We start from the raw sequence: 72089 nt of genomic DNA on the forward strand, positions 1-72089 counted from the left end.
TAATGGCCACCTGCCGCAAAATGTGCAACCATTTCAGCCATTCTTTTAAGGCCCGGAAGCATCTGAGGAGGCTGCTACTTCAACGTCGAATGCCAGTGAAAGCACTCATCCAGGAGGTGGCAACACGTTGGAACTCAACCTTCTACATGCTTGAGCGTCTGTATGAGCAGTATACGGTACTCGATCACTATTTCTTAACAGAGGGTACAACTCAGAAGGAGGACCTGCGGATGGGTGCAGCGCAATGGGACATAGTTAAAAGCCTGACAGACATGCTTCGTCCTTTTGAGTTCTTCACGCGTGCAGTCAGCCAGGAGGACTGTAATTTGGGAAAAGCTATCCCATTGTTGTGCATGCTGGCGCACCAACTGATGGCGGTGTCTTCTGAGTTTGAAAAAGATGTAAAAAAAAAAGACCCTTTTATTTTGTCTGAGAAATTATTAGAGCGCCTACGTGGTGATGAACGTCTTCAAAAGATCAAGTCAGAACAGCATTACATTTGTGCTACTATTCTGGATCCACGCTACAAAAAGGCGCTGGCAGGCCAAGCATTCTTTCCTTTTGCTGATGAAGATGTTCAAAAGTACAAACATTGGCTAGCCTGGTCAGCCAAGAGGTTTGAAAAAGAACGGCAGGTTATTGAAGGAGAAGGCAGTACATCAGCATCAGCATCAGCAGGCCATCCCCAGTCACAAGAATCCACTTCTGCACCTGTGGCTGTGGCACAAGTGACCTCTCAGCCGTTAAAGACACCGGCAACTGGATCATCTGCACCACACACAACAGTAACAGTGGCTGCTGTAGAGGATTGGCTAACTTTGCTTGGGTATGGTTCTCGAAAAAATGTCACAGGCACAGCAAAAAGTAAGCAAAGTGGAGGAACCGTTGATGACCTTGAGTCGATGGTGCAGGACTATCTGAATGACTCAACAGAGGTCTTTCTTAATGATGAGCCATTGCAGTATTGGCATGGCAAAAAACAATTGTGGCCACAGCTCTCCAACCTGGCTATAAACTATTTGTCTTGCCCACTCGCAAGTGTGTCTTCTGAACGTGTTTTCAGTGCTGCTGGTGGCATTGTAACTCCCAAACGGAGCCGCCTCTCGCCCAAAAATGTGGAGCGGCTGACAATGATCAAGATGAAGCAGCACCTCATACCACCAGATTACAAAGTATGAGAAAGCACGCCACATGAAGACGAGGAGGACGGCAACGTAGATGAGGGGATTTGTTCTCTGTTCGGTGGCACTGACCTCATCCTGCCTGAATTCGCAGAGTATGATGACGAAATCTTCTTCTTATTCCCTGACACCGAGCCCTGAAAATGAGACAATGAATCAATAACTTTCTTTTTCGTCCTTATTCACTTTTATTCCTGTGTGTCTGTCTTTCTTTGTTTTGCACAGTTAATTTAATTCAAACTTTATTCACCTAATCCCAAAAACAAGACCATCAGCAGAACTGTCTTCACTTGTTTGCTTATTGATTTGAAGGTGCCGCAGTCTACATTCCTCAGGTTCACAAGTTCTGAAGAACATGCTCCTCTATCCTCCTCCTCCAGACTCCGATTTCCCTCAAAGCAGAGTGCTGGATTACGCCCAATGAAGAAAGACTCAGCACTTGTGGGGGTGTTCTACTTCTTTGCGGGTGAGTTGACGGCTCTGGGCCCATTGCTGTGAAGCTCTAATAATGGATAAAAGTGTTTTGGACCAAATATGAGGTGGAAATTTCTTGCCATTTTTGCTGACTTGCTTGCCTTTGAGGTGCTCTTTGGCGGGGTTCCGGGTGTTTATGGGTGAGTTTTGGGGTCTGGGAGCAGTGCTGCGACAGTCTAATCTTGATTGCATTTGCTTTTCAGGAAATCCGTGATGGAAAACAGGAGTTATGATGATGACCTAGCTGCACAGCGCGTTTGGACCGAAGGCCGAGAGATATTGTAAGTATGAGATTTAGCTTTTTTGCTGTTTGGGGGTGTTGTCGTGTGCTTTTTTGCGGGTGGGTTGGCGGGTCTTGGGGCATTCCTGGGAAGGTTTAATACCGGATAGAAGTGCTTTGGACAAAATCCATAAGGAAAAACCTTTTGGCACTTTTTGTAACTTAGGGTTCGTTAGGGTTAGCCCTAGCAGCAGGATTGCATGTGTTTCGGGGTGTTCTATTGCAACGCAGTTCTGGGGTTTTAGAGCACTCTTGGAGCGATGCTGGCTATGGATACTTTTGCTTGCTTGCAAGTGGTTTGAATACAATCCACGGTCGGTAAGGGTGTATTTGGGCCTACTGTTACTTTCAAAGTACGTTTTGTCACCATTTTTCTGCTAGGCATCGTTTTTGGAGATCTGATTGGGGGTCTTCTACATTTTTGCGACTGGCTTTAGTAAGGGTCTTGGTGGGAGCATTGCTGGGAAGGTCAAATTTTGTTCTAAAACACAGTTTACAGTACACCTACCTTGAGGGGAAAGACCTGCTATAATATTTTGGCCATACTTATTTATCCTTAAAAAGGTGACTCAGACAGAGTACGCAATTTCAAAAATAATTTACTGTCTATTAGGGAAATCAAAGTGTGACTTTTTGCACCACACAGCGTACATACCTTATATTTATTTATCAGTGGTATTGTAATAGCACTTCCTGTTTTCCGTTCAATAATTACAGGCCGGGTTTCAGTCAACATCCGCCAGGCAGGCAGTGGACAGGGTGTCTTCTGTCAGTGGTCACCAACATTGATGGACGAAGCGTCAGCTGGAATGGAGGAGTGCCGCTAATAAGAGGAATTGTTTGCTGCATGCAACTTACTTACCAAATTCAACAGGACAACTCCAACAACATACAGAATACAGATACAGTATCCATTGTTTTCTTCTATGAGTGTGACTGCATGTGGTTAGCTTTAGTTTGTACCCAAAGATTTCTTTATCTTCAATTATTGTTTGTCCAGGCTGTGCTTTTTTTTTCCTTCTCTCAACAAAACCTACCCAAAAAGAAACCCCCATTCCCATCCATTTTCCAAACCCTAACCCTCTTCCCCCGGGCTGTGTTGTTTTGCTTGATGTCTGACTAAAATGACATCAATAATTCCACACACTTGCTGGGGAGGATAAGGTCATAGCAACAGGCTGGTGAAGGAATACGAGGATAGCTTCTAGACTTACTCAGCTTCAGTACTATTTCTTCTAGTAGTAGGAGCCAATGTCAAATAAATTCAACGCAAGTACTAGTTACACTTGCAAGCAAATACTTTACCATTTGTTAGGCTACATTGTGGCACTGTTCTAGTGTACTTCTGTCACCTGCTATATTCTCGATCGTACCGTAACCGTTGTAATGCTACAGTAAGGACAAACCAGGTTTCGTTTTCTTTTTTTCCATAGGCATCCAACTGCCACTGTGTCACACCACTAGTACCACCGCAATGAGGAAATTTCACCCGCCCCGGATTGCCAACGTTAATCCCCATTTCACGTGGAGCCAGCCCTGGGCCTAGCCCTAATTTCATTTCTAACACAAATTACAGGTAAGATAAGCGTTTGGTGGGAGGTAGTATAATGGAGTATTAGGACTAGACGAGAGATTGACGGTAGTACTACTAAAGTCCTACGACTCTTCAGGAAAACAAACTTACTGTTACACCCCGTCCCCCACCCACCAGACTGAAAAGCAGTAAAAAACAGGTATGGTCAGATAAAGTTTAAAAAAGTATATTTATGTAGCCCTAACAAAATAATCTCCCTCAAGACCCTCCCTAACCCCAACGATTGTCTTTGGAAAGTCCCAAAAAGAACCCAACTCCCAAATCCCACCCCCCAAAAGTCTCTAAAAAAAGGGCAAGGGACACTCCACTACTGGAGGGTGCTGGTGCATTTTGCGGCATGGGCATCATACTCCTTGCGGAGGGTGGCAAGCTCGAAGCGGAGGCCCTCCACCAAGTTCTTATAGTTATGGACCTCCTGCTCCAGGTAGGACATTCGGACTCCTAGGCGGCGTTGGCATGCCTTGCAGCTCCTGTGGGGGGCAGCTGGTCTTTTTGCTGCTTGGCGGTGGCGGTTGGCTTTGTTAGCCCGGCTCTGTACCGCTGGAGCACTGCGCATGCTGGCGGCCCGTGGGGTCACGGAGGAGGATGCAGCTGTCCCAGTCGAGGATGTTGTGGTTGCACCGGTCGACTCTGTGTCCTCCTCCTCCTCCAGGGCCACCAGCCGCCGATATTCGGCGACAGTGGCATCCAGCCTCCGTTGCCGGGCCATTCGAGCCTGCTCCCTCCGTGATGTCGATTTTGAAGGAGCAACTATATGAAGAAAGAAAGACATAGTCTGTAACCAATGCTCCTTAGCATTAATAACACAGAGTGATTGAGCCGAAAGCTGGGTCACAGTACAAGTAGCAAATTGAAAGCACAGTACATAACTATTGAGGACAGTATCTATCTAACCTCCCACTTCTGCATCCTTGCTCTAACATTAGTGGTAGTTTAATGAACAAATTCTACGACCACTATGGACTTCCATTACAGTCGACTATGACAGTACACCAGTCTTATTCTTCTTCTTCTCTCTTGTTTAGGAAAATTGGTACGTTATCTTATGCAAGCCGGCAGAATGGCAGCACAGTGAACTTACACCCGAGAAAAACAGTTGCACACCATGATGAGTGAGACAGACTTGCGTTACTGCACCGGTCCAGTACATGCAGGTGGTGAAGCTATTACTTTTCTATTACGGGTGGCACTGAGAATACTCTGTTACAAGGGCTACTGCTTAATTAATTTACCTTTCACCCTACAGTGCAAATGAGTACTAGAAAAGGAAAATGAAGCAGCTAAATAATTTGATTATCTATCACTTCACATGGGACGTATTTGATGACATATGGGATGACTTTAGGTGCTTTGCTTAATATTGAGTGAACAGTGATACACCCACACATGAATGACGTACTACAACTAAACTAAAGTTATTAAGAGAGGTACGGAGTGTCCACCGTAATAACCGGATATATGCTGTGCTTGCAGTTGCAATACAAAGTACTGCTACTATTCATGGTAGTATTGGACAAATTTACAATTTCTTTTCCTTGCCTTCCCTACACTGGAACGGACGTGCGGGTGCGGTGTTACATGCTCTTCAAGGTAACACTTAGTTCATCCAGCGACCATCTACTCTCTCTAGATACACATGTGCTATCTAAGAGTCAGATAATACCATGCTCCAGGCATCCATTCATTCAAAGTATACGCACACATACAGTTTCTGTTTCACCCACCCAGGCTGCTGTCCTTCCACCCATCCTTGCTTCATCATTGACCCAGCCATGCACCATACCATATTCTTTCCTTCCCAGCCACCTCGGGGGCCAAGCAAACACATATCATTCTTCTTTGCCAGCCATCATAAAATTTCGCGTCCCACTTACTTACACCCTTCTTTCGCTTTTCGTTCATCCCATCCATCACGTTCATCTAAGATCTTATTGGGATTCTTCTCACCAAAAACTTCACAGCTAAGTCGAAGTACATTTCGAGGAGGCTACTACCTGGTTGATTTGTAATACACCCGTGCAGAAAGCACACTATGCAGTCTTCAATCTCAATAAGTAAGGAATATATAGCTTACCTGTTCCCGCCACCACCGTGCGAACCCTCACAGGACCGTCCGCCGGCACTTGCACCACATCCTCCCCAGAGTCCTCCTCGCCCAACACCACCACCTCCGCGCTGGCCCCGCCACCAGATGTTCCACCTACAAAGTACATTTAAGAATGTTAGAAATACACCACTCACTACTATATAATATTTGGTCTAGGAGGAATAAAGAAATTTAAAAAAAAAGAAATACAATGTAATAATTTGTAACTGTATACTCTACAGTAAAAATGTCCCTTTTTCCAGGGAAGGCTGTTGTCTTGCTGCACTTTTTGGCACAACTGTTGAATGCTTGCTTTTTATTATTAACACACAACACTTTTTCTCCTAACAGAAGCTTGACTTCTAAGAACACGATCAGGGTCAAGCTCAAGTTCAAACCAGGTGAGAGCTCAGCTCGACCACAAGAAATGTGTCCAATTAATCGTTAGCACTAAACACTTTTCCATTTTCAGTTAAACGTTTACTTTTATGACAAAGTTGATTTTAATAAATGTGTTTAGTTGTAATAAAGCTTTTAAACTTAAATAGACTCTGTGGTTTTTGGTCCTCCAGACTAGAGTGGATGAGCTAAAGGTTTTGGAATTTTTGCAAGCATGAGTGCCTCTGACACTTCTTGACTGTGACTCCGTACTCTTGTCCTGCGTAGGATAATCTAATGATCATTGGGGATCAATCATCGGTGACTTCGGGAGCTAAATGACTCTGCCACACTATCTAGTCAGTAAGGAGATTGGGGGTTCTTCAAAGTCTGATATCACTGAGGTATGTGGAAACAAAGTCTACCTGCGCCTATTATAATTGATAAACAATGCACTATTTAGTGTTCATAGTTCGGTTTGTGCAGATTTGTCCCTGCAACAGTAGTAGAATGGATTGTCCTCCTATCCAAACCAAAAGTAAAGTAGTATCTTATTCTTTCTTGGTGGTCATTCACCTTTTTATTGTTGGCAATTGTCAAAGCATAAACATTTAGAAGACTTGAAAAGACATTATGGACAATCCCAGAGGACTGCACTCAGTGCATAGAGCTATTGCTGACTAGAATGGGAGTCCAATGGAATTGCCAAATGTCCAATCTTAGTTAGCTACACAGACAGACTAATAAGAATAATCTAGTAATACCACAGGGAGTCATATTCGAGGCAGGATAAGAATTTAGATCCAGTCTACAAGAAGATCAAAGACGATTTAGAAAAAATCGAATGAGGAACGCTAGGAAAAAATAGGTACTCTTTATTAAAATTAAAACTTACTGGGGCCAGCAAAGGAGCCCTCGCCTGCCCGATCCTGGCCTGCATCCTCCTGAACAGCACCCTCCTCCTCCTCCTCCTGTGTCCTCTTGCCCTTGGGGGGAGCTGATGTACAACATGAAAGAAAGAAAGACCAGAAAACATGGATGAGATTTGTCAACCAAATCAAACATTTCAAAAGAACAATAACAAAATATTTTGGAGAAATAGCAAATAGATAGACAACTATTCCACGGGATCTATCTCATGTGGTATACTACGTTATTCGTATTGCCTGATTTGCGGACCGTTGACTTAGAAAGTTCCTATGTAACTCAATAAACAGACTACCAAAAAGGTTTGCCTAGGCCTGGCAGGCAGCAGTCCGCAGCACGCGAAGTGACAGACAAAGTCCATCCTGCTTGCAGATCAGTGAATACTCAAACTATCAATCCACCCACCACCACCACTATTTCTTCCTATAGCCATGTGTCTAAAGGAAGGACTGGACTTCAGTCTGTTGGGGCTGATTTAGAAGTCCCTTGCGGCTCATTTTCCTCCATTGTTGCGTGACTTTTGTGACGCAGCGGCAGAACAAAAGACTCGCCATGGTGTTGGTGCGGCGTATATATTAAAAAAAACACATATGGGAGATGCATCACGTTGTAAAGCCCTGCGCCATCAGGGGGCGTTCCGGCGCAAGGGAGGGCGTTCCTGCGCAGGAACGAATCCTAAAAGTGGCTGAGGGAAATCTACAAGATGTCAATCAGTCACTTTTAGGACAATGATGCATGACTCAAACACTGCGCCTGCTTGAAGCCGACGTACGGCTTGATGCAGCATTGGGGAGATAGGGTACCCCAGAGCATTGCTGGAGCTGCGCCATCGTTGGCACGCAACTCCAGCAATGCGCCGCCTTTACGGCACAGATGCGTAAGGCTTCTGTGACGTTTTGGGCCAATGGGTGGTGGTGGCATGGCACACAATTACTGCCGCATCCCTGCTACTTTGCAGGGATGCGCCGGTAATTGAAAATATGACCCTTAGTGTCTAGCATTACGCAGTTCTTATCTTTACACTACACTCATACATAATTTCTCAGGCCAATGAAATGAACAGAAAATACAAAACAAATAAGCATAGTAGCAAGCAAGGCTACTGAGAAGGAGAGCAGTGCACCTGAAATGCATAGAAGATTTTGAAATATAATTTACCTACAATGTAATCGGCAGCATTATTGCTCTTGGTAAAGAACAAAGATTTGCAAATAACAGAGCCGGATAAAACAGAGTAGTGATGAATGGCTACTACTACTCACCAAGCCCGGGGACCTCTACGCCGAGCGCGTCCAGCAAGTCCCGTTCCCGGTCCATGACATCCGTCCAGCGGTGGGTGGCCTGGTTATAGGTGCGCCGGACCCCAGAGAGCTTAAACATGGCCCGGCACACCTTCTCCCACCACTTCCGGCTCTCCCGGATGCCATAGCCGGTTGCGATCTTGCCGCCTCCCAGGATGGTCTTGGGGAGGCAGCGCTGGACGTAGAAGATTAGTGCGCCCACCTCCTCCGCGCTAAAGATCTCCCGTGTCACCACTTGCTCCCCCCTCAAACGCCCGCACGGGAGCCGGGCACGGGGTGCGGGACCCTTCCCCTTCTCAGGGTGCTTCCCGGCTCCCTTTACCATGGTCTGGGCAGAAATAAAGTTAAATGATAAAGAAGAAATAGAATAGTGAAGAAGAAAAGAAAAGAGTTTAAAAAAGTAGTTTAAAAGTAACTAAAAGTAGCAGAAAACACAAAAATATAGAGCTAGAAAAATAGAGGGATAGATAATAAGTAAAATAGATCAAATAAACTTCAAACAAGCAAAGGATGGCAGAGATTCAGAGAGGATACAGAAAGCATGCCCAGAACCATAGCAATGAATGAGAAACAAGATGGCCGCGCCCGATCACGACCGCGTGGGTAAGTTCGCGCGAGATTTTCCTCGCGAGCACGCGCGAAATTGTACTAGCGAGCAGCACACTTTGCGAGATTACACATAGCGGCCGGAAACGGAATTACGTCACGCAAACAAGATGGCCGCGCCCGTGTACGACCGCTAGGGTAACTTGGCAAACGTATAGCTACAAGCGCCTTGCGAACACGCACAAAATCACGCGAACATACACGCCGCAAAAAAAAATTAGTGTATTCGCACGCATTTTCGGCTTCCGAAATCGATCTCGCACGGATTCGCGCCCCAAAAAACGCGCAAAATTGCAGAAAAACGATTTTTGCTCAACTGAAAGCAATGAGCAGGTGCAAAAGTTCAAACTTAACATTAGTAACATTCACTCTAGTGCTTCCTGAGGGGCCCCTCCAGAGTTCAGTTGCCTATTTGCAACTATTCTATGACCCTGCTATGACCCAAACAGCAGGCTCATAGAATAGCTACAAGTAGACCATAAAGGTCCTGTGAAAAAAAATTGCACTGCAACAGAAAGCAAATTACAGATAAGGAAGGAAGCAGGTGCCAGCCAGACTGTAAGTTTCAAAATTACTGACACATTAATGACCCACAAATTAATTGATGGCAGTTGAAGAAGGGCAGGTGTGCTTGCTTTTTTCAACCCCCATAATCTACAGTGATAAACAAACCTAATGGGTGGCAGCGAGGATGTACCAGAGGGTGGCATGGGTGTCCCAGAGGGTGGCAGTGGTGAAACAGAGGGTGCTGTGAACCTGTGATGATAAACCAGACGTAGAAACAACATAGTCGCGGCCGTTGCGAGCCGAAAAGTAAGTTCGCAATTGCGAAATTGTCCACAAATCCTCGCGAACGCTCGCCAACACAAAAAACGGGAAAATCCGCAAATCCGCGAGAGTTCGCGTATTTTTGCGGATTGCGAATCCGTAAATCCGCAAATTCGCGTACGCGAGATCCGCTAGATCCGCCCATGCTTATTCACGTCCCCCTCAGCAGAAAAGACCCCAAAAGAGTTTGGAGGGAAATGCAATAGGGAAGGTTCTGATGGGCAATCTCGGTTGCATGTGGTCCAGCTGCAATGAGTGTCACCAGTGAGGGCACTCTAGGTGTCCCAGGAAACTACCCAACGCTGAGCAGCCCATAGAGTGGGACATGTAGCCTTGCAGGGAGATTGTCTCGAGGAGGAGAGGGTAAAGCATGCCCTGGTGTCCCTTTGTTGGGAAGAAGACCAAGAATGTAAGCAAGTTGTCCCTGAGTGTGGGAGTCGTCACTCTCACCAGATCACAGTGAATTGGGTCCCCTGCTCTGCCATATACCTGTGCCAGCTAGACCGTGGTGGTGGAAAAGCTATTTTTCCAGGAGCAGTATCTGTCATATATTTAAGGTAACCAGGGTCCATGTGCAGGACATCCTCTAGCAAACTGACCCTGGCATATCTGAAATGGGGGGTTGTGACCTGGAGGACAGTCATTAAGGCTCCCCAGATGCCCAATTATTGCATCATTGGCAATGAACTTCCCCTGATGAGAAACAAACTGGGTGGAGCAGTTACCCAGAGTGCCCCAAAAACAGAGGTTTGGTAGGGTTCACCCCTATCCGTGCTGAACGTAGATGTAAAACGGTTCACAAAGGTACTGGTGTTTTGGCTGGGGAGAGTTATTACGCATTCGGTGGGAAAAGACCAGTGTGGTTTTGCCCCTGGGAGAGGTTCGTACATGAACCTTAGGTGGATGGCTCATGTGATGCATGAAATTCGGGTGTCTGCTCTTGAGACCGTCTTGGTCTCATTGGACAAAGAAAATACATGCAATACCTTAGTGGCCCGTATCTATGGGACGTCCTGACACATTTGAGCTTGGCGACTGAGTATGTGTCATGGGTCCGGCTCCTTTATACCTTGCCTAGGGCGAGCGTGTGACTGAGGTTTGAGGTGTCTTAGACCTTTAGAATAGCTAGGGGCTTTGGCAGGGCTGCCCCTGTCCCCGCTGTTGTTTGTACTTGCAATGGAGCCCCTGGTAATCTTTCTTAGGGATCATCTGTCATTCTGGAATATTTTAGTTGGTGACACTTGTCATGTTGTCTCGATGTATGCAGACGACATGCTGGTATATGTGAAGGACTGGCAGAGACTATTCCATTGCTAATGTAATTACCGGAGCATTTTGGCGGGGTGTCTGGGTTGCGAGTGAACCGTCACAAGATGGTGCTTTATCTACTGGGCAGGCTGGTGAGTGATGAAGAAGTGCAACTTCCAGATGTGGTTATGGCTTAAACACACAGTTTCAGGTATCTTGAATTTCAGATTGCCATTGACAGCAGTCTCCAATATGCCCTGAACATGGAGAAGATACTGGAGGGTCTAAAGCATTTCTTCCAGTTCTGGGCCATACCACTAATGTTGATCATGGGTAGGGTGGCCTTATGCAAAGTGGTCTTCCTCCCACATCCAGCTACCACTGGACAATGTTGTGATGTTAATGTGTACTAATGCTCCTATGTTATCCTTTGTATTGTTCGTAGAAATAACTGAATAAACAAATGTATTAAAAATATATATATCTGCATTTCTCCATGGAATGGGCTCCCTTTATCATAACAATAATAGTTTTGATACACCAGGTCTCTACAGGCCAGTCTTCACTGCAGAAGGCAATTGGTTCTTCCTTAATATGATCAATGAATGCATAGTAGGGTGTCACAAGGAGTGGCCTCTCTGCTCACACCTATGCCCAGGGTAAAGGGCTTGCATAGTCAGGTTTAGAGAGTGACTGACCACACCGCTGAGCCTTCTGCCCAGGCTGACTACTATGCATAGGAGGGTGTAGGGAAGGACAGGCCTCTCCATTAGGATGTCTCCACACGGTAACAGGCATACATAATAGGGTGTGGGGAGAGAAAAACCTCTTTACTCAGACCTCCCCCAGTGTGACAGGCATGCATTGTTGGGTCTGGAGAGGGGGGGCGACCTCACTACTGGGACACCTCCCCAGAGTAAAAGCCATACATATTAGAGTGAATAGCGAAACTGCCCTCTCTTCGGAAACCTTACCCCAGCCATGCATAGTACAGTATAGGGTGGGATACTGTGGACATTCTACAAATTTTTGAAGATGTAGTATGGGATCAAGAACGCATGATGTTCATAACACTAGATGTGGAAATGCTTTTTACTTGTATATGGAAAGACTCGAGTCTTATGGCTTTAGACTTCTTTCTATTGACTAGAAGTGCTAACTTTTTTGAACACTCAGAAATACTTAAAGAACTGTCAGACATTATTCTTTCAAATAACTACTTTTTATATGAAGGAGAATGGTATCAACAGTTGCAGGGAACTGCTATGGGGTCCGGTTTGCCCCTTTCTAATGCCAACCTTTTTATGAGTTGGTTCGAGAGGAGGCATGCCTGGGACCAGTAGGCGTCAGAGTGGACAGAATGTGTCCATTTCTCGGGATGCTTTATTGATGACATCATACTAATATGGCCAGGGTCCTAAGCACAAATGGAGGAATACTTTATATTTGAACAACAATGACTTTAATGTGAGATTCACTATGAACGGTAAGTAGACAAATAATCGAGTTTTAAAAATCGTTGTGCAATAATATTGAGTTTTAAATGTTGAAAGTCAAAGATATCATTGTTTATAATATCAATGTCGATTTGTTGTGTTGTATAAAATATTGTTGTCAAAAATATTGATTTTTAAAATATTGGTATAAAAAATATCGATTTTGTAAATGTTCATTTTTTAATATAGTATATAATTTTAACTGTATTAATAACTTTTAATAAATTGAATATGTTTTGTAATATAAAATGTTTTAGGAGCTGGATGTTAGGTTTATAGGGGATAAGGGTGGGGAGTGTTTTAAAAAATCTTTTTTTTAAATATTAAAGAAAGATAATACAATTTTTAATTATGTTTTTGGAGCAGGATGTTAGATTTATAGGTGATGAGTGTAGGAAGGGTTTTTGATTTTTTTCAAAATTAAAAACATTTCTAAAATATTAATTACATTTAAAATTGTGTTTTAGTAGCTGGATGTGGGGTTTGAGGGGATAATGGTTGGAGTGTTAAACTTTTTTTAAAATATTACAAACATTTTTAAAATATTTCTGAACTTAAAAAAAAAAAATAGGAGCAGGATGTTGGGTTTATAGGCGATAAGGGTGGGGAGTTTAAAAAAAAAAAAAAAATATATATATATATATATATATATATATATATATATTACCTACTGGCGGTCGCCAGTAGGTATATATAGTTAGGATTTTTTCTCTATGGGTTTTTTGAAAATTCTATGTCTAATAACTTTGGCGTTTGTGGACGGAATTGGCTGAAATTTTCAGGAAAATGGCACATTTTGTTTCTGAGCAGCCCTTGAAAATTTGGGGGGGTTCGTCCAGTGGGGGCCGAGAAAAAAGGGGGGTCCCAAAACGTGTTTTTAACATTGAGTTTTCCATAGGGCGGTTGGCCTCACTTTTAGCCCGAACGGCTGAATGGATTTGCACGAAACTTGGCAAAATTGTAGGGACTGGTAGCCCGATGTGCCTTTTGTAGGTCTCAATATATGTGCTCCAGTGGAATTTGAGAAATTAACGTTTAAAAAAAGATATATATCTGTAACAGCGGACCGGGCAGCGCTCTGGTTCGCGGACTTTTCGCGCAACGGAGCTTTGTGAAGCGAAGCTGATTGGTTCTCCGGCGTCTGTCAACATTCCAAACAGTCCGTAGCGGCCGCCATCTTGTCTCTCGGTAGGATCGAGAGACAAGAGGAGGCCGAAGCGAAGGGGCAAATGACCATAAGGGGGCATAGTACATTGTCGCTCACCCCCTAGGTTTGATGTGGAGGTTTTAAAAGGGCCCCGCGGGGCAAAAAAAAAAAAAAATAATAATAATCGAACAGCTGAATGGATTTGCACGAAACTTGGCAAAATTGTAGGGACTGGTAGCCCGATGTGCCTTTGCTAGATCTCAATATATGTGCTCCAGTGGATTTTGAGAAATTAACGTTCAAAAAAAGGTATATATCTGTAACAGCGCACCGCTTCGCGTACTTTTCGCGTTACGGAGCTTTGCGAAGCGAAGCTGATTGGCTCTCCGGTGTCTGTAAACATTCCAAACAGTCCGTAGCGGCCGCCATCTTGTCTCTCGGTAGGATCGAACAGCTGAATGGATTTGCACGAAACTTGGCAAAATTGTAGGGACTGGTAGCCCGATGTGCCTTTGCTAGGTCTCAATATATGTGCTTCAGTGCATTTTGAGAAATTAACGTTCAGAAACAAGATATATATCTGTAACAGCGCTCTGCTTCGCGGAGATAAAATTATATGTGTATTACCTAGCTGTTGCTAACACCAGTTAGCGACGGCTAGTAGAAGATAGCGACCATCTTGGGCCCCACTTTGCATGTGAGTGATATTTATCACTAATGACATGCAAAGTGGGCATGCCAAGATGTTAGCGACTGGAAACAGTCGCTAACATCGCTATCTCCTATTATCAACTTTTGGAAATATTCGAGATAAGGGCGAATATCTCTAAAAGCTACCACCTGCCCTGAGCAGTTCTTAGCCATGTTATCCAATGGGAGGTGGATAACATGGCTAAGAGCATTAGCTCGGTAATGCATGAATATCGCTGAGTTTTCAGCGATATTAATGCATTGCGGTCGTTTTTTATCGTATTTCCGATAAACCTTGATAATAGCAAGGTTTATCTGCGATAATTTCTGACGGTAAAAAAATCGTTGCTAAGCATCGTTAGGGATAAATATCGCTTAACTTTGGTAATATGCCCCAACGTCTGTTAACGTTCGATTCGAAGGAAATCAGGAAGTGTTGAAAAACATTGTCTGCGCCATCTTGTCTTTTTTCAAATGCCACACCTCCCTTTCGCCCTATTCACTACCGCACCCTCTGACACTCCTTTTCCTCTGTGTCCGATTGTCCAGGCTGGTCCTAGGGTATCAGCTAGCCCTGCAGATGTAGTTTATGGCCACAGCTGTAAAGAATCACCCCTCTTCAAAGGAGTTATAGTAGATCAAGGCCCACACTCGATGAGATTCGTCACAGCAGAAGCGTTGCTATTATCTGAAAACCATCCTGTATTGTGATTGGGGAGGGGACCGAGCCTGAAGCGGAAGATTCCAGGGATGACTGTTTGTACATCAAAGTTTTTACAATTATGTGTCACATTAAAAATATATAGCACTCCGACAAAGTAGTAAGATTATAAAACTTTAATAATTTATAAATATATACAAGAAAACAAAAATAGTAATAACATATAAACATTTTTAGGGAAAAACAACGAAGTAGCGGTCGGCTGTGCGAATAGTCCCAACGCAGCACAACGTCCAGATTTCCGGCGTGGGGCGTCGCGGGGGGTGGGTCATCAGTAGCAAACTGTTGTGCGAATAGTTCCAAGGCAGCAGAACGCGTTGAAACCTAGATGACACGAAAGTGATGTCTAGTAAGTTGCCACCCAGCAAATAACGGCATGGGGCGTCGCGGGGGGTGGGTCATCAGTAGCAAACTGTTGCGCGAATAGTTCCAAGGCAGCAGAACGATGGCACCAAGGTGATGTCCAGTAAGTTGCCGCACTGGTTTTGGTATCCTACAATGCTGCTCCGAATAACGGCGTGGAGCGCCCCGGGGGAGGCGGCGTGAACGGGCCTCTCCAGGTGGAGTGTCATCTGTTGTAGTGGGGCGCCCCTTTACCGTTTCAGTTGCCATTCCGTCCGTTTTTGGTCCACTGTGTCAAAAGCCGCAATTCAGCTGAGTTGCGCCCACTCTTGCGGTGCAGCGATAGGCGGCTGTCACAGGACTCTCAAAATGGCGGCAGGCTGTTTCCTTTTTGGGCCTGGTCCACTGAAATGGCCCTGGGACACCTTGGAAATCAGACGCTTGTCTGCTAGGTCTTGGACCTCATTCTCGAAAGCGTCCCCTCCGCCTTGAGAATTCATCAAAAGTTTTGGGGGCTCCGACTCCTGCAGGCTTCTGGTGGGGAGCGGCTGCCATGATTGCTCGCGGAATGACCACGACTGAGCTACGAGATGGTGGTGCTTTCATGCTGACGCCAGCTTCAGTTTGAAACATCCAGAAACAAGGTGGGGCTTTCATCGTTTGGGGAAAAAAAAAAGTTTTCATCCTATGAAAAGTGTTGTTTTTAGGTCACATGATCAAGCCTTCCATCTTTAGGAAACCAAAAGTAAAATGAACCAATGAAAAGTTTTATAAACAAGTCACATGACCTGTTATGCGGCATAGGGTGTAAAATTAGGAGAAAATACGTTGGCACGTGAGGCGGCGTCAGTAGCGGACCGATGTGCGAATAGGCCGAAGGCAACACAACGCGCCAAGATCTGGATGGCACCGAGGTGGTGTCCAGCAAGTTGCAGCACTGGTGTGGCCATCCTACAATGCTGAAAGTCGGCGTGGGGCGCCCCGTTGGCCTGTGAGTTTGCGTCAGTAGCGGACCGATGTGCGAATAGGCCGAAGGCAGCACAACGCGCCAAGATCCGGATGGCACCGAGGTGGTGTCTAGTAAGTTGTCGCACTGGTGTGGCCATCCAACAATGCTGAAAGTCGGCGTGGGGCGCCCCGTTGGCCTGTGAGTTTGCGTCAGTAGCGGACCGATGTGCGAATAGGCCGAAGGCAGCACAACGCGCCAAGATCCGGATGGCACCGAGGTGGTGTCTAGTAAGTTGCCGCACTGGTGTGGCCATCCTACAATGCTGAAAGTCGGCGTGGGGCGCCCCGTTGGCCTGTGAGTTTGCGTCAGTAGCGGACCGATGTGCGAATAGGTCGAAGGCAGCACAACGCGCCAAGATCCGGATGGCACCGAGGTGGTGTCTAGTAAGTTGTCGCACTTCTGTGGCCATCCTACAATGTTGAAAGTCGGCGTGGGGCGCCCCGTTGGCCTGTGAGATGGCGTCAGTAGCGGACCGATGTGCGAATGGGGCCAAAGGCAGCGCAACAATATTTTCTGATTTGAAGACACCACAAGGCGCTGAGATGCCAAGATCCGGATGGCACCGAGGTGGTGTCTAGCAAGTTGTGGCACTGGTGTGGCCATCGTACAATGGTAAAAGTCGGCGTGGGGCGCCCTGTTGGCCTGTGAGATGGTGTCAGTAGCGGACTGATGTGTGAATGGGGCCAAAGGCAGCGCAACAATATTTTCTACTATATTTTCGGAGTAGAAGACACCACAAGGCGCTGAGATGCCAAGATCCGGATGGCACCGAGGTGATGTGTAAGTTGCGGACGGATGTGCGAATGGGGCCAAAGGCAGCTCAACAATATTTTCTGAAGAGAATACACCACAAGGCGCTGAGATGCCAAGATCCGGATGGCACCGAGGTGATGTCTAAGTTGCGGACCGATGTGTGAATGGGGCCAAAGGTAGCGTAACAAGATTTTCTGTATGGAAGATACCACTAGGCGTTGAGATGCCAAGATTCGGATGGCACCGAGGTGATGTCTAGGAAGTTGTGCCACTGGTGTGGCCATCGTACAATGGTAAAAGTCGGCGTGGGGCGCCCTATTGGCCTGTGAGATGGTGTCAGTAGCGGACTGATGTGCGAATGGGGCCAAAGGCAGCGCAACAATATTTTCTGACTGACACCACAAGGTGCTGAGATGCCAAGATCCGGATGGCATCGAGGTGATGTTTAAGTTGCGGACTGATGTGCGAATGGGGCCAAAGGCAGCGTAACAATATTTTCTGTATGGAAGATACCACTAGGCGTTGAGATGCCAAGATTCGGATGGCACCGAGGTGATGTCTAGCAAGTTGGTGTGGTCATCCTACAATGCTGAAACTCGGCGTGGGTCACCCCATTAGCCTGTGAGATGGCGTCAGAAGCGGACCGATGTGCGAATAGGCCGAAGGCAGCACAACGCGCCAAGATCCGGATGTCACCGTGGTGGTTTCATAGTTGAGAGGCACCTCATCTGCAGTGGGGCGCCGAGATCCGGATGGCACCGAGGTGATGTCTAGCAAGTTGCTGTACTTGTGTGGTCATCCTACAATGCTGAAACTCGGCGTGGGTCGCCCCATTAGCCTGTGAGATAGCTGTTCTTTGGATTTGGGCCTGGTCCACTAAAATGGCCCTGGGACACCTAAGAACTCGAACGCTCGATTTTTTTTTCCTTTCCTGTACATGCAAAAAAAGGTAAATGCCCGGTATGTTACACGCTTCATCTGCCACGATGAACTCTCCAGAGGAACCGAAAAAATATATAGTTGTGGTAACTATACCATGCATCGTCATATGGAGAGGTGGCACCAATTAATTATAGTGCTGCATAAAAGAGAGATTTGGAGGAGAACCCCTGACCTGCTAGTACATTCATCAAAGAAGTGGCACTGAGAGCTTCAGAGGCAAGGGAAACGGTCCCAAATATTTAGAAGAACTTTGGAAAGATTAAAATGACATGTTTAGATTGTGGTAAATTAATTTCATGTGGGCAGATGAGTGTTACTCTAATAAATACAGCATATGAACATCATCATAGTCGATGGTTGGTAGAGACATTTTGACTATATCCTGGACCTGCCCGTCCTCGCCCAAAATGGCGCCGGAATAAATGGGACTCGTAACTCCTTGTTGTGTACTGGTTGCAGAACCTTGAAATCACGAGATACGTATGCAGTTTTGAAGCACATGGCGGGCGGGGACGAGAATTGATTGAATATTTCGACATCCCTATTGATATTAAGTTCTGATGTGTTATTGATTACTGTACTATTGAAAATTCGAATTAACGTCACCCATGGTACTTGCCCGCAAATGTATATCTAGATAATTTTATTGTAACTGGCCCTGTCGTATTTTAATTATAAAATGTACGTCCACCGATTCCGTAACTGTTAGACACCTTAGTTTTTGCAACCTAATGGCCCGCCCGTTACGTTCCTCTACAGTGTAAATGTCTATTCATCATATACGATTACAGTTTGCTCCGTGGCAGGCCCACGTGGTTATAGGCTCGTATTTGTATAATGAAATTTTCACAATAAAGGTTTTTAAAAGAAAACATGGTAGTAGTGTATACATTGGTAAAGTTTTTAATAATAGTCACTGTTTTAGAATCATTAAAAGGCAAGTGAAATAAAGCAGACCAATTACATGAAGGGTAAAAGGTATAATACGAAGGAACGCAGTAAAGATAAATGGTCAAGGGCTGTTGTGTTTTCTATTCCTGCAACATAAAGTGATCGATAAGAATCTCATATTCAGGCGTATCGGCGACTAAGACAGCAGGTCGACCCTCTTTTGCTCAACGGCTCCGTCATGGGACGAAGAAACGCTCTTTTTCTCGAAAAAAGAATATATTTTACTTGCAGGACAGTTGTAAAATTTCCGGGAAAGTACATTAGCCTGGAACATTATAACATATATTTAAGAGAAAATAATGTTCGGAAGTAATTAAAAGCGTAATTTTTAGGTGATATGACCAAGGCTTTCATCATTAGAATAAGAAAAGTAAAATGAACCAATGAAAAGTTTTATTAACAAGTCACATGACTTGTTATGCTTACGTTACGCGCTGCGCGCCCCGGATGACTTCCGGATGCGCTAACGCGGCGCGTCATATGACGCATTACGCGACAACGCAGGTCCAGAATATAGTCAAAATGTCTCCACCAACCAGCGGTCGAAACACAACCCCTTTCAGCAGGCTAAATAGTTCTGTTAAATGACAACAGAAAGGACAGGCAACAAGAACCATCAGTCAAAGAGGGGAGGGCTAGTTCTTCTCTACCGGGTTACATTGGGGCGCTACCGGAACTGATCGAATTGGTAGTCTACAGTGTTTCTGGATGTTTCAGACCGAAGCTGGGGTTAGCATGAGAGCAGCACCATTTCGTAGCTCCGTTGTGGCCATTCCGCAACCAATCATGGCAGCCGCTCTTTATCGTTATTTTGGGCGGGGTGGGTGGCGGAGCCGAGCTGTTTTGCAGCCATCATTGTGTGGAGTTCAGTTCATCTCACTAGTTTTGTATTTGTCATGAGGGGTTGTTCCTAATGTTTCTATTTTAGCGAGGTCAAAAAGAGATCCCATTAGTGGCCTACTGATTTTGCTCGATTCCTTTTCTTTTTTTTTACACGATTTTTCGTTATCTGCAAAGACTAAACAGAGTATTGCGACTCTGTGTTTGTTTGTAAATAGAGAATGAACCAAAGAGAACTAATTCTAAAACAGTAAATACTTGGATAACAATCAATCAAATGGAGAGAGAAGCAGGCACGACGGATTACAACGGGGGCAAAGGCCTGCGTTAACTACCTTTCACTATCTGCAAAGAGAGAGTACTCGTAATAGAAATGAGGGGGGGGGGCACCATTCAAAGCAGATCAGTGTGCATAAACACGAAAATGTTTTCACTTACCACGTACTTGACATTCGACAGCTTATGATATTTGCTATTAAAAAAACATTGAAATTCACTGAAAAAACCATAGGTTATAGACCATATATAGTTAGGAATTAGCATTTACAAAACCTTGAAAATTCACTGAAAAAACCATAGGTTATAGACCATATATAGTTAGGAATTAGCATTTAAAAAACCTTATTTTACTCACACAAAACCATTGAAATTCCATATATAGTTAGTTGCACTAACTATATATTGCGCACCCGCAATCCACTGCTGATGATGTCACATATTACATCATTCATGACATGGTCAGTGACATCACTGATGACATCACTGATGACATCTCAAATGACATCACTGATGACATCACTGATGACATCTCATTTGACATCAATGACCACATCACTGATGATATCATTCATGTGACAATACAATGCATCTCCTCACATTTTAATATAACCTCTGTTTCACCCAGTGTTAAAAACAGAGTATAATTTTTGAAACCATTGACACACCAATACTAGTTACTACATACGTACTCACTGATTCCTACGTCTACACACACATTCACTCATTCACCCATACAATCATTCATACATAGAATCACTCATGTTTAGAACACTATCATATGCACTCATACACCTATACAGACACTCACACTCTGCCACTCATCCATGGAGTTACTCACACACCTAGTCAGTCCTGTAAAGAATCAATCACACTTCCATTTTCTACTCTATACAGTTAAACATAGAGCACCTTACGTTTTCAACCATATACTAACACATACTTACTCTCTTATACAATCATTGATACAAGTACACATTGATCTGTACAGAGTCACACACCTCCCAGCCAGCCACACACACACTCAGTCTCCCATGCAAATACTTGGGCAATCAATCAATAACCCATATAGTTACTCATATAGCTACTGATCAACACATGCAGCAGTTTACAGAACAACAGACATAATGATGCACAAATTAGGACAGTTTAGTCACTAACCCATGCACTCAGTGAGACACATTTAATCACTCACTCATACGTTCAGTCATGCACCTACTAAATCCTTCGTCCAGACACTTATACATCCACTCATTCTTCAATATGTAAGACATATTTTAACTTTACAGAAACATAGTCACTGGATGTTGTCATCAGTGATGTCATCAGTGATGTCATTTGAGATGTCATCAGTGATGTCATCAGTGATGTCACTGACCATGTCATGAATGATGTAATATGTGACATCATCAGCAGTGGATTGCGGGTGCGCAATATATAGTTAGTGCAACTAACTATATATGGAATTTCAATGGTTTTGTGTGAGTAAAATAAGGTTTTTTAAATGCTAATTCCTAACTATATATGGTCTATAACCTATGGTTTTTTCAGTGAATATATATATATATATATATATACTTTACTTGAAAACATTAAAAAATATATTTATCAGGAGTGAGGTATAGGCGATAAGGGAGCAGAAGTGTTTTAATCTAAAACAATTTAAATTGGATTTTAGGAGTGTGATGTTTGATTTATAGGTGAGGATGGAGGTTTGTTGTCAATAATTTAAAATGATTACAAAAAATACAATATCTTTTAAATAATTTTGACATTTTAAGTTTTTTTTAAATGTTTGGGAATAATTTGTAAAAATTCAAATGAAAGTTTGGATTATGATATAACAATATCTACAAATAACTAATAAATGGGAGTATGTAAATATAGGCATAATGTGTATTATTATATGTGTACCAATGTATTTTTTATGGCAATATTATATTTTTGTATATTTTTATTGAGTCAATATAGTTTGGAGTGGAAATATAAATGTATATTTGTTTATTGACCAGCACCTAAACTGAGTTAAAGTTTGGAGTGGGAAAAGTAAATTATATCTGTTTATTGTCTAGCGCCTTCCCTGACTTAATATAGTTTCGAGTGAGAATAGTAATTTATATATGTTTAGTGTCCTGCACCTTCCACGACGTAATGTAGTTTGGAGTGGGAATAGTAATTAATATATGTTTAGTGTCCAGCACCTTCCCAGACTTAATGTAGTTTGGAGTGTGAATTGTAAATTGTATATGTTAATTTTCCAGCACCTTCCTTGATTTCTTGTAGTTTGGAGTGGGAATAGCAAATTATATATGTTTAGTGTACATCACTTTTCCTGACTTAGGGGGTCATTAGGATGCACTTCCGCCCGTGGAATGGTACCGCCCGCCATTTGTGCGGGTGTCCCATTCGTGACATTAGGATGCGCCTGTCACACATGGGTGCGCGCATCCTGCATTCTTGCCATTGCGGCTCTCAGCACTGCCCGCTGCAATGCCAAAAAGGCGTGTTGTGCAGTTCCATGCACAACATGGCAGGCAACATGCGGTGCCTAGGTTCTCCCCACATGCACCCCCCAGAATCCCTGGAGGCCTGTTATAGGCTCCCAATGGCGAAAACCGCCTGCCTTCGTTGATGCCACGGACAGGCACGTCCCCACTGCAATGCTAATATGGATGGCGGTGTCTCCCAGACACCGCTACCATGTTAGCTGCTTTTCCGCCCGGTCGACTCTTCGACCAGGGCGGAAAACTGGCAGACAGTCTTTCTGTCCACCGGGGTCCCCCCGCCATGGTAATGTGGCATTCTGGTAGGTTGTGGGTTCATTGGTGAGGGTGAAGATCCGCTAGGTGTCGTCGGCGAAGGAGGATGTTGAGTCTGTGGCTGTAAGGGGGCCATGTAGACATTAAAGAGAGTGGGGCTCAGGGAGGAGCCCTGGTGCACTCCACTGATGCACTCTGTAAGTACTGAGTACTAAGAGGAATGGGGTAGTCTAACTTACTGAGTCCAGCCGGTGAGGAAGGCGTGGATCCAGTCCAGTGCCTTGTTGCGGATGCCGGCATCATGGAGTCTCGTGATTAATGTGTGGTGGATGGTGTTGAATGTGGCCGAGAGGTCCTGTAGGATCAGTGTAGAAGTCTAGCCCCCTTGGAGGAGGGAGCAGATGTCACTGGTGGTGGCAAGGGGTACGGTCTTGGTGCTGTGGATAGTTCAGAAGCCCAAATGGGAGGTGTCCAAGACATGGTTCAGTTCTATGAATGCGGAGTGTTGGGTGTTGATGGCCTTCTCAATTACCTTGACTGGGAAGGGGAGGAGGAAGATGGGTCTGAAGTTCTTGAAGTCTGATGGGAAAATGCAAGGGAGGCGCTGAAAGAAGCTAGAGAGGTTTGCACAGCATTAGTGCCAATTTAACACCCACATTTAGCAATAAGTAACAGGTGAACATTCCAGTTTTGCAATGTGCTTTCCACCAAGCTGTAATACATGTTGCTGCACATTTGGTAACGTTTGAGCCATTTGCTCTAGAAACAAGGTTTTTTTTAATCAAATCTGCAGATTATGTGGCAGATGATGGGTTATGTGGCAAATGCAGAAAACATACAAATATGCGAAAATCGTCACGGCTGAACAGTTGCATAATTCAAGTGGCCCTGCTCATTCCTATAACTAGGTCCAGAAGCGCTCCTCTGTGGTTGCTTCTTTTTTTATGTCTCATTGAGTTTATACCTTAGCTTCTATGGAAATGAGGAAGACTAAACCTGAGGTTACAACTCCACAACACAGACTACCATACCACATAATCCTACTCCACATAATTCCTTTACACTAAATATCACATAGTTTCTATCCACACCATTTCATTGCACAGCATACCACATAATTCCCCTTCCTTGCTGGGAGTGATTAGGGGCCTCCTAGATTACCTGTTAACTCCAGTAAGCCTCAGGCATGGGACCCTCACCGATGAAGGGGAATTCATCCCCCAACCCAGAGCATGCCAGAATGCCTGTTTGCAGAGTTGTGGGGGGTGGGGTTCTGTGTGAGTTGCCGGCCTATTTTTTAAATTATTTTAGGAAGGGGAGGCTGTGTGGGCCCCCTTCCCCTAACCATTTTGGGCCCAGGGCATTAGCCATTTTTAAAAAAAAAAATGAAAAAGGAGGGGGGGTGCAGCCCCCTCCAGAGACACCATCCCCCAGGGCTAGGACTTTATTTTATTTTTTAAAGGGGAGGGGTGTATTAGAACTATTTAAATAATTAACGAGACATTAAATAGATAATTAACAATACACTTTAAGTTTTTGCTTGGGCCTGATTCAAATATCAGTAGATGGGTTACTCTGTCACAACGGGGATGGATAGCCCATCTGCTGAAATATAAATCCCATAGAATATTATGGAATTTATATTTCGGTACATGGGAAATCTGTCCATAATGTGATGGAGCAACCAATCCGCTGATATCTAAATCATCCCCTTAATCACCTTCCCACCCTATACTAACCCTTTTCTAAAATATAACTTACAATACTTGATAATAAAGTTAAAGTTTTAAATTTAAAACATACCACCTAAAAATGTTCATAATTAGTAATCAATTAAACATATATTCAACTTCACAACCCACTATCACACTATAAATCACTAGCAACATTCAAAAAACAAAATCACTTAAAATTACAAACTACAGGCCTCATTCACAAAGGCAATCTGAGACAAAAGTCACATTTTCTGACTTTTGGTGTTCTCAGAGGTCTTTTACGAGTTACATCTTTACGAAGATATAGTACCGTGTTGCAAAGGAGCAAACTTTTCTGGGATGTGATGTAGTATCAGGCCACACGCTTCTCCCTGCCCAAACTGATTTTCATGATCTGCTCACCATTTTATATTGATCCTTTTTTTTTATATTGTGTTCTGGCCCATTGATTACACTTTATTTGGCCAGAGATTCCATCCCATGTGCATAGGTTCCGGCCCTTGTGTGGAGATTCTGGCCTGAGTTTTGAGATTCTGGCCCGGTGTAGACATACAGATATGACTCGTAAATGACCTCTGTGAATACCAAGTAACAAAGTTAGACTTTTGTCTCAAATTAACTTTATGAGTTGGGCCCTACATATTTTAATTAACCCTGGGCGTAGTTTGCGTAGCAGCACTAAACGTAGTATACTGCGAACTTCACATAGTACAAGTAGGCTGTGTAGCGTAGCTGATGGTACTGTGTACTTGCCTGCACTGTGAAATAATTGCAAAAAAATTGCAAATGGCATCCCGCACAGTGCCAGTTTTGATAAAATAAGTATCGCTATCTTTATATGCTAAAGAGCATATAATACTTTCACAAAAGTGAAACTGAAAAATTAGCAAGCAGTGAGAGAGGTGATGATTTTGGGGTACTAAACAGATGCCTTGAAAACAAAAAGCACATCATATTGAACGATTTGGTGGTGGTCACATCCTCTTAGGACCATCCCAAGCACAGTTATTGGCAAAAAAAATCCCAACCAAAGGCCCTGAAAAGCATTATGGGATGAGATTAGCACTCGGCAGTGAATATTATATAGTATCCAATATCAAAATAATTCTACAAAGAGCTGCAGTTCAACTGGTGGTTACTAAATGGCCCTCACGAGTCAAATACAAATGCTTGATGAAAGGGTTTCAATGGTTTTGCATTTGACTTGTAAGGGACATCTAGTAACGACTGGTGGAACTGCAGCTTAATGTTAGAATAATTTCAATGCTTTGCATTTGACTCGTAAGTCTCGTAGGAGAACTGCAGCTCTTTGTAGAATTATTTTGATATTGGATGCTATAATATTCACTGCCCACTGCTAATCTCGCCCCATAATGCGTTGCAGGGCCTTTGGTTGGAATAGTTTTTTTGCCAATAACTGTGCTTGGGGTGGTCCTAAGAGGATGGGACCACAACCGAAGTTCCACAAGATGTGCTTTTTGTTTATGCTCTTTGTGTTCAAGGCATCTGCTTGGTTCTCACCCTAGGTTAGGGGGGACCCCAAAATCATTACCTCTCTCATTGAATAATATGTTCATGGAAAAAGTACAATTTTGTGATTTGGTTATGTGCTATTAAGCATGTAAAATTGCTTTATCAAAGCATCTGAGGATGTTGTTTATTTATCTGCTACGCTATGTGATTAAGCACAGTTTTTGTACTGGGCTTTGCTGAGTGAGAAGTAGTACAAATGCTCTGTTAGCGTAGTGTTATGCCCAGGGTTCATTTTAATATTAACGACAATTATACAAACAATATTAACACCTAAAATAATTTATATATTACCTAAAACATATGCATTTTACTTAAAACAATATTAAAACCAACAATATTCTTAAAAACTTTTATTATTATTAAACAATCCCAACATTTTTGATACAATGATATTTTTGAATCCCAATATTTTTTACTGCTATTCATGTGTTCGGATATTTCAGACTCAATATTTTCTCCAAACAGATGGTACTGAAAGTTTGTTGTGTGAGACATTGAGAAATTAAATCATATCTATTTGTTTGGCTTTCTCTGCTGCTCCTGCAATCCACAAGCTATTCCTGCCATTTCTATCCTCAACATCTGTTGTATGCAGGTGCCAATTACGCTGGTTTCTTAATTCTACCAGAATGTTTTCTCCTCTGATTTTAATTTGGTTTCAGTGGCAGTGAAGTGTGTATTCAATTGCAAAAGTTCTGTGTAGATTAAAGATATCTCCTGTGCTGCGGATTTTGTATCGTCTTCCGCAGAACCGATTGTGAAATTAATACACATCAGCTCTGTATTGTTTATGTCCAATATTACGTCTGGCATATTGTCCATTGATAAGTCTATTGTTGGTTCCTGTTTTCCCCCAACTTTGCTTCCATGGAAAGCAGCTGCCTCGCCAATTCGTAAGAAGACATGAAGTTTTCTTTTATAGCAGAGAAATATATTTAAAGCAATATTGCTGCTGGGTACTAATGTCACACACTACTATGCAATGGTTCACTTGCTTATTCTCTACGTAATGTGGTGCTCTGATGAATTCCTGAATGGCATATTATCCTACCAGGTCAAACTATGTTGATTATCTTTCACAAAAGGATTTGAGAGGATCTTGAAGCAAAGAAGAGATAGGGCACAAAACGTTTCCCAGTTTATTCTGTTAAACTTTCTACAGTAAGGGTTGTTACCTGTTTCGTGACAAAATAGTCAGTAAGATGTCTTATCTCATTTCAACTATGTTGAGCCTAAAGAAGTCTTATACCACTATCAGTTTTGCACAAAAGGCTACTCGGCTCTCAGAGTAGGTTTTACTCAAAAGTTATCTGAGTTCCCAAATTTTGGATTTTGGCTATCTCAGCACCTTATCACCACTTGCAAGGGTCCAGAATTGGGAAGGCACACAGTGAATATTAGTACTGAATAAGGCTTGGTCCAGGTGCAGGTCCAAGTGGTTGGAGCCTTTCATGTCCCAGAGGCTCTAAACAGGAGGACAGCCAAATAGCTTTTGGAGTCACTCTGGTACTCATGGGTTTAAACAGTGGGCCACAGCTCAAACTGCAGGGTAGGACTCTAAGTGTTCAAGGCAGGCTTCAGGCAACAAATCTGTCTTTCCAGGTGCAGCAAAGCAGTCTTCTGGAGTACACAGCAGGTAACAGCAGAATGCGGCCCTGAAAGCCCTGGCACAGGGTCAGAAAGTGAACTGAGGAATGGGTCAGGGGGTCCTATATTTATACCTGGTACATTGTGTGAAGTAAAAGAAGGCTCTAGAGAATTCCATTAGAGGTGCTTGAATTTTCCTTCAGCCTCATCCTGGGCTCTAGGCTGTCTGCATGAACAATGTAGTGATGACAACAAGCCATTTGAATGAAGGCAGGGCACATCCTATTGATATGAAGGTAGGACTTTGCCCAGATCTACCCCACCCATCCTGTCAGTGAGGGTCTATCCAGGCACAGCTAATCCCTCTATTGGGTAGATGATTGAGAGGAATAAACAAAGTCCAACTTCCAACCACAGCCAGTCATGTGACCCAGGAACAAACTGCAGGTACCAAATAGTTGAAGCAGAAAAATGGCAACTTTCAAAAAGTGGCCTTTCAAAATTGTAACCTAAAATCCGACTTTATCATTCAAGAGGATTTTAAATTCAAATTTCTTGGACACCACACATAAATGTTTACCTGTTCCCAATCAAAAGTTAGCACCTATTAAATATAATAAAGCAACTCTATATTATTCTATGAAAGAGGTAGACCTCACAGTAGTAATGAACAATTTTGTGCGTTTTTCACTACAAAGAAATGTAAAACTGCAAAGTACTTGTCCCCCCTTTTAATTACAATGCACCCTGCCCCATGGGGGACTACCTAGGGTGTACCATTAGGTTGATGTATATGTAATAATAGAGGAGTTTACGGCATACCAAGGGGGTTATTTTGGCAAGTTGAATTCGCAGTTTAAAACTGCATTCAGTATGCAATAGTAGACCTTTTGCATGTTTTAGGGGATACTTATGTGAGTGGTACAATAAGTACTGCAGGTCCACTAGTACCATTTAATTTACATGCCTTTAGTATATGGTATTTGTTAGAACTGGGGGTCTCTAGTTGTCAGAGGTAGGTACCACTGTCTAAATAGGGACCCTTGCTTCTAGTCAGTGTAAGGAGGAAACCTCTGAGATAGCCCCTGCTCACCCCTTTGGTAGCTTGGCACGAGCAGTCAAGGCTTATCAAAGGCAATGTGTAAAGTATTTGTACCAAAACTCACAGTAACACAGTGAAAACACCACAAACTGACTCCACAACAGTTTAGAAAAATAAAGGTCTTTAATCTAAACAACACAAGACCAAAACGACAAAAATCCAACATACACAGTTCAAGAATATGGTTGCAAAAGAGTTCTTAATGTTCTTAAGGTTAGCAATAAAATTATCCACAGTTGCGTCATGTTTTAGCCACAGTACCTTTGTTAGCGATAAAAAGTTCCAAGCACAGAAGCTGTAGCGGTGAAAAACAAGCGATGCGTTGCTCCTGAGACCCTGGGGAGGCGTTAGCGACAGCCACGCTGCAGCAGCGGGCGTGTTGCGATGAATCCGGTCTGTATGGGGAGGAAGGCCACTTGTCTGGATTGCGTAGGTTCTGTAGGAGGTTTTCTCCCGCAAAGGCACAATGAGATGATTTTCGGGTGTTGAGACGATCTCCGGGGCGACGATGCGCGGTACAGCGGCGATCTTTCTCTCGCAGCTCCTCGATGCAATAGCTCTGCGACGATTCCCGCAGTGACGTGATGCAATGATTTCACCCAGCGATGACAGGCTCTGCGACGATGTTCGCAGAGGTGGAAATCTTCCCGCTAACGAAGGGTGCAACGTCTTCAGGCAGTGGCGACAGGCGCTGCGACGATCTCGGTCTTCGTAGCGGCGGGAATTTCTCGCTCGGCCGGGATTGCGATAAATGTTCTGTAGCAAAGTCTTTAAAAGCTTGATTTACAGCTCCCCAACACACGTACATCTTCCAGAGGTACCACACATGGGCCAAGCTCTCCAGGAAGGACAGAGCTCTCTCAGCAGAGCTCAGGGAAGCTGGGGGTGAAGTCCTTTCGTTCCTGGGACTTCAAAAACAGGGAGCCAGCTCTTCTCAGGCCCTTGGAGGTCCCTTCAAGCAAGGGGACAAAGCACAAAGCAAAGTCCTTGCCCTCTCCTTGTCAGCAAAGCAACATCAGGGCAATCCAGCATCACACAGCAGGACAGTCTTTCTTCCTCAGTTCAGCTTTCTCCTTGGCAGAGGTTCCTTCTTGATTCTAGGATGATCTAATTGTCTGTTGTCAGGGGTCCTGTACTTATACCTCTAAAAGTCTTTGTTCCCTTTGTGCAGGAGGGCTCTGAACCCGATCTGAACCAGTTCAGGGTGTTCCTTGAGCACTTTGTTTTCCTGGCTTCTCCTTTCCTTTCAGAGTGAGGGGCAGGGTCGTCAGCCACCCAGCAGGAGGTGGAGCCAGCAATGTGGAAGGCAGGCACAGCCCTATTCAGGCCCAGGTGCTATCTTCTCCCACCGCTCAAGTTGCAAATGCAGCCATTCAGCCTAGGGCTGACTCAGCCTGCCTCCTGGGGAATCCCCAGCCCCTGTCACTCTCAAACCAGACAGTCAATTCATAAACATGCCAAGGCACACAGATAGGTCAGACAAGAGAATAGCAACTTCCTAAAAGTGCTATTCTCAAACACAGGAGTTAAAAAACACCTTTCCTAAAAGATGTCTTATTAAATTCTGAGGTCAGGGATACCAGACGTTTGTTTCCTATCTTGCTCTTATGGGGAGATATGCTGGTAGCCACTGTAGCCAGCATCCCCCATGATAGCCTATGGAGCAACATAGCCTTGCAGCAGTGAAAAACCTGCACAAGTACATGCTCTACCTTTCACATACACTGCACCCTGCCCAAGGAGGTACCTTGGGCCTTCCATAGGGGTGACCAATGTGCACAGAAAGGGAAGGGTTAGGCCTGGTCAGTGGGGACACTGACCAGGAGGTCATGGCAGTACACAGACTGCACACTGGCACTGCAGTGGCAGGCCTGAGACACCATTTTAGGGCTACTCATGTGGGTGGCACAATCAGTGCTGCAGGCCCACTAGTAGCATTTGTCATCACCAGCACACCCAGTGCACTTTACTAGGGACTTCTTGGTGATACAAATATGCCAATCATCTATATCCAATCACAATAATAATTTACACATGGAGCACTTACACTCTGACACTGATCAGCAGTGGCAGAGTGTCTAAAGTATCTAAACCAGCAAAAACGAAATCCAGCACAGCATCAAAAATACAGGAGGCAGAGGAAAAAAGATAGGGGGAAACCACGCCTAGGATGCCAGGTCTAACAGTATTCTTCTGTACTAGGTACTTACTAGTAAATAGATATGTCAATTACGTGTAGGACCACTTTACTATGATAGCAGTGGTAAAGGGCACACAGTCCTAGGGCGAATTCTGCAAAAAATAGGAGGGGTAAAGCCAAAACAATTTAAGAGTGACTGTGTGATATCAGCTTCACATATTACTTCACTACTGCGGTTTTCATCTATAGGCTTTATGACTGACATAACCAGTCTGCTACCCAAACCAGAGGGCTTTTATGTTATGGTATTAGGATTAGTATGGCGCACTAATCACCTGTGGGGGTACCCAGGCGCATAAACAAGTTTCTCAATAACTTGGATGGTAGCCCTGCAGTATGAACTTTTAAAGTATGTTTAGGTACACTGTACTGCTTGCCGTTGTGAGATTTGTTTGTTTTCTATTCTTTGACCCTGCCCCTTAGAATGAGATTCAGAACTTCGGAGAGAAAAAATTAGGAACTGAAATGAAGAATTGATTTTGTAAATGAGTCACTTGAAATATAATTATTTCTGACTTGTTTGTATCATCTATGACTTTAAAATAATATATATTTGTGGGAAATTATGCTCAAAATACATTTTCATGACAATACCTAAAGAATGCACTTTCCAGTTCTATGATTTTTTAGTACATTTCTATCAGGATTGTCTCAGGGTGAGCAGGGTTGTTGTCACTGGGGAATTTGAAGACCAGGCCAGCCAATTTGAATCTTTACTCCCCTAAAAAATGACCTAACATCTGGCACAGGATTTACCATCGACTTATCTTAGCAAACTGCATTCACATTTGAATGCATACAATCTTACAAACATGGGAGTGATGCATGAAATCAAGCAAATCAACATGGTGGGTGGGACATATAGCCCATTCAAATTCTATGAGAAGCTGGACATGAGGACGCCTTAATGGACCTTGAGAAGAGCAAGTACTGTCAGTTGTGCTTCTGGGTTTGAAGTGTTCTGGGGTCTGTTGGTGGACATCACTGGCAGAGCGGAAGAGCTGATGCAGACAAGGGCCCCTTAAGACTCTTTGTATTTGCCTCCACCTTCACGGTGTGAAATATAGTCAATTCTGCCACAGCACCACCGACCACTGCCACATATGGAACAGCCAAGAGGCATGTAAAAGTCCAATCCCAGTATTGTTAGGTCAGATCAGAAGCTTCACCATAATTATCATGTAAGAAACAACCATTGGCAAATCCAACAGTCCTGATTTCTTGAAGAACCAATGTAACTCGTCTTAACATATACATTGATGTTATGCAATGTCAAAAGAACAAATATAATTTCTGTGTGGGACAATATGGCAATCACATATGTACAGCTTACATGCGTGTAAGCCACGTTCCTATGTACATCAGCAATACACCTGTGAGAGATCTCCCTGGACATACTTCCCATTCAAAGTACTGTTGTGGAGGACACTAAAACACATTCAAACACACAGTTCACAAAACTATACAAGTCTACCATAACATGGGAGGCAGAGAGGGTGTGTATGTGTTACTGTGTGTAGGTCATATCCCTGGTGAAAATCTACAGACACTGCACATCACCTGACTGTAAGCACTCCGAGCCAACTTTGACCTACAATATACATCAATAATGGATTTCATGCATTGCATACACCGCCCCTTGAGACAGAACACTGTGGATAAGGCTAGTGGCATGTTATCCCTGGTCCAAACATATCAAGTGGGTCCTTGTATGGAACATTACTTTATGTACGTTCCCATCACATTTGAATGGTTATCCCTATGTCCAGCTCAGTGACAATGTACAGACACACACTCACAAAATCTACATGTGTGGAGATCTCTGAAGATAGTGTAAAGGAGAGTGCAATAAACAGTGTCACAAACAGCACCTCCTCATGAATGACACAGCTACCATCTGTAACACCCCCAGATTGTTCAAAAACTAGATCCTGTTGCAACATGGAAAATAGAACTGTATGGAAGTCTTAGGGACAAAATAAACAATTCCACTGCATAAGCACTGCACTGACCAATCACACATCACCCACATGAAAAAGAAATTCAGGCAAATGGGATTACCAAAAACTAGGGTCTCAGATACGTAAAGGCCACATTGTAAAGGTTCCCTGCAGATGCGAGTATCCACACCAGGGAGACTCCTGAACAGGCCATGGATACAGTACAGATTGTACCTACATCAATTTCAAAATGTGCATAGGACCTCCGGCATGGTGTATAACTGGGGAAACAAACAATGTATGTCACAATTGTAACTCATCACACCCATTAAACTATTGAACATTGACCTCATCCTATGATACCACTGCAAATAGATCAGCTATCATAGGAAAACACTTGCAACAGGTGTCACTGTTGCTGGGATTCACAGAACTATGCGCAGGAATATGATATCTCGGTGTATAGGGGCTATGCCTTCCTACTGCCTTAGTACCCACAATCCCAGGATCGACTGGAGGTAGTGCTTCACTTGTTCTCCTATCCAAATAAAGTGAAGCAAATGATTAGATAACCCAGATCACTCCCTGATCTCTCATGAATCGAGGTAACAAGACTCCCCTTTTCGCTCACATTCTTGCACCTCTCCACAATAAGATCTGACTAAGTCACGAATATAGTTTAAAATGTTTATTTTCGGGGGGTGTGGCTAGCAGCCTAACATGGCGGACGTGTCTTGGTGAGGCTCCGACCACGGGGGCCTAATTATCCTAACGAATGCTGTAGAGGTGATCCTGTGCAGCTGGGACAGTGCAGGGATAAAGCGCTGAAGCATCAGGAGGCTGCTGTGCCCAGGAGCGGTGACGGCGGGGGCCGGGGCTGAGAAGTGGCACAGCAGCGGAGCTCCTGGAGGCACGAAAACAACCGCGGCCTGGTCGAGGCCTGGCTACCGCGGAGGTCCCGGCGTCGAGGCGGGCACTGCTGCAAGGGGGACACAGCCGACTCAGACGTAGCGCAGCAGGTACCGGGAAAGAGCGGCTCGCTCGCAGGGGTGAAAGGCACCGGGCCAGGTGGCGCGGGGAGAGGCCCCGCGGGACTGCACAAGAAATCGAGGCAGAGCCCGGAGGTGGACTAAGGGCACCCAGGGGGGCTAGACGGCGAGGTGCGAATCGCGGAGGCCTGCTGAATGACAACGGCATAAGTGAAAGCAAGAGCTGGTCCTTACATAAGACTCCCGGCAGGCGCTTATAACCCGCGATCGCACACAGTGTGACACCTTGAGTGGTGTGGCCCTCGTAAACATAGCGCCGTGTCCCTGACCCACCGGAGGCTGGAGCGGCAGGATCCACGGCCTCGGGGCACCGCACTGGACACTCGGCGGAATACCGGTAGGGGCCCTGGATGGTGTGCAGGAAGAGGATTACCCATCAGAAAAGAGCTGGTGATTCCTCCCTGCCTGACCCTAAAATGGCGGCCAGCAGGACATACAGGCACGCACAGCCCGCTCTCATTTGAATATGGCAGCAGATAGCACGCTACCTACAAGGGACACTAGTGGCTGGCGGAGGACCCCCCAGGTGACACCCATCCTTCGCAGACCTGCCACTCACACACTACAGGCGCTGCTTCTGAGGTGACGAGGCCCCCCAGACCCTCAGCGCACCGAAGCTGAGTGGGGGTCGACGCTGGTCAAGGCGGGATACCAGGTGACCTGCGGCAGACCTGTTTGCGCCACCGGTTGTTGAGACAGCTGCGGGGAAACCGGAGATCCTGTGGAGCAGCAGTGAAAGTGGAGGCCCGAGACCCCAGGCGGGACAGCGAGAACAGACGTTGGTGACGAGGCGCGGCTGACTGGAGAGCCACTGCGATCACGGTGCGGGCCCACACGCGAGGCCGCGGAGGAGCGGATGGTACACGTCCCCGCGCCCCTTCTGGGCCAACTGAGTGGCGGAGAAGCCTGTGGAATAAGGCACAAAAGGAGCGGCGGCGATCCACCTCCACTGGGTGCACATCGCACAACGAAACGTGAGCGGCTTTGGCTAGTGCTGCCCAGCGTCCCACACAGCCCCAGAGCCACAAGAGAGCATTGTGCACCCCTACCCTAGGGCTGAGCTGACAACCAGAGGGGGGAGCTCTTGCCGCAGCATCAACCGCAGACCCGAAGGCGGGCGTGAGCCCCACACGAAGTAGTGCCTGCATGCGGCGCAGAGCATTGGGGGGAGTGCAAGATATTAATGACTGTGCCGGCAAGAACGGAAGAATCCGCAGTGGGCAACTGGAGCTGACTGGTTGGCAGAGGCGACTGGCCCTGGGGAATCCCTTCAGGCGGCTGAGACGGCGGAGCCAAGAGAGGTCGGGAGCCCCCCCTTCTTCGCAGACTGGCACACCGAACAGGCACATTAATGCCCACGTCGGCTCGGCACAGGAAAGGAGCAGAGAGAACTCGGAGCTCACGAAGACGCTGGCTGCAAAGATGGACACGGTACTGGTGGTGGTGGAACGCATAGGAATCACCCTGGCGCAAACCAAGACGTCTCTTGAAGCGCAGGTAGACAAAGTTACATCTGACTACACGCTGCTGCACGCAGATCATTGTAAACTGTCAGAGGAGGTAGTCGTCTAGCGCCAGTCGGTCCTAGAAATGCAGCCTGTGGTGCGCAGTCATGCTGCGGCGCTACAAGATCTGGTGGAGAGGGTCCAGGCGCTAGAACATCGTGCTGAGGATGTGGAAGGGCGCTCCCGGCAAAACAACGTCAGGGTCTTTGGACTGCCGGAGCGAGAGTAAGGGAAGAACCCTGAGAAGGATACGGAACGGTGGCTACAGGAGCTCCTGCCGCCTGGAACGCTGTCCGCGAACTTTGTAGTAGAGAGAGCACATAGAGTGCCTGCACAGGCACAGTGTCCAGGGACACGGCCTCGCCCATTCCTCTTTAAGCTCCTTAACTACCGGGACCGTGATGTGGTACTCCGCGAAACCCGGAAACGGACAGATCTCAAGGTGGGCAACAACCGAGTGATGTTTTCCCTGACTTCACAGCGACAGTACAGAAACGGAGGAGCACATACATGGCTGTGAAGCGGCAGCTGCGGGAATTGGACCTGCCTTATTCCCTGCTTCTCCCCTCGCACCTCCGGGTGGTCACCAAGGAGGGCACGTGCTTCTTTGAGGCCCTATCTGATGTTTGGGACTGGTTGGAGGAGACAGGGCAGTGGTCAGGGGCGAGGCCCACTGGCCCGGAGGTCGGAGGCTGGCAAGAGCAACGGTGCAGTAGACGGAGAAAAGGGGCCAGACAGAGTGTGGACCCAGGCCAGGCTGCCCCAAGTCCGGAGCGGATGAGACGGGAGAGGCAGGAAGCGTTGGCGGCAGTTGCGACGCTAGGAGCGGCCAAGACCACTGAGCGTATGGAAGCCCAGCAGCTGAGTGATCTGAATGTAAGCGGTGCATCCTCCCCATCCACAGTTCTGTCAGAAGGCGCCAACTTGCCAGTGGTGACACCACAGACAGCGGACCTCCTGATGTGACTATGAGAGAACTCCTGGCGGCAGTACTGGAGGTCATCACCTGTCAGCCATTGAACATGGAAAAACATATCCTTTGACTGACTGCTGTGCAAAGAACTGCTGGAGTGGGGCGCTGGCACAGAGACACTCTCCCATAAGAGAGAAAGTGGAAAATTAGAACAAGAAAAGGCGAGCCCGAGGTTGCATTTCCCATCATACAATGGTGCCCGCAGTGGCAAGTGTCACTGGATGGTGAACAAGTGGATAGAGACAAGGAGATGGAAACCTGGTTTAAAGAGACTGAGCTCTCTATTTGTTCTATGTCCTGAGGAGAATCCGGCAAGTAATTTAAGAATTGACTGACTTCTGCATCTACTTGTGAGGGAGTAAACCAGGAATTGACTGACTTCTGCATCTAATTGTGAGGGAGTAAACCAGATGGATTGTAAATAGCCCTAGTCCTGAAGAGGCCAGAATTGATTGGCTGAAACGCGTCGACCATAAAGAGACGGCAGATACATATAAATAATTTTGATTAATTTGAATAGTGTGATGAGGGATCTTTAAGACATTGGGTTTAAATCATTTCGACCTAATTGTTTTCCTCATATGAGTCTGCATGATCTCAATAGGAATGTCTGTTTTAAGTTTTGTTGAGACATCCTAACTCAAAACGAAGGGCTTCTATTTTGTTGTATATATGTAAAAAGTATTTGTATATACAAATGTGTTTGAAATTATAATTGAGAGATATATAAACTTTTTTTATTTGATAAAAAGAAAAAATAAAAATCATTTGATAATAACCTCTAACGTGTCTGTGGGTCAAGATGAGATAGGAGACTATATAAAAGAGATATATATACTTAGTTTTGTCACAGTGATACAAACACTAATATAGGGAGTATTTTACTTTTATTCCTTATCATTTCAAATTATTATACATACCGTGTGCACCAAGGTACCATTTTTTGTATTGAAGCATGGGGAAGGGGGGCGGCATCTGGGGGCTAGGGGGAGTACTCCAGCAGGCGTACAGGCAAGCTGGTTCTGGGGGGCGGGCAACTGACCAAGTCACGGGCCCGAGCAAACAAAAGGGGGGAGGGGGGTGTCATGTGTACAGCATGAGCAGCGCGCTGGTCATTCTTGAGCACCTCCTAGATGCACATAGGCCCTACACATGGGAGTAACACCATCATAACACTGCGCTGAGAACACGACCCACTGAGGGACAGGCACACTGTTCGTTTGGACGAATTCCCCGTTGGGTGATCGCCCCACATGTTTTGTTACTTAAAGTTAGCTACAAGATGCAGAAGCGACATGCAGACGAACCCCCTGAGCACCGGCCTGCCGGCCGCACCTGGTACCCTTACCACACTCTGACCCACATGAGGTGGCAGTGCAACACTATCAATGGCAAGCACTAACATCATAACGTGGAACATCTGCGGTATGCACACCCCAGCGCGCCGTTACTCTGTTTTCTCTTTCCTGCAGCGGCTCCGGGTGGGGGTCGCGCTGTTACAAGAGACACACATGTCCCGAGAAGAATTGGGAAGCTCCGTAGGAGATGGAGAGGCCAGATATACGGCACAGAGTACTCAGCGCATGCACGCGGCACACTAATCTGGGCTAGAGTCCCGTTTGTGTGTGAGGAGGCGCAGGTGGATCAGGAGGGCAGGTACTCCCTGGTGAAGGGGAAACTTAATGGGCAGATGGTACTACTGGGTTCCTTGTACGCCCCCAACACTGGCCAGCAGTCAATTCTGGGAAATTTGAACCGAGTCCTCCACTCATACGCGGGACTCCCATGGTTATTAGGTGGAGATTTTAACATGGTATTGGACACGCACCTGGACCGGTCCTTCCCCCCGCTGCGCTCTGCACCGGTGGCGTCAAATGCACAGGTGCTGCAGGACTGGCTTGCCCATTGGGAGATATATGACCTCTGGCGGGTGCAACACCCCACCGATAGAATATACTCATATTATTCAGCGGTTCACGGCCTGCATGTCCGCCTAGACCGCATAGTGGGCTCCCAGTCACTGCTTCCGCTCCTGGCCGAGACGACATACCTAGGTAGGACACACTCCGACCATAACCCTCTGTTATTCCGGGTTTGTTGGGATGCGGGCCGGCCGCCGTAACTCGTGTGGAGGTTGCAACCGGCCGCCCTTGAGGACGCCGAGTTCCGCTCCTCATTGGGCACAGCCATTCTGTCGTTCTTCGAGGATAATGCGGAGACGACGGCCGATCCACTACTGGAATGGGACACGCATTAGGCGACCATCCGGGGGCACTGTATCGGCGCCACCTTGGACATTCGCAAGACGGTGTCCGATTCCATGACCCGACTGGAGTCAAAGCTTCTGCGGCATGAGAGGGAGGACGAGGGAGCCGGAAGGCATTCGATCAAGCTTGAGGAGCTGAGAGGGGAACATGCGGTCTTAATGGAACGGCTAAGGTGCCATAATTAAGCGGCGCACACGGCCAGGACGCATGCCCGGGCGGACAGGGCTGGGAGGCTGCTGGCTTGGCTGGTGCAACGATCGGACCGGGGAGCATTGGTGGGAGCCATTCGTGTGGGGGAGGGGATATGGTCTACACGCAGCGCAAAATTCATCAGGCGATGACTGCACATTATAGGCACTTGTACACGGCCTGGGGTATTGGCTCCAGGCACGCGCTGGAGGAGTTCTTAGGCCTGGTGGCGCTGCCTAATGCCACTGACGCCCAGAACAGGACACTCTGTGCCCCGCTCACCTTAGAAAAGGTTGTGGAAGCAATTCAGGCCCTGGCAACAGGGAAATCACCGGGGCCAGACGGCCTACCAGCCAAATACTACAAGGCCAACAGAGAGATCCTGGCGCCCTGGCTTCTCCAACTATATAACACAGCGATTGATAAGGACAGGCTCCCGCCGTCTCTGCGAGAGGCCTTTCTAGTGTTGCTCCCCAAGCCTGGCAAAGACCCCACAGAGTTAGACAAGATTTACGCCAAAATCCTTGCGGAGCGGTTGGCGCCAGTTGTCCCACATTTGGTGCATCCGGACCAAAACGGCTTTGTACCAGCGCGGTCCACATCACTGAACCTTAGGTGGTATTTCAGGGTAGCAGCGGGAGCGATGGAGGACTGGCCTAGAGCAGGATGCCTAATATTGGACCTTTGACAGCCTTGAGTGGGGGTATCTGAAGTCAGTTCTGGAGAAGTATGAACTTGACACTGATTTCCTGCAGGTGGTGGGCCTTCTATACCGAGACTTGGTGGTCCGGGTGAGATTGGGACCCTATGTATCGGAGACGGTGACGGTGGGCAGGGGCACCCGGCAGGGGTGCCCGCTGTCCCCGCTGCTCTTTGCGCTTGCCATGGAGCCCCTGGCTGCGGCCATGCGACAGACACTGGGCGTTGGGATTCCGCTGGGAGACGGTGTGCACCAGGTGTCACTTTTTGCTGACGTCCTGCTAGTTTTCATCAGAAATGTAAGCGATATTCCCGGCAGTCTGGACCGTCTGCTAAGTGACTTCGCGGAGCTCTCCGGCCTCCGGGTCAACGCCGGCAAGTCGAGCCTCTTTGCGTTTAGAGATGGAGTGGAAGACCCGGGGTTTAGGGTACAAGGCACAAGAGTTCAGTGGATGGTGGACACATTTAAATATCTGGAAATTCAGATTCATCGCCAGCCGGCTGATCTAAATGACGGGAACCTAGGTCGCGAGTGACCGCGCTCAGATCGCAGATTGGCTTCTGGTCCACGCTCCCGCTAACGCCCACGGGTAGAGTAGCCCTGGCCAAAATGGTCATGCTCCCGCGCTTGCTCTACTACTTCACTAACTTACCCCTGTTTCTGTCAGCTTCATTTTTTTACCACGCTAAATAGGATCCTCCGGGATTTTGGCTGGCACTCCGGAAGCTGTTCCTCCCCACCCATAAGGGCGGATTTGCGGCCCCTTCTTTGAGCACTACTGCCTTGCTGCACAGCTTCAGTGGGTTGCTCGCTGGTTAGCGGACAGGGGAAGGGAGGACATGGCCACCAGGGACCCTCCATACACACTGGAGCGAATACAAGTGCTGTTTTACACACTGACCACCCCGACGCGCCCCACCCCACTACTGCTGATGGTGGCATATCAGTGCATTCGCAGGACGCTGAAACTCACGCGAGCAATCATTCCATACACGCCAGCGGTACCCTTGGAGGGCTCACCGGGAGGAGGGGGGTCCTTACGTGTCCTATGCTAGAGAGGTGGCATGATGCAGGCATACAAACACTAGGCGACCTGTATAGGGATGGGGCGCTGACGCCATATGAGACACTGGTCACTGATGAGGGGCTCCCACCAGGAGGGTTCCTACTGCATTGTTCCCTACTGGCACGCATGGCAAAGGGACAAAGGGATGGGGGGATGTTGTGACGGAGCCCAAACAGCACCTTACCATACAATATTTGCACGTCATGGGAAGGGGGAGACACCTGGTTAGGTGGTTCGCTGCATCGCTGAGAGTGCACACGGCAATAAGCCTAGACGCTTTACGGGGCAAATGGGAGCAAGATCTGGGGCGGACCCTTGACAATAAAGAATGGGAGAAAGTCCTCAAGAGCCCTGTGAGGATCCCCCGGAACATGCGGTTTCGCCAAATTCAAATCTACATAATACATACGGCATACCTTACTCCAGCCTTAATCAATAGGTATTTTCACAGGGCGGACGCGGCCTGCCCCAGATGCGAGGCTGTGGACGCTGACATACTACACATTCTGTGGGGATGTACAGGGCTGGGCACTTACTGGGAGGACATTTGTAGACTTCTTGCGCAATGTACTGGGCGCATCATCCCATGCAACTGGCCTGAATTCCTTCTACATCTATCTAAGAGGCCCCGGAAAGATAAAGCATCGTCCCGGTTGCTAGACTTGGGATTGGTGGTGGCGGTGCGTCTCCTCACCAAGAGATGGAAGGCACGGGACCCAGCCAGCACACAGGCTTCGACCCAGTCCCTTCAGGCGTGGGCCAGGGCATAATGGACCGCTATACGGCGGGAGGAAACAGTGGGACTCTGTAGGGAGCCAATGGCGGAGACCTGGGAGCGTATGCTTCACAACCTACAGTCAGGCGGGGTAGCTGCTGCTGCTGAAGGAACGGTGGAGGGCTAAGGGGGACTGCAGCTAACCTGGGGATGCGCGCTGCGCGCTCCATAAATGGCAACTTGCAGGGTGCAATAAGTGAAGGTGAAGGCAGGGGAGTGACGGGAGCTGAAGGCATGTGGGGATTGGGGGAAGGACATCTGAGCGGGTGGAGGAGTGGGAGACTGGGTGGATGCCGGAAGCGGGGGGGGCAACATTGACTGTCTGCTCAAGACCATGTCACACTGTGCTTGGCTGCATTAGCAAAGTTAAGAGTTTACTGTTTGAAAATATAACTAATTTCTGTACCTGGAGGTGGGTCCCATAGGCCCTCCTTTATTTTATTTGAATTTGGATGCAATCGGGTACAATTGCTAATTACAGGAATGTTTGTAAAACACAATGCAGCACATCAGGGGCATAATGTGTTCAAGTATTTGACAATCGAAATATAACAGCAGTAATGTATTGGATGAATATGTATGTGCAGTGTACCGTTTGTGGAAATGAAACTGAAAAATGCCAATAAACAGATTTGACCAAAAAAAAAATTTTTTATTTTCACTAATGTGCTCTAACATGCTGTATACGTGCCACAACAAGCAGGAAAGTGAAAGGCATAAACCAAGTCTTGCAAAAATAAAGTTATGTAATAACGTGTGCAAAAGCAGCATCATGGCGGCACCAGCCATGCTAGCTTAGCAATGTTGACAAAGGCGGTATCAGCCATGTGACACGGTCCCCTTGCCCAGGTTCTAGCAGATAGTAAGCAGACCCAAAAGCGCTTGTGGTAAAAGCCAAATTGGAGCTAGCCAGTTTTGGAACATGGAATGGTTATAAAAATATATATATATATATATATTCTTCACCATGGTTAGTCTTGTAAAAGCCAAAAAATTACTTGCACCATGGAAAGCAATGCGTAGCAAAAGGTAATCACCATCGTGGTAAGCGAAGAGGGATTCCATCCAGTTAAGCAGACTGAAGGAGCAGACATGCTCATTGTAACCAAGTGCTTCCAGTAGCATTATTGGTTATCTTGCATGATATTTGATGAAACCCTGCAGCAGTGGCTGCTTCGCAGCCTCACAGGCCTTCCACAGCCCCATAATTCCAAGTGCAGCTGCACACATCATAGCCTCGTCCCCTATATAGGCCTGATCGTGGGCAGCCAGGGATCCACCAACAGAGCATTATCCTGGTCTGCCCTTGATGTATTGGAAAGGCAGACATCCAAGGCCCAGTTGAATGGGCACCGTCAGCAACAGAACACTGGTTGCACTCAAGTGAAATAGGTGAAGGGGTAGGTAAGCCCATAACTCACCCCTAGTGTCACCAATGGCAAGCATCCAGACAGTTGTTGTATTTGATCACCGTACAGACGCAATTGGCTGGGTCTGTGCAGGACCACAGGAAGGGCAGCTATTGCGTAACAGGAGGATAAGTACTAGCATACCGCACAACAATAGCCATTTGAGTCTGCTTAGTTTATTGAAGTCTATTTTCAAAGTGGGAATGGAAGGCCACAGAGAACTATTCACACTCTTGTGTGGGGGTGGAAAAAGCACATTGCTGCAACAAGTAACACAATGAGAAACTGTGCCTATATATGGAATGCCGGCACATAAGCTGCAGCAGTTGTGGTTATTCAGTTCAAGATAATTCCCATTAGAAAGTAAAGTTAATGTGGGAATAATTGCAGGGATAGGTGTTCCTTTTAGAAAACAAGCCAAATTAGGTGCAGATATGTTGCAAGCGCTGTGAAGTCGAACCTGTGTACAAACTAGTGCATGAACTACTGTTGTCCTCCCCTGTTAGGAAATCTTCCTAATCATCACGTTAACAGTGATAGGTGAACTGTAACAAACACAATTCATGAAATTACTACCAAGGGGTTCAAATCTACCAATAGGATAATGTTTCAAACAAGCACTTAATTAAAAGAGAGAAATGGGTAAAGAAACAACTCCATGTATTAACCATACAGTCTCTCCTATTGAAAAAGGCAACTGGGTGCTCCAGAGGCCACCCTGACTAGACTACAGCGGACACAGAACGCTGCGGCCCGTCTGCTCACGAACCTTCCTTCGAGAGTGTCAGCAAAACCAGCCCTCAAGGCCTTGCACTGGCTCCCTGTTCGCCAAAGGGTGGAATTCAAAGCCATGTGTACAACACACAAACTTATCAACGGATCTGGCCCTACTATCCTCAGCAGCCTGGTCACCCCCTACAAAGCATCCAGATCCCTCCGTTCAGACAGTGAGCACCTGGCCAACGTCCCCAAATTCAAAAGGACCCGCACCGGATGCCGACGATTCTCGGTGCAAGCGGCCGTGAGATGGAATTCCCTCCCACGCACCCTCAGACTGGAAGCCAGCTACCTGACCTTTCGCAAAAAACTGAAAACGCACCTATTCCCGAAATAATTGTTCCTCCTCCCTCCCTCTCCTTACAGGATAAACAATCTCCTTACAGCGCGGGGATGCCCTTGGGTCACCAGGCGCTATACAAATCGCTAAAATAAAAAATAAAAATAAACTGCTATAGTTTTTCAATATGTAACAGTGTATATGTGAAATCTTTCATAGACATTCATTTCTGTTTATTTGTCAAATTTAAAGGTAAATACAGAGCAGTAATGTTCAAATAGTCCCATAACCCCTTTCCATTTTTCAACGTTTGCAAAAGTCCGACTAAATTGCATTAGTGAGCACAACTGTTTCTGACCATGATGCAATACAGACACATCATTTTTCACAATGTCAATCACAGATGAAACAACATTGTCCAGAGTCTAAATACGAGAAGGCAATGTATTTATGCTTTTGTTGACCACATCTAAAACTTTACGTAAAGTATCCTGATTAACTTGCCGTAACCTAAAAGCTTCCTTCATCTTAGGCCTGAAAGAAAGTCTGCTAGATCAATGTCACTAGACAAACGTGGGAAATGTTCTTTGACAGAAGACAAAGACGACTGTGCCAACCATTGTTGACACAATTTACCAACAGAATATGTAGTGACCGAATCAGAGTGTATGAAACGAGGATGTGGTCTATTGAGTGTAAATACAGTTGATGAGTTGGTAAATCGCAACTGGCAAGCATTCATATTAAGTGGCCAAAACAAACCAGCCGACGAGTTAAAAGCCAATGCATTACAGACTATCTTGTTCAATTCATCTAAAGTATAATTTGGACATTGCTTCCAGGTATCATAGCCTGCTAATGATGGAAATAAGGGAGAATTTAAATTTTTAAGAGCAACCAACCCAAAACAAGTTGTCTGTTGTACAGTTTGATTCAGGAATATCAGCTGATTAGGTATCAAACATGCATAGTGCAATGATTCCGTCAACTGCACCTGCCATTCTTTGGTACCCCTAATAGATTTCAAATCAATTGAGTCCTTCTAAAAATAATAACCTTTTAATGCCAAACCGGTGATGAAAGTTGAATAATATATCAGTTTAGTAAGGGTTAACATGAATTTAGTGGAAAGTGTTGCAGTTAACCAATAATAGTAAGAGGATGGGTTGAAAGATTATAACCTGTTTTTCTGTATTTGGGAACTCCCATGTAAAGGTGTAGGACAATGTTTCCATTGAGTGAACTTAACAGGAGATGGAAATGTGTTTGATTTATGCAAAAAGCCATGACCATAATGCTTGAAACAAAATACATCAGCATAATTAGCAGAATTTAAATACAAATCCTCAGTCTCAAAAGCAGTATAATATTTAAAATCTGGAAATCGTGAATTGACGGCATTATTATCCAAATCATCGGAATGTAATCCGAATGTGATGACGTCACCTAATGACACCCGTAAGACGTACGATATTCAAATTGTCTCAGTTGGCCCATAGATTTCAAATGGCACTTTTTCCCAAATTATGCCATCACCGACAGGAACTGCAGATATGTTAACTTTTGGTTGATCCCTTTTCATAATAAGAGATGAAGTATGTGGTGCTAATACTCCATCAACAAAATGTACCGCAGAGTGATCAGGCAAGTATTGGTCATTGATCAAAAGGAAGAAAACTGTCACAAATCCAATCGACAGGAAGAGGAATACCATTCTTATCACCATCCGAATGTATGTCCACGGTGGTATCAAATAATTCTGTTGAAACCATAAAAAGAGAATGCACATTTTTATTGGTGGCGAGGCCACCGAGGAAGATGAAAAGGAAGATGTAGAACTCGAACTACAGTTATCTCTGTCCATATAATAACCACTTGTACCCAGGCGAAACAACGGAGGTTGATCAGCATTTAAAGATGAATGTGCAGCAGTCCTTGGCATATCTATAATATCCTCAAGTTGCAGAGAAGCATACTTGCAACAACTGGGAATGTTGAAACAACAGGCAAAACATAATTGGAGGTTTCCACTTCTCATTCCTCAATATCAGCACTTGCCGGAGATGACCTCGGCTGCAGTGAAACATTCCGCAGTGGAATGCTTTGTGTCCTACTATTCCTTATTGGCCAACTGGTGTAATTTGACGTGTTCAATGGAAATATAACAATTCTCCTTCCGACCAGGTAGTGGAGACAAAATCACTGTACGAATACTATTTAAGCCAAGACCCGGTAGTAGTGCATGGTAGGATGGACCAAGTTCCTTTTTGTTCTCCACCTTCTCCTGGAGCAAATCACCCACTTTAAGAAGCCAGCCGGTTACAGGATCAGCACCACAACATCCGCAGATGCGTGCATATGATCCTTTGCTAGGGAATCTCGAGTTAGTAGATCCTGTAACATAGCACTATGGTTATCTATGTCATACATTGCGGCAGCCACCACAATGTCTAGACCATCAAGGTCTGGCAAAAATATTTGAATGCCAAAAAGCATTTTTTATGGGGTCCGCCCACCCAGAGAACTTCTAGGGAGATTATTTTGTGCACGTAGAATACCATACAAATGAGTTAGCCATCTCTGACCAGTACCTAAAACTCTAGCTGTCAAAGACTGCTTGAAGTCACAGTTCATTCGTTCCACTACGGAAATGCCACCAGGCCAGTATGGAGACGAATATTGCAGCGGCACCCCCAAGACTGCATTGCTTCCTTGTAAGCCTTAGAGGCAAACATTGGATTTGATCAGAATGGAAGGTGCCCCAGGCAAATGTCCCGACTAAGACACATATGTGTCTAATGACATTTTGAGCCTCAGCGCAAGGTTGTGGCCAAAGAGAAAGGAATCTTGTGCACAAATCCACTGCAACTAAATATATTTATAAGCAGTGCCTGAAGACAAAGGACCGCAGTCATCAAGGCATATCGATCCAAACAGATGGTTTGAAATATAAAGCTGCATATATGATGGACGTGCAACTGTGGATCGTTTAAATCTGTTGACAAATGTCACAAGACAGAACATAATTACTAGTTTGTCTATACAGGCCAGGCCACCAATAACGCTGCTGCAAGAGGGACACCGTTGTTGAAACCCCAGCATGCACAGATGCAATGCCCTCATGATCTGCTATGATCAAGGAAAGTGTGCGGTCCCCGTTGGGAATCAGGCAATCCCCATAGGTTGGTATTGTGGCAAACAGGACTTGCTCAGGAGACAAATGATGGAAAACCTTGTGGGAATGATGTCCCATCCTTAGTCATGACCTTGTAACAGCTGCTATTGAACATGTGGCAACTGAGATTTGGGTGCCTTGTCAGCCATGGAATTATCAACAACATGTGCTCCCACACACTGATGGCCAAGAGTATGGATAAGATGTGTGGGTGGCAGACTCTCCTTAAGAGCCGCCACTCGAACTCAAAGTGTGTTATACTTAATTGCGCTGCCTTTAGAATCTCGATAACCATTTTGTAACCAAAAGAACAAATTATCATTAAAGGATTGCACACAGTGAAATGAATCGCACACTATAAGAATGGAAACTGCAGGATCTGCAAATTCTTAAGTCAGCCAAATGCATGCAACTCGGCTAATTGAGCTGTACAGTCGCCTAGAGCCTATTGTAGTGTAGTTCCTATATTCCCAATAGGCTCTGCGCATTGGAATAATATATCCTATGATGTGACGTAGGTCTTATGTCTACTAGGTCGCTATCGAATATATTAGACTTAATTGTGCGTGCCAGCTAGCTCAGAGGTCACTAGAAACTTTCTCGAGTTCAGAAGAAGGGATTTAGTTAATGACAACCGCATAAACATGACAACTTTGTTTCCCCAAGATAAAACTGATCTTCAGAGTCGTGGAAACAATAGATAGATATTTTACTCAGTCAATCGTGCATTCTTCGTTTCACCAGAGGTGTAGAGAAATAGATAGACAGGCGTTTTCAATAAAAGGATTTATTGAACAGTCTTCTTTCTCAAGCATAACAAATGAACTGCTACAATCGTAAAACTGGTTGCAGAATATAATGCATACAGTAAAAAGAGTAGAATAGAATAATACTGTAAGAACATTGTATGGTTCCTAGACCATAGATTAATACATACATAAATACCAAAGGCTAAAAAGTACTCACTGGTGCTTCTAAAATATGCCTACCCCGGTGTACCTAACCTAAGCTTAGTACGAGGGAAGAAGTAAGTGAGATGTAGCATAAATTTAGTATTCTTTCCCAAGAATCTATCCAAGATTTCTCTTAGAGTCTAATCAGCTCCGTACCTTGGTTTAGAATAAAGAAGGTCAATCTCAGGATTCAATTTTCCAAAAACCACAAGGGTAGCTTGGAAACACTGGAGCTGGATTTCTTGGCAGGAGAAAAGACAGTGTCTCTCTCAGTGCATCTGCTGGAGGGTCGTCTTCCTTCGGCACTTGCAGTAGCAGGGCGCATCGGGCAAGTAGATAGTCAAACTGCTCCAAACCACAGTGTGTTTGCTATGGCAAGTGTGGTCATATTTATACCTTGAAGGTACCGAGTTTGACATAAAGGTGGAAATATTAACGTCATCAAAGAGTCTCAGTTCTTTGAAAACTCCATGATTTCTTGGACAAGTCAGTATTCGAGCAAGGGGAAGTCCCTAGCTGCTGAAGCTGAGTTTTCCAAGAAATAGTTATAGATTTTCAGAACTAGTGGAAGTAGCCCTGCCGTATTTGGACTGCATGAACTATGTCTAAATATGGTTATGATTCTTATGCCTATGTAAGGATATGGTGATGTATACCTATATAAGGGCATGAATCGGGAAAATTACAATAGGGTCCTAAAATGTTATACAACACTGTATGTGCATCAAATAGGATTTGTACTCCTTGTCAACCATAGAACCTGCCACTATAGCACAGGATGCCGAATAAGCATGTTTAGTGTCCACTGCCGGTTGAGCAGAACTGTCGGTATAAGTGACACGTTTGTACTGATTAAGCAGAAGTATTGAAGTCGGAGGAGGATGAACATGTTCGTATTGCAAGAACTCCTGCGTCTGTAATGATGGGTCAAAGATGAATGTATAAAACTATATGTAAGAGGATGCACAGCTGTAGGTTTAGCCAATATTTTGAAAAAGTTCAATGAGATAGGGTGCTATTAATAATAGTAGTCGTGCATACATACATGTGAATGCATCCCTGTATAGAGGCCCTCCACTGGGTTCAACAAGGAGACTCCCAAACAATGTTCGTTAGATATTGAAAAGTTTATATGAGTTTTTCAATGACATTTGATATTATCAGCATATCATATTTGCGACATGATTATCATAACATCATTTTTGGTAGTTATGCTTATTCTTTTAAATCCAATGCATTTTGCAATCAATGTACACTATATTGCGCTAATTCAATAAGTTGTGCATGTCGTGTGTTAAAGTGGTGCATAATGCATGCGACGGCGTGAATTTATGGTGAAAAATATCGTAAAAGGTAATTGTTTCGTTTTTGTTCAGCTTTATTTATTCCAATGTGCTGTTATTTTCCCTTCTTGTTTTACTCCTTATTTTTGTATCTTCACTTCACCTTGACACAACTTTATTAATCACGACGTGACTCCGTTTTTGTTTACACCGTTCCTCGCAACTAAAATACCCACTCAAGATGGCTGCTTTCACAATCCGTCATTTACTTTTACTAACTATACGTAACTAGTTCCACCCATCACCTAACTTATACCCAGAAACACTGCCACGTTCGTGTAGGACACCCCGTGCTACCTCCATTGAACCCGTAGCATGAACACGCCGATTCACCATTAAAGTAAGTCGCTTCGCCCTACCGTATAATAGGAATAGTTTGATGAGATTCACTTCCCGCTTTATACAGGTCCTTATACGATTGCCGTTTACTTTTATAGGTTTATCGATATTTCTCAGTACAACCGCTGAACTGTAAGTAGCTCGTATAACTTATTAACCTTTCACTCACTTCGGTTGAATTTCAAGACCGGGTTCTGGCACTTTACTTAAATCTTGACTTTTTACTTTTATCTTTACACCTACACACATCAGGTGATTGTCGTTATTTTCTTCCTTACCGTTACACCATTTCCTTTTACGATATTTTTCACCATAAATTCATGCGGTCGCATGCATTATGCACCACTTTAACACACGACATGCACAACTTATTGAATTAGCGCAATATAGTGTACATTGATTGCAATATCTTCTTCATTTTTATTAGAATTCCTTGAAAAAGGGCCACCAGCCCGAAATGCATTGGAGTTAAAAGAATAAGCATAACTACAAAAAATTATGTTATGATGATCGTGTCGCACATATGATATGCTGATAATATCAAATGTCATTGAAAAACTCATATAAACTTTGCAATATCTAATGAACATTGTTTGGGAGTCTCCTTGTTGAACCAAGTGGAGTGCCTCAATACAGGGATGCATTCACATGTATGCATGCACGACTACTATCAAAGATGAATGTGACATCAGCCAATGTCAAGGAAGTGGCTCATTGAATCTATCGAGGATGCAAAGCTTTAGTATTATTTGGCACACTCGCCTTTATGATGGCCTCAAGAGACAGCACTGGTGAGTCCAGTAGTATGCGTTTTTTAATAAACGCCATTGGGCCTGCAGTAAGTATTATCTCAGTGGAAGAGATGCACATTTCTGCTGTGGTGTACAAGTGGGATTAGTATGCAATTGGGACTGTAGCCCCCTCATTGAATGTCAAGCATATGAAACCCACTGTACCCGGTACGATTCTTATGACTAAAGTTGTAGAATTGTCATGTCTGAAGAGAAAGTTGGTCAGAAGCAGATCAGACTACAATGACCAAATTGCGGTATGTCTGTAGCCAGCTGTAAGCAACAAAAGAGGGTTGTATCAATGTGTAAAGCAGTTTGATACACTGGGTAACTTCTGGAACATATGTACGTCCGAAATTTAAAAATCCAAGCGAAGATTGTAACTTTTTCAAAGTGGATGAAGGTTGCAATTGTGCACATTTCTCCCGAGAATGAGGGTCTAAACATCTCCCTTCACTGTCGAGTTTAGTAACCCAAATAGTTTAGTGCTAAACAGGCAATGTGATATTTCGCTAAATTAAATTTGTACCCCAGGTCGGCAAAAGGCATAATAACTCGATCAATGCGAACAAGATGTGGTATCAACTCATCATCTGTCAATTAAATGTCATCAACGTAGGAGAAAGCATCTGGGTCAAAGTTATGCAAAAAAAGAGAGACCACTCACGCCACAAAAGCCCCAGGACTGTACTTATAGCCCACAGGCAAATGCGTATATCTTTTTTGATTGCTGACCGCAGTAAATGCGGTCAAGTCACGGCTATCAGGAGCCGTATTGTGACTATAAAACCCATCGAAAATATCAAGTGTTGTCTTATATTTCCTATGTACAATGTTATTGATCAATGCAAAGCTGTGTGTGTTTTGTAGGGCAAATGTGCGAACATGACTTTTCAAATTTCCTATAATACAAAACAATCTGATATGAACAATCCACTTTCACTATTGGAAAAAGAGGATTATTCAATGATGAGACATAGGGCTCGATCACACGCTGATATTCTAACTGGGTCAGGATTTCAAGCATGGATACCTTCGCATCTCACTTGATGGGGTATTGGGCTTGTGGCTGTGGAGTTGTACCTAAAGGTATCTCAGGTGCTGCTGAAAATATGTCCCAGCCCACCTGATTGAGATACACAGCCTGCACTAGCACCAAAGCCCATTGCGATGCGTAATTTTGTTTAGCCTACTCAGGGACGTACCATAAAAACTGGGAGGAATTATGTCTTCTTTACGTGAAGCTGCTAAGCTGAATGGGGGAGGCCAATCTACCTCCACCAACAGATTGTCATAAGAGGCAGTAAGGTTTTTCCAAAAGATTGCCTTAATTGTCTGTCTGATATAAAAATATTAATAATAAAGCCATTTGTTGAGCGCGAACAGTTAGCTCAGCAGAGGTGTCCCGGCGCTAGACAAGCAATCAGCAGCGAGTAGCCTGGCAGTGTCATGTCCTGGTTCAGAGAGCAGTTTGAACTGAGCTGAAAAGCCATGTTTTTACCACTTTCCTGAATAGCTGTTCAGACTTAATCAGACGTAGGTGGTTGGGCAAGGAGTTCCGTAGCTTGGAAGCCCCCTCTGTAAACTATCTGCCGCCGAGTTGGAACTCAAGGTGTGATTCTGTCTGTAGATACATGAATGTTATCCCAGATAGCTGGGACACCTCCCATGAACTACCGGTAGCCAGTGCAGTTCTTTTTTTCAAATTTTTCATTAAAGTACTTTACAACATTATGCATCATAGTGAATAATACACATTGAACAAAAGAATCTAACATAACGCAGAGAAAATCTACCAGATCAGGCGTCAAACAGAAAGCTTTACTTTCTTGTTCTACTAACAGTCATAATCAACTAATCAAAATATGATTCCCAAATTTTTTTACATTTTCTCAACCCCCCAATCCTTTGTGCATATACATATTCGCTTTTCCTGTCTCTTTTAATTTTTTGAAGCCAGTCATCTATGGTAAGAACCGACTCTGACCTCCAATACTGAAGTAGCAATGACCTGGCCACTGCTATTACAATATAAACAAGTTTTGCAAACTGTTCAGACAATTTGAGTTCTGGATCAAACCCATACAGTATTAATTTAACATTCCAGAGAACCATAATCTTCAAATAAGTTTGAAGCAAAGCAAAAATTCCCTCCCAGAATATCCTAATTTTAGGACAGTGGACCATTATATGAGACCAATTAGTCAGGTCCTGTTGTCTACATCTAAAACATGTAGATGGAGCGTTAATTTACATTTTAGCAATGACGTGTGTGATATAAGAGATATAAGAGCCATTTACTAAAAAATAGCATTCTTCGCCAGTTGGCGCCTCTCAATACACTAAAATGGAATTTATTTATAATTTTCCAGGTGTTAGGAGTCAGCGCACAGTTTTTGTGTTCCTGCCATTTCCTAATTGCTTTAGAGCTTAGATCCCCCTCCCTACTCTGCGCTAAGCAACGTCTCCAATCACCGGGATTCTTAGACCGTAGATGCAAGAAAAGATCATTGGTCAATTGAGTGGATTGACTGATCTGTGCTAGATCCATTTGCCCCAAGAATTTATGGATCAAGTTATACAAACCTATCAACAAAAAGTTTCCCTGAATTAAACTTGCCATCTCTTTCAGAGTTATCCATGATCCATTTTTAACAAAATTAATCAACGTTGAAAACCCCGCTCGTCCCCAATTTGCAACTATTTCAGACCCGATTTTAATCCCTATAAGAGGAAAAACGCTGCTTAAGGGAGTTGTTAAATTAAAGAGGGAGAGTGAATATCTTTTAGGCATGGCGCCACGTTTTTTAACAAACCAGATCAAGACCTTATAACGAACAAATGTAGGTGATTTAAGAACCTGAAGCGGGGAGGGAATCTTAATCTCTTGACAAATTAAATCAAAAAAGAAATTTATAAATAATGTCTGGCCATAAACTGGCTGTTTAAATCTTGACAGATCCTGTGCAAAGTATGCATTGTAATAATCTTTAAGATTTGGTAGGGCATGGCCTCCTTGCTCCGTATCCGCATAGAGTGTACTAATTGCGATTCGGGGTGTCTTTTTTGCCCAAACAAAGGCTGAAAATAGAGACTCAACTTTTGTAAAAAAGGAGCCAGGAAAAAAACAAGAGATGGTAGAGAACAGAAAATTGAATAGGGGAAGGACTGACATTTTAATTAGAGCTACCAAGATAGATAATGGTAGTGCGTTCCAGCGTGTAAACTTGTTGCGAACCTTTTGTATCTGCACCGAAAAGGAGAGATCAGCCTCCAATTTTTCTCCCAAATTTTTTACTGTGCCTGCTGGAATGGGCGCAGTGCCCATTTTCATTGGCCACCACAGATCCGCTGCAGGTGGCTGGATCTTGCTGAAGAATAATACCTCAGTTTTCTCAGCATTAAGTTTAAGTTGGTTATTATTCATCCAATGAGCTATGTCCTTCAGGCAGCCAGCAACATATTTTATTGAATCCACCGCCTGATCTTCAAAAGAAAACATCAACTGTGTGTCCGTGTGCCCACTAGTCGCGCAATCAGGGGGTCTGTAAATCAGCAGCCCTGCAAACAATATTGAAGGGTGGATCTTCATACAAAAGTTAAGTCCTTCAATCATGTCCATGTTAAGTAGCTGTGAGGATACAATATCCCAAGTGTTTTTAAAAATAATAGCTACCCCTCCTCCCCTCTTTGATCCCCCCCTATTCACAGAACATATTTTGATTCCAGGTGGAATGGCCAGTGCAACAGCGGCTGAGTCATCTTCCTTCAGCCACGTTTCCATCAGGAACATGACATCCCACTCATCCTCATCAAGTAGGAGCCATATATCCTCCGTGTGCCTGGACAACGATCTACAATCGGTTAGACACGCCCTGATCACACCAATATGCCTACTCGCGCCCTGCTTGCAGCCCTTCTGGTAATCCTTGTCCGGGTACCCAGCTATGTCACCAAGGACCTGATTGCAGTCAGAGCAAGAGCTGGGTAGTGCTTCGGTGGACAAGTTAATGCCATGTTCTCTAGTACAAGGTTTGTCTCTGAATTAATCATGATAGGACTGATGACCATGCCATCAGGTCCAGGTGGTTAAGCGGCACCCACCAGAGCCACTGGTACATTACGAGAAAGATATTGTATGACACTTCTATGTACATGTATTAAGGACATGTGTAAAATACACATATCTGCGTGTGTAACACCTTGATAATTTGGATGAGGAGTAAAGCCTGCTAAAACAGGCCATGTGGCCCTATCGACTGACAGCGGGCCAAGACGGACCACCGAAACAGGGTGCAGTAGGGCACCATTAAACCATGTGGGATGTTGCCAAGCTGACAACGGTTCTTCAATGAACCAATATGGATGGTAAATTTGTGGTAATACACCAAGTTCATATTCATGAAAGGAAGTGTCATTCCCATCAACCAAAGAAAATTTGACCAAGGACAAAAAAACCTCAAAGGGGTAAGCGAGATCTGCATCAATGACAAATATAAAACTCTGCACCAGCAACTGGGACCCTGTGCCCGGTCAAATGCAGCAGCAGCACGGTTAAGTGCAGGAATGTTAACAGCCATAATAGGTGCTGTAAAGTAAAACAGCGGTACAAAAGGGGGTGGTGATGGACGGAGCATCTTAACCAATCAAACACTCACACCCAGTCAACAGATCTGGGTTTAATCCATCACCGTTCTTTAGCCCACTCTGCCACCCCAGTTCAGACATGGCCATATGCAAATCAATCTGACCCTGTGCCTCATGTGAACAGTCCAGCCCGAACTGCCAAGCCATGCCTTCCCTGGACCAGAAACAAGCTTCCTACAACCGGTTTCTGGCATTACAGCCGTCTTCAGCCAGGCTTGCTTGAATCCAGTGGCAAAGTGAGCAAGGGACTCACGTCTGAGCATACCCTGCCAACTTATTGCGAACAAAGCGGTACAAAAGGGGGTGGTGATGGACGGAGCATCTGAACCAATCAAACACTCATACCCAGTCAACAGATCTGGGTTTAATCCATCAGTGTCTTTAGCCCACTCTGCCACCCCAGTTCAGACATGGCCATATGCAAATCAGCCTAACCCTGTGCCTCATGGGAACAGTCAAGCCCGAACTGCCAAGCCATGCCTTCCCTGGACCGGAAACAAGCTTCCTAGGACCGGTTTCTGGCATTACAACCGTCTTCAGCCAGGCTTGCTTGAATCCAGTGGCAAAGTGAGCAAGGGACCCCGAGTGGGACGGGTATGCTCAGACGTGAGTCCTGTGCTCTCCACACCACTGGAGTCAAGCTATCCTGGCTGATGACGGCTGATAGCCAGAAACCGGTCCTAGGATGCTTGAACTGAAAAGTTATTTTGGTGTGCTGGGGTTTGCACTGGGGGATGGGTTGGTTCTTGGGGGGGCTGGGCTTGGGATTGGGAGGGTTGGGTAGGTCATCAGTAGTGATAGGCTTCTGATTCAGAGGTTTGTCCTGAGGTGTTGAAGGGCTGGGCCCAGGGTTAGGAAGGCTTGGTCGCATGATGTGGGATATCTTGTAGCCTTTTAGGGTAGTGATGGGTATAGGAAGGGTGTGAACAAGTTTTGCTCTCTTCTGCTTAGAAGGTATGAGTTTGGAAGGGGAATAGGTCATTTGTGTTTGGAAGGAAGAGGATTGGTATCAGAACTGGTGGGTTTATCTTTCTTATCACCTTGGCTAGTAGGAAGTTTTTCAGTAAGGCTCAGGTTTTTGGGGGTTGATGTGGAAAGTAGGATAGGGGTGGGAAACTGGGTTTGGGAGGGGTGTAGCTGTGGCAGGGAAAATATCAAAGGCACACAGGATAAATGGTTTGGGAAACTGGGGGGGAGAAATGGCAAGGGTTTGGGTGCAGGAGGTAGAGAGATGTGAGGTCCGAGGTGTGAATGCCCAGTCCGTGCCTGCATTTCTCTGTGTGTCTGATGTCTATTTGGCTTTAGAATGTTTATGGTGCTTAAAAGTGTGTGATGTGTCTGTGGCTGGTGAATTTGAATTTAAATTTAAAAGCATTTGTAGAGCGCTCGTGTACTAGGCAGTTTCTTGGCGCTGAGGGGTGACAGTGGTAAAAACAGACAGACAGAGGACGGTGGGCTAGCAGTTGAACGCTTGCTGGAACAAAAGAGTTTTTAGGGCCCTACGGTATTCCATATAGGAGGGCAGGAGTCTTACTGAAGGTGGAAGGGCGTTCCAGAAGGTGGGGGCCAGAACTGAAAATTTCTGACCACCTGACCTTTTCTTCCTGAAGCGTGGCACTGCCAGCAAGCCCAGGGACGATGAGCGAAGAGCACTGGGTGGGCAATAATTCACGATAGCAGAATTGATGAATGCTGGGGCAGTGCCAGCTCGGGCTTGAAAGGTGAGGCATCCCAATTTAAACAGTGCCCGCTGCTTAATGGGGTGCCAGTGAAGGGCTTTCAAGAGGGGAGTAGAGTGGTGTGACTTGGACAGGCCGTACACCAGGCGAGCTGCCTGGTTCTGGACCAGCTGGAGGCGGTGAAGGGCATAAGCGGGAACACCGTTATAAACGATGTTCCCGTAATCAATTTTGGATAGAACCATGGCCATTGTGATCAGTTTGAGGGCAGGGAAGGAGAAAAACCGGGATATTTTCCTAATGGTCCGTAAAGAAAAAAAGCAAGAGGAAACAACTGAACTGATATGTGACTGCAGTGTAAGTTGATGATTTAGAGTGATACCTAGCGTTTTAACTGATAGAGAGGGAGTGGGGGGGGGTGCCCAGGGATGGTGGCCAAAAGAGGGGTGACCAGGGGTTACCGATACCGCCCGTCAGGACCAGCTCCGTTTTGTCCGGATTTAGCTTGAGGTGGTTCGCATTCATCCATTCACGGATGAATAGCATCATGGACTGGAAGCTGGTTTGACCTGACGAAGCCGGGGACAAATTAAAAATAAGTTGGAGGTCGTCGGCATAGTTATACACCGCGACCTCCATGTGCTGCAAAGCAAAAATAAGGGGGAAAATGTAAAGGTTGAAAAGCAGGGGGGAAAGGGAGGAGCCCTGGGGAACCCCACAGTTTACTTTACGAGGAGGAGCAGCGAATTCTGCCAGATGGACAGCCTGAGATCGATCGGACAGGAAGGACTCTAGCCAGGCCAGGGGGCAGCCCTCAATGCCTGCCGCCTTGACACGGCACAGAAGGATGGAGTGGTCCACCGTGTCAAAGGCGGCGGACAGATCTAATAAAACGAGGGCCTGGGGAATGTTGGAGTCCAGTCCCTCCCTGAGTTGGTCCAAGACTGAAATGACCACCTTCTCTGTGGAATGACGGGGGCAGAAACCTGCTTGGCAGGGGGCGAGGTACTCGCTGCCCTCGATGAAGGAGCTCAGGACCTGAGTAAGGTGGCACTCGGCGATCTTCCCTAAAAATGGAAGAAGGGAGTTTGGCCGATAATTGGCCGAGACGCCGGGGTCTGCCCCAGGTTTTTTTAAAATGGGGATGACTGTAGCAGCCTTAAAGGAAGGGGGGACAATACCCTGTTCAAATGAGTTGTTTAACAGGGTGAGGGCGGGGGAGGGGCAGTCCAGGAAAATCTGACTTAATATACGTGCTGGAGAGATGTCAGCGGGGGAGCCAGATTTCACACGTCTGAGAAGAGGGGGAAGTGAGTCCAGGGTCAGAGGGGGGATAAGGGCTAGAGACTGGCTATTGGGGGGGATGGGACACTCACAGAAGGTGGATGAGGGAGGGGGGATGTTAGCCTTAATGGTAGCCACTTTTTCAAAGAAAAACTCATTGAGGGAGTTGCACAAAGTCTGAGAAGGAGGAATTTTAGACTGGGTCCTATCAGAGGCGGCCAACTCATGGACCATCGCGAAGATCTCTCGTGACTGGTTTTCAGCCGCCAGAATGCGTCCGGAGAAATAGTCTTTTTTTGCGGCTAGAATATCTCGCTTGTATTCAGAGAGGACTGTGATGTAGAGCTGCCTAAATGAAGGACAGTAAGCACGTCGCCAAGCGCGTTCGGCTTGTCGCACTACTAGTTTCTTAGCTTTTAGGGCTGGGCTAAACCACTTGTTGGCATTGTGGACGCGGTTAATAGTTACCCGCTTAAGTGGGGCTATATGGTCGCAGGTTTTGACAAGCCAGTCGTCCAGGGTAGTGGCCTGGGAGTGTAAAGCCAGACCCTCGAGGGCCGGGAGGGTGGAGCGGAGTGAGCTGCACAAGGTGGAAATGTCGACTCGGCTCCAGTTCCGGGTCCAAATGTTTTTGGGATGACGTGAGAGGGTGGGGGTGTTGAGGGCCAACGAGAAGGAAAGGAGATGGCGGTCCGACCAGGCACAGGGCAGTACCGAGATGGGGATGTTAAGGGTCCATATCTGATCAAGTATGTGCCCATGCCTGTGCGTGGGGGTGTGGACATGTTGCGAAAAATTCAGGCTAAGGAGCGATGCAGTGAATTCTTTGGATATTGCATCCTCAGAGGAGTCGCCGGGCCAAAAGTTAAAGTCCCCAAGGACTAGCACTGAGGCGTTGTTGATGGACAGAGTGCCTAGGAGTTCTTGAAATGTGGCGATAAAGCCATGGGAAGGTTGGGGAGGACGGTAGACCAAAACACAGGTGAGAGGGGTTTTAAAAGAAGCAGAGCGTACCACTAGACAATCTGACGTTAGCGAGGTGGGTGAAGCTAGCGTCTGAAATTGTAGCCCCTCACGCGCTAGGTGGTGTGGCTGTGGTGTATGGCTGTGTGATGTTAATAAAATCTGTGGCCTGTGGTGTGGGTGTGGTGTCTGGCTGTGTGACATCAGTAGCGTCTGAGGCTGGTGGTGCGGTTGTGGTGTCTGGGTATGTGATATTGAAAGTGACTGTGGCAGGCTCTGGTGTTGTATTGTCTGTGTGTATGTCAGTGGATCTGGTGGTGAGGGTGGTGACGTCCTGGTGAGTGGGTGTGCAGATATTTTGGTTTTTACATTTGTCTTTGCATGTGCTGCATGTGGCTATTGTGGTGGATGCATGATGATGTGTTCTTGTGCTTTGTGCAAGTAGGGGGATATGAATAGTGGATAGAGAAGAGGCAGGAGGTGGGGTGGAAAGCTGGAAAAATTGGTAGGCTGTAGTGAGCACGGAAGCCGGAGCCTGAAAAGATCTCTGTAGGCCAGACATGTCTGCGTGAATGCTTTTCAGGTATGACACCATCATATTTAGCTGGGGAATTTGCACCTGGAGGGCATTTAGCACTGATGTCTGACCCATAGAGATCTGCCTCAGGAGGTCAATTTTCTTCAGACACAGGGCAGCACTGGATATAGAGGCAGAGGGTGAGGTCCCTGGTGAGAAGGAGACTCTCCCCCTGCTTAGAGGAGACAGATGTAGCGGACTCAGGTCCCCATGGGTCCACCACCAGGGAGTTTCCAGTGGAGCTAGATGATGATGACTTGTTGTGTTGCATTACCCCTGCCCTCTGGACCATTGGCTCCTTCTGTGTCACTGCTGGGAAGGGAACAACTGTGGCCAGCTGCTTCCCTGCTTTTCTCGCTGTGCCTCGTCCACTTCCCTGGGTAGATGCTGAAATAAGAAGAGTAATATGATAATTGCAATTGCCTGAATACACTAGGCAAGCATATCACAGCATAACACATAACACAATAGCATGGATTCCAATTGTTCAAGGATGACTAAATTGGTTCCAACATTGGAACGAGAACATGCACGAATGGTACTGTCGTACAGGCCTCAGCCTGGCCCGCTAGTGCAAGGGGTTCGCCCTTCTGCGCACGAAGTCCTCAGACTCAAAGGAAAAAGTTGGCACGGAAACTGGAATTGCAAAACATAGAATTTATTACACTTCATGAAGTGGTGCTAAAGTTCAGACAGTACCCTTCGGCACTATGAGAAGTAGCACAAAGGGCTACCGGACACATGGTTTATTTATACCCACACAGGGGGTCAAGAGAAGGCGGTACAAACACAAAAGCACATTTCATGCCCGTACAAGGTAATATCGAGAAGCAAAACCGATCAGTAGGAGGAGTTAACAGTCGTGAGGTCTCGGCTAACACATTCCAATCTAGGGCTAACCATCAGCAGATGGGGACCCTAACGGTCAGCGGTAAAACACAGAAATGCTATTATTAGACTGTTGCCGGGCAGATTCAAAGGCCATGAGCAGAAAGGTAGGACAACACACATGGTCGACACGAGGCAGTGTGTGGCAGACAAAATGGCTGCCATGAATACAAAATGGAGGCCACCCAGTGTCAAGATATCGGTCAAAACTCGATTTCTTTTGCTAACGCTCAACCCAATCGATGTCAAAATACAACAGACGACCCTTTTAGCGTTAGCTAAAGACATAAGCTCTTTTAGGATAATCTATGCATTCATCTCGTATATCTATACGCATTATATTAGTTACTTCTTTGTCCACTAGTTGTTGCGCTTTTACGGCATTTCGTCTGGATGGTATACAGGCAGTTATGCACATAGAACACAGCATTGGACCACAGTGTATACATAGGCAACAGGTGAAAATAAATGCAATTGCAACACACAGGATAGTCAATAGTTTCCAACCCCAAGCAGAGATCAGAGCCCAAACCCTCCCGCAAATGTCCAGGTACCATTCTTCTCATGAATATCAGAAGCTATTTTATGCAGCTTAAGAATTGCTTCATAAACGGAAGGCGAATTATCAGGTACATACACACAACAACTACTTCCGATGATTTTACATGCTCCTCCTCTATCAGCTAACATAAAATCCAGAACCATACGGTTCTGAAGAGTTACAATTCTAGCGACTTGTAGTTCCTCAGTAATGTTACCAAGTGCTACAGCAGTTTCATTGGTGACAGCTTCAACTACTCTAGTTAATCGTCGTATTTTCCTGCTGTTTAAGGCAGCACCTACAAACGGGAACAGACCTAAATTAAAATCAACATATTGCTGCAGACTAGTATCTGTTTGATCAATGTCATCAATTTGAACTGTTCGCTTATATCGATTCATAGAAATATTTTGAAACAGTTTAAAATCTCGGTGATAAGAAGCAGGTGCAAGAAAAACAGGTGGCAATAGGAAAGACACATAACAGATACCAGACCACCCTACAGGCAATCTATGATATCCATTGCTTCCACATACTAGATATGTGTTATGTGAAGCCAAAAATGTACTATCGTTTATTCCATCCATATTTAATACAATAACACATTCACGGGTCCCTACTGGAATTTGTCCAGTACTTTGCACACATAAATTTGCTCTGGTTCGTGTTACAGTAATCACAGATTCCTTGTTCGTAGTAGAATCTCCCGTATGGGTGAAAACATAGGGTGTAGAGGCATTGTCCGGTCGATATTCTTCCCACTCCCATATAGTTCCATTCGCTTGAGGATAACCATGTTGATCTTGATAACACTCTTCATTCAAGCGAAAAAGAAGTCCACCTACAGTAGGTTTTCTGTTCGAAAAGAGAAGAGTGTAACAGGCTCGACAAGAACCATTATGCGAAAAAGGAAGTGGAATAAATGGCGTTCCACCTTTCTTCTGATGAGCTGGAAGCATGCCACAAATCCAGCAATTCGTAGTGTTTGTGGCATCATGAGTGTGGTGCAGCATTTGAATAAAGGTATTATTCAAATAAGATTCTCGATGTTTGTGCTCATGATAGGGAAGAGTGAAATGCTGATGCTCTTCTGGAATCGGAGTAGTAGGAACCATAAGAAATTTTCGAGCAGGGCTGGCTATCTCGATCGACCAGGTAATTACTGCAATGATTCTTAAAACAATAAAAACACTCGATACTCCCAAAATTCTTTTCTTAGTAGTATTCATAGTCTCAAAAGTCTTCTTCAAACTAAAAAACTGAAAAAATACAAATAGTCAATGAGCTCTTTACCCTGGGTAGACGTTGGTTTCTTCGCCACAGACCAAGACAGGTGTCACTACACTACGCAGGGCTGATCCCCCTCCCTTTTCATATCGGCTCTCCGTTTCCACTACCCAGAGCGGTCGCTCAACCAGTCTCGCAACAAAAAAACTCTTCAAATCTTTCTTTTTGATCTCAAATCATAGCGTGCTGCTCCGGAAGTCGTCTGGTCCGGGAAGAACTCCGCAGATCCGCCAGGTGATACAGCAGGGCCTTTTCTCCGTAGCTAGGATATCTCGGTGATCAGTCAAAACAGCAGGTTCCACCAAGGTCGACAATACCTTGCGGCAGTGGGTACTATGGACCCAATTACGTTTGTTGGTTATCCGGACTGCCGTCTTCGTAGCAAGAAGAACTTGCTCTGGTCCACGCCACCTTGGCTCCAAGCTTTTCGACCTTTCGAATGATTTCACCATCACAAAGTCTCCGGGACGGAGTCCATGGCCCTCACCTTGGGATTTGTCCGGGAGCGCTTCTCGTACCTGTTGATGAATAGAAACCAAGCTGTCAGTTAATTGTGCCAAATAGTCATTCATTAAAACACATCATACACAGATCTTGGCTTCGGAACTCCCCAGACAATCATCGGCCGTCCAAACACCACCTCGTATGGGGTAAGACCAGTTCGAGAATGTGGTACTGATCTAATGGACAACAATGCCAACGGCAACGCATCTGGCCATGTCAACTTCGTAGAGGCTTGGATTTTCGCAATCTTAAGCTTGAGAGTGCCATTGTACCTCTCCACCAATCCTGCAGATTGTGGATGGAACACAGCATGGAATTTCTGCTTAATGCCTAATCCTTTCAGGACATACTTGATAACCTCCCCAACAAAATGAGGTCCGTTATCATTCTACAAAAGTCTGCAAACACCAAATCTAGGGAAGAACTCCTTCAGTAGCACCTTGGCAGTAGTAATAGCTGTATTATCTTTCGTGGGGTATGCCTCAATCCATTTACTGAAGGCACAAACCACCACTAAGACATACTTCAAAGTATTACACCGCTCAAACTGAATGTAGTCCATTTGCAGGACTTCAAAAGGTGCAGATGGAACTCGCGTCCCCTTTCCTGGATTATATTGCAAGCAAATCAAACAGGATTGCACTACTCTTTTAGCTGTGTTAGCAATCTCAGGATGCTCCCAAACTTGCATAAGCATTTTCGTCATGGCAAGAGCTCCAACATGTGCCACACCATGTGCCATCTGAACCATGGGTTGCACGAAAGCTATAGGCAGCTTCCATCGATCCATTTGCTTGTTTCTCCAGCAACCTTCATCATCTAACTCTCCTTCTTTAGACCATTGTTCACGTTCTTTATCAGAAGCTGTCTTCTGTATCTCTCGCACTTCCTGTCTAGCATCGTACCATCTTTCAGCTTGTGACTTCACTACATACATAGAAGTGGTATTTCTCTGTATGGCAGTCTCACGAGCTATACAATCTACAAAAGCATTCCCTTGACCAATCTTGTCTGTGACTTTCTTGTGTGCACTACACTTCATTATAGCAATTTTCTTTGGCAATGTCAATGCAGTCAGGAGATTGTGCACTAAATCTCCATGCATTATCTGCATTCCATGAGACGTAAGAAAGCCTCTTTCCTTCCAGAGTAGGCCAAAGTCATGCGCTACTCCAAAAGCATAGCGGCTATCTGTGTAAATGTTCACACACAAACCAGCGCTGAGCTCACACGCTCGCGTCAGTGCAATCAGCTCAGCTGCTTGAGCCGATTTCTGTGGTATGCGAGCTGTCTCCACTATCGTCTCAAGTGTGATGATTGCATATGCGGCTGAGGTCGTACCATCCGGTAACTTCAAACAAGCCCCATCAACCCACAATTCACCATCTACATCTGGAAGGGGCGTGTCTTGTAAATCAATGCGACCCTTTGTCTGTTCTTCAGTCAGAAAAATACAATCATGCGTTTCTTGTGAGTGAGGCTGTGTCACCGGATATGGCAATAGAGTAGCTGGGTTTAAGGTTGCACATCACTTTAATGTAATGTAGGGGGCCAACAGTGTCAATTAGTATCCTGTAAGACGAGCGCTAGTCAAGTGCTGCGTCTTTGTCTGATTCAAAAGGGCATCAACAGCATGTGGTATTAACACTAACATTTTATGTGACAAAACTATTCCCTCACTCTGTCGAATAGATACCGCTGTGGCTGCAACTGAACGAAAGCATCCAGGCAATGCTCTAGCAACAGGGTCAAGAACTGCAGAAAAGTATGCACACGGGCGTTGCTTATCGCCGTGTAACTGAACCAATACTGACAATGCACATCCATCTTTCTCGTGCACGTAAAGTGTGAAAATCTTTGTATAATCTGGTGTGCCTAACACTGGTGCCGAACAAAGAGCTTGACGTAACTGTTGGAAAGCATTTTCACATTCATCAGTCCATGGGAGGGGTACAGGGGTATCCTTCGTCAAAAGTGCTCACAAGGGCTTAACAATGTGTGAAAATCCCAAAATCCACTGTCTACAAAAGGAAGTAAGACCCAAAAATGCACGTACTTCTTTCTGTGTGGTAGGAACTGGCGTATCTAAAATGGCTTGTATGCGATCTGATGTCAATGCACGTCCCTCCTTAGACAGAAGGTGACCTAAGTAGGTTACCTTTGTTTTACAATATTGCAGCTTCTTTCGAGAGACTTTGTGATGATGTAAAGCAAGAAAAGAAAGCAAAGACAAAGTACATGTTTCACACTGCTCCGGGGTATCAGCTGCCAACAAGATGTCGTCGACATATTGTATGAGAGCCACACCTTCGGTCAACACAAAGGAATCAAGTTCCCTTTTCAATGCTTGACTGTAAATACTTGGACTTTCAGTGTAACCTTGAGGAACTCTACAAAATCGATACGATCGATTATTCAAAGTGAAACCAAACAAATATCGGCTATCACAATGAATAGGGATCAAGAAGAAAGCATTCTTCAAATCGATTACAGTAAACGTGGTAGCAGTCGGAGGGACTAAAGTAAGAAGCGTGGTAATGTCTGAAACCACAGGGTATTGTGGTATCACTATCTTATTCACATCCCTCAAATCAATAATGAACCGGTAAATTCGTGTATCTGAGTCTTTCTTCAAAATCGGAAGAATAGGGCTGTTGCAAACATTGTATGGGACCTCCTCAACAACCCCAGCTTGTATTAAATCATGAACAATTCGTATAAGTGCTTCCTCCCCCTCCTGTGAAATGCAATATTGTGGCAAACAAGGTAACACAGCTCCCTCATTGACACTGATTTGAATCGGAGGGATAACTGATGGAGCAGATTTCATCTGCAGTCATGCATTGTTTTATTTTTTGTGCTTCAGACAGGCTGCATTTAAATTGCCACGCACATTTTGGTGCAGGTTAAAAACATGGCACATGAAAAACATGAAAAGTGAGGCCTATTCACTTCAGACTGAAAATGCTTTTGCTGAATTAAATTAACATGTGTTTTTTTTGCAATGTAGAGAAAAAGTGGCCTTTTTACCTTTGAAGATTTTTAATAGAATGTGTTTCTCTCTTCCCAGCACATCCATGTAAACTAAATGTATTATTCCTGTCTTAATAGACTTTGACTTGTTGCATATTTTGATAAACATTTTCAGTTAATAACACCTCTTTTTATAATGTTTGTGAATTAATAATGCACTTGGGACACATAATGGACTGATTTACATGAAATTAATATTATCTTTGTGTTTGTTTTATTTTTGGGGCCTAAACAAAACATGGCTGCCTGTGAATCCATCAAGGCTTTGACTTTCAATTTAATGAGAAGGGAGCATGCGCAGACTGTGGCAACTTTCCTCATGACAAGAACAGCGTGAACTGCACATTCTTGTCATTCTGCCAATGTACCAGTTAGTTAAAAGTATCCATCTACTGCGCTGAGAAGGAAGAAGGATGAATTAGATTGAAACATTTTTCCTAGTAAATGTTGCAAATGTTTATAAATGTATTTATTCATGTATGCTTCTTTTGTTAGGACTAGTGAAGTCAGGTTTTTAGAATGAGTCAGGGAAGTGTGACCTCATGCCTTTATGACTGACCAATCACGTAAGGTTCTCCTGAAAAATGTTACATCTTTGTGTACTCTGCCAATAATTATGGTATAAATACTGTCCTCTCTGGATGGGAGCCACCACTTCTTCTTCTTTTTTCTCAGCTCAGCTGGCTTCTATGGGTTAGGTACGAGAAACGTCTCGGGAGATTGCTAAAGGGCGGGCTTGCGTCCGAGGAGTGTCAGGGGGAGGTTTCTTGCTTCCACGTCATATCTTGGCACTTTATGCCACATTCCTTTGAGGCCTGTGAAGGGCGGGCTGCTTTCCTCTTTAGACACAGACAGACAGAGAGTGCAGTGGATCAGGATAGGATTAGATGCTAATATGTTTTGACTAATTAATTAGGTCTAAAAGATTTATTTGTCTTATGCATTTATTTCTCTTAATGGGAGATTTTTTGCCAACTATTCAATTATTGATTAGCTTTGCAAGACTATTTTTCTTAGAAACTCTTTAAGAATTGTGACTGAAATTTTGCGCCACATTTTCATAACTACATGTAATGCTTATATGCAGACTGTAATGTGTTCTCCATTATTGATATTTTTCCTGTTTTCCAAATTCTGTAACCTAATTGATATTTTACTAATGAATAAAGGGTCAGAGAAAAATTAACTTTTTGACTAGAAAATAAAACCCTTTAAAATAATCAACAACTCTCTTTATTGGCTTACAATAATAATTGCATTTTGACTGTTCATCTTTATTAAAATCTCCTGAAGGTAATACATGGTGTGAAGGGCCCAACACCTTTTGAGCGGTAAATTAGAGGTAGCATGAGGGTTTTGAATTGAGAAACTACCAGAAGAAATTACCGCTCTCCATCAGTTTTTGGTAAGCAGAGGATGGTCATTATTGATTAGTTTGGTGATTAGTAATTTTTGATTTCACCATCAACTACTCAACTAATGGATCATTGACCTTAAGAGGGAAATAAAATAATTGCCCAAGTTAGATAAATGTCCAAGTCCTGATTCCTGACTCCAATGCTCAGAACCTGAAGACTGGCAAAGCAGTACTGGCAGGTGATGCAAGAAGTGGTGTGAGTATCAATAGGGTTGTGAAATGGTGTTAATATGCTAGCATGTACTTTTTGAAGTGTTGAAAATAGTAATGATTTTTGCTGTTGGTGAAATTTTGCTCATTTTGAATTGATGGTGTTATTGATTATATTGGTAATTTCATAGGACATAATTTTTTGGTTATTGATTACATGTTTTAACTCTTCATGTTAAGTTAGTGTTTTGTTCTGTGTTGTCTGGAACACGCAGGTATGCACACCTGTGGAATCCCGGGAAGGAATAGCGGGTGGTAAATGGAAGCCACACTGCACTGAGGTTACTCGTCTGTTGGAATAACACTGAGAAGCTAAGGAGGGCTGGCAGTGTTAAATTAGGGACTATTTTCTGTGTGAATGATTAATAGCAAAGAGTTCGCTGGTGAAACTTTGGTCTGATATCACCTAGAAAGGGTCACACCAAAGGAGTAGCAGGTTCTTCTGAGCTTGATTGATAGCAAAAGGGTTCGCTGGTGAAACTTTGGCCTAAGATATATCCTGAAGGATAAGTCCAAAGGAGTAGCAGGTTCTTCTGAGCTTGATTGACAGCAAAAGGGTTAGCTGGTGAAACTTTGGACTAAGATATATCCTGAAGGATAAGTCCAAAGGAGTAGCAGGTTCTTCTGAGCTTGAGTGAAAGGTAAGCGGAAGGGATTTACCTGTAGTGTTTGAAGAGTAAACGGAAAGTCTTACTTTGTGAAGGGTAAGCGGAATGTGTTACTCGCAGTGAATATAAATCTATCCTTTATTTAGCACAACAGACAGAGTAGCGAATGTATTTATGTTGTTACTAACAGAGTTATTGATTAAGAGAAATATTGAAGTAAGATTTTGTGGAGGGTCAGTGGTAGGAGTAAAACTGACTGAAATTTAGATTGACAGCTTTGGAGAAAAGAAATTGCATTGAACTATTGCAAAAATGAAACTGTTTGAAGGTTTAAAGAAGCTGTTAGGAGGTAAAGTGAAAAATTCGTTTTTTATTGGTGATGCTCCTGAAGGAACACCTGTGCATTTTATGTCTACCAGTTTGGGACAAAACACATGTATGTGGGTTCAACAATGGTGCAAGATTACTGAAAAAGAGGGTGCTTTGAGGTTTCCAAAAGATGGTACTTTTGAATTGCAAATTATTGACAAATTAAGGGAAGTGTTATGTGAAATAAAGACACCATCTAAAGCTGCACAATTTGAGGCCTTAAGCCTGTGGGAAAAAGCAGCAAGAGAGAAAGCAAGTGAGGATGAAAAGGTAAAGCACCATATACAGGAGAAGGGAATTAATGCTGAAAAAGAGCTTCAAATAAATAATAATTCAGGGGATGAAATAATGGATGCATTGTTAACTGAGTGTCCACCACTTTATGTGGTTCCCATGAAAAATACTGAAAATAGTGCACCAGTAAATACTACAGGGGCTACTGCTTCTGTTGCACAGAGAGAAATACAGACTGAGAGAAATGTGCAGACATTTTATATTGAACCATTACCTGTTGATTCAGTACTGACAGTGATCCCCCCAGGTGTTACTGCTTTAAATGTGCCTGATTTAGTCCAAGAATTGCAAACTGCAGATGCACAGATAATGCCTAGAAAAATTATGACTGTCCCAATTAATATGGTCCCTACTGAAAAGGTTCAAAGAGCTGCAGAATCAGTGATTTTGCCAGGGTTTATTTCAGAAACTAAGAACACACAGATTATTGAACAGAAAGTACACCAAGCACTGAAAGGTGAGAGAAAAATGGTATTTACAACATCTGCAGCCCAGGATAAAATAAATATATTTGAAAATGGGATTTTTCAAACCTGCTCTGAGGAAGCAGCAGTGATTAAAAATATAGAAAACATGGGGGAACATATTAACACAGGCCCTGAAAAAGAGAAACAGCTTAGTGTTTTAAATTCAACATGTGAACATGAAGAAATTAACTGTCCCTGCTGTTTAAATAATGAAAATGTGAACCAGTGTCAAGAAAAAGAATTAATTTCCCTGAGTAAGGAAACAGCTACATGTTCATTAACTACACATAATGGACTGACAGATTTGGCTCAAAAATATGAAAATGATGTTTCAGGAAGTTTTCCATTTCAGAAAGGTTTCAGGGTACACATGGATGATGAAGCAAATGAGAAAATGTGTTCTTCAGGAATGCATTTGCACATTGCAGAAATAAAATATGGTTTTAAATGCAATGAGCTTGAGAAATTAGGAGACAAGTGGGCTAGAAAACATGAGAAAAAAAAGAAACCACCAGATCTAGCAAGGAAAATGGATAAGGAAAAGAAGCCACCAGATATAATTGAGAAAAATAATAAGGAGAATGAGGGAGAGGCTTTTGCTTACTCATTGAGAGAAAAGGTGGGAGAAATGTATGTTCATATGCCACAGAATAAAAGTGAACTTGCAGCATTTCTGAACACAATCCCACAATTGAGAGACACATTTATGCTGTGGTACCCACAAGTTGATGGATTTGATGAAATATTGAAAGAGTTGTGCATTAATTTGGAAATGTTCTTTTATATTGCCATGCTGACTAAATTGTGGTTTGAATCTAAAGTTGTTGTTCAAGGGCCAGGTGAGGAGACAGTGAAAATGGTTTGCATGAATGCACCATCATTTTCTGTTGGTATGGAGGAAAATATAGCAGTGATTATTTTCCTGAAGGGCAGAGTGCCAGCAAATGATGTTGATTGGGTACAGATTAAAAGAACACAGGATGGAAGTAAAGGTGTTTTGGTTTGTGCAAATTCAGGTATGGATGTTGTACTGCTGGAAAATGTGTCCTTTTGCCATCTTTATAACAGATTTGAGCATTGGAAGAAGAAAACTAAATTTAAACATGATGCACAAAAACATGGAGAAATGCAGGTGCAAAATATGCCAGTTAAGCAAATGCAAATGTCAGTTCAGAAACAGGTACCAATGGCAGAAATTTTTCAAGCACAGATGGTCCCACAAAATATGGAAAATGCTAAAATTAATTTAAATGAGTTGCCCAGAGTAAATGTGAATTGTTTCCAGAGACAAAAACAGAACCCAGTCCAACAGGTTGCTCTTTTTGCAAATGAGAGTTTTAACACTCACAAATCTGAATTTACCAATTCCATTGTGAGGGCAGTGGAAAGTCCAGATTTAGTTGCAGGAGTTTTAAAGAAAGAAATTACAAACCAAGTATTAGAAAATTGTGCACCAAAATTAGGCCCATTTGAGGAAGATTGCAAAACTGTTGTCTGTGACTCAGGCCTAGCAGGAAAACAATTATTTTGCAAATTAAGCAGCTCAGATTACTGTAACCCAGATAATGTTATTTTTCAGATTCCTGATGAGGATGTACATTTTAAAATGGCCCAACAAGAGACAGTTGTAGCATTGTTTTCAGAAAAGACAGTTGAAAAATTACCTTCTGCTTTGGAAAAAATAATAAACACAGAAATAAGAGAGTTCACAGAGAAGGATGCCAGGTTAATAACGTGTGCAGAACATGTCTTATTAAAATTTGAACCAGATGACATGTATTCAGGAACACAATCAGTTGCAGGAATTTTACCAATAAAAGGATTTTTGATGGAATTGATTGGAAGTTTATGTAACTTTCTGATCACAGGTTCACAGAAACCAAATAAAAAGAACAGAATAGTGCAGGAGATTAAAAGCATATTTTTTCCATGTTGTCCTGTGGTACCGAATCCAGCCAATATATTTTTTCACATTCCATGTGGTGAAGAATGGCTTATTTTTATTGATTTTTGCCAAGTTCATGTCACAGTGCCATTGCATGAGAATAGTCAGGAGTACTGTCAAAAAGAAGATGAATGTCTGGGACACAAAATTGGAAAGGGAGGTAGAAAGGTGTCACCAGAGAAGGTGGAAATAATTTCCAAGATGAATCCACCTCAAATTCAGAAAGAAGTCAGGACATTTTTGGGAATGGTTAGCTGCTGTAGAGAGTGGTTACTAAACCTTTCCCTAGTGGCTAAGCCTTTACTGAGGCTGACACACTCAGGTGTGTCTGATCCGCTTCCATTGGACAACAACAGCACAAAAGCATTCCTAGAGTTGAAAGAGAAAAAATGGCGCGCCCCAGCACTAGGAATGAAAGTTTATTTGAAAGAAAATACACTAATTTGCAGTGAGAGGGAGGGCTGCGCTCTCTCATTGCTTATTCAAAAAGATGAATGTTTTCAAGGGTCTGTGATGTATTGCCCAATGGCCTTTGACCCTAACTTCACAGAAATGTCAGCAAATGGATTGGATTGTGATGAAACTGAAAATGAGTGTCTAAATATCATGAAAATATGCATAAAGCCAAATTCAGACTTGAAGGATGAACATCTGAGTCAGCCCAACAATGTCCATTTTGTAGATGGCCCATGTTTGAAAGGTGACACATTAAAAGCAGCACATGCTGTGCTCCTTATACATGATGTTGTCAAAGCTTCATGGCTTTCAGTAGTTACCCCAGCCCAAAATTCGAAATTGATTGCCCTTACCCTAACATGCAGTTTATCTGCTCAATTGGGAGTCACTGTTGTCATGGGAGAGAGAAATGCTAATTCAGTT

Source organism: Lissotriton helveticus, chromosome 1_1 (genome assembly GCF_964261635.1).
Source record: "Lissotriton helveticus chromosome 1_1, aLisHel1.1, whole genome shotgun sequence".
In the NCBI taxonomy this organism is placed as follows: Eukaryota; Metazoa; Chordata; class Amphibia; order Caudata; family Salamandridae; genus Lissotriton; species Lissotriton helveticus.